The sequence below is a fragment of the Bos indicus genome, chromosome 9 (assembly GCF_029378745.1).
Source record: "Bos indicus isolate NIAB-ARS_2022 breed Sahiwal x Tharparkar chromosome 9, NIAB-ARS_B.indTharparkar_mat_pri_1.0, whole genome shotgun sequence".
In the NCBI taxonomy this organism is placed as follows: domain Eukaryota; kingdom Metazoa; phylum Chordata; class Mammalia; order Artiodactyla; family Bovidae; genus Bos; species Bos indicus.
In genome coordinates, this window is record NC_091768.1 from 102,478,520 (window position 1) to 102,548,409 (window position 69,890).

At 53.4% G+C, this 69,890-nt stretch overlaps 1 protein-coding gene and 2 long non-coding RNA genes across 6 annotated transcripts in view; all 3 read right to left on the bottom strand.

The window, feature by feature from the left end:
* Positions 1-752: 752 nt before the first annotated feature.
* On the bottom strand, positions 753-31,413 carry UNC93A (unc-93 homolog A). 4 transcript variants are annotated; one of them, XM_070796519.1, is made up of 10 exons: positions 29,829-31,413; positions 22,437-22,566; positions 17,638-17,814; positions 17,034-17,209; positions 16,357-16,586; positions 14,326-14,451; positions 12,211-12,425; positions 8,025-8,160; positions 6,885-7,016; positions 753-1,495 (listed from the first exon to the last, which is right to left on the bottom strand). In XM_070796519.1, exons 2-10 carry the CDS (start codon positions 22,521-22,523, stop codon positions 1,230-1,232), a joined length of 1,545 nt encoding a protein of 514 aa, XP_070652620.1. In that variant the 5' UTR covers positions 22,524-22,566; positions 29,829-31,413; the 3' UTR covers positions 753-1,229. The 4 variants fall into 4 exon arrangements, with proteins under 4 accessions (XP_070652620.1, XP_070652624.1, XP_070652621.1 ...); XM_070796523.1 differs by lacking the exon at positions 17,034-17,209 and having other exon boundaries at positions 16,357-16,417; positions 29,829-31,389; XM_070796520.1 differs by lacking the exon at positions 17,034-17,209 and having other exon boundaries at positions 17,638-17,819; positions 29,829-31,387.
* Positions 31,414-46,090: 14,677 nt separating this feature from the next.
* LOC139184993 (uncharacterized) lies at positions 46,091-51,527 on the bottom strand. Its single transcript, XR_011568580.1, has 2 exons — positions 48,882-51,527; positions 46,091-48,659 (listed from the first exon to the last, which is right to left on the bottom strand). It is a non-coding gene; the product is annotated as an uncharacterized lncRNA (long non-coding RNA).
* A 12,711-nt stretch (positions 51,528-64,238) lies between these two features.
* The window catches only part of LOC109564120 (uncharacterized), a 19,173-nt gene continuing 13,521 nt past the window's right edge, over positions 64,239-69,890 (bottom strand). The window contains exon 3 of the long non-coding RNA XR_011568582.1: positions 64,239-65,143. This is a non-coding gene — a long non-coding RNA (uncharacterized lncRNA). The remainder of the gene's footprint in view (positions 65,144-69,890) is intronic.

Here is a 69,890-nt window from a genome sequence, read left to right on the forward strand (position 1 = left end):
GCACTCAGGCTCAGGAGGACCGAGCACCACCAGCCACAGTACTGAGCAGGGGGCGCACACAAAAGCCAGCCTCAGGAAGTGTGTGTCCCGCTCACGCAGCACAAGCACAGCCCGGACAGGCCCGAGGGGTCTGTGTTGAGGGCAGGAGGGTGCTCAAGGTTGAGGAGGCCCGTAAGCAAAGCTCTAGAGGCCACAGTGCCCTTGAGAGGGGCCGGGCAGCCCCCTGGAAGGTGGAAGGCCCTGGGCTGGGCTGCAGGACACAACTCGGAAACTTGGCCTTGGGAGGATCACAGGGTCTGGCAGACAGGTTGGCTTCAGGGCTGGAGGAGGGCAGGCAGGTGCCCTGCCACAGGACGCGTGGAAAGAAGCTTGGAGAAGAGCAGGGACTGAGGTGGGGAGGAGGAGGCGAGGTGGGGTGAAAGGAGAAAAGAGGAGACATGGGGAGCCCTGCCCAGGAGGTTCCAGGGTGGGGTGTCTGAAAAAGACAGTTGGGGTCAGAGAACGGCCGTGCCTGCATTACTGGGCGTCAGACGAGGAGGAAGGAGCAGGATGATCGTACCTGCCTGAGAGGCGGGCGGAGGGCAGGAGGCGGGTGGGCCCGCGTCCGGGTTCATGTGTCATCAGCCCCACGTGTCAAGTCCCGCTGGAAGCAACTCGTGTCTCTCGTCGTCAGTGGCCTCCGACAAGCCAATGTGATGACGTTTGTGTGTGTGATCCAGGTGAGTGAGTAAAGTATGTGGACGAGAGTTAGGTCCATAATATGATTGCATTTATTTAGAAACTCATACCCAAAAGCTTCAGGACACAGAGAGCCTAGTCTGGCTTCGTCCCTCACTGACTCTAGGAGGCAGTCACTGACTTGCCTGGACGTCAGTGTGCCCGTCTGTAAAGTGCTGGCGTTGGGCTGCGTCTTTTCAGCAACTTTCTAGTTCTTAACCACCACCCCCAAACAAGCCTAGGCTCCTGACCCGTGACTCTAGGCATGTCCCTAGTGGTACCCTGAGCTGATTTCTTTTGTATCTGAATGAACTGATTCCTCCATGTACACTCTGCATCTCCACTGAAGAGATGGAGGACTGAAGAATCTGATAACATACAGAAAACGTGACATAACAGTGAAACCTCATTGAAGCGGTCGTAAAGAATCACCTGGAGGCTCCGCGGCGGCTCCGGGTAAGGCCCCCTGCTCTGGGTCCGCCCTGGGCCCACCCACCACGGGCTTTGTCACTTCACAGTTTCGTCTGTGTCGCCCCGTCCTCGGCGGGCTTTGTCCGCCCTGCGGCCAGCGGCCCGTCCGCCTTCCTGGACTCCGTGTACTCGACGGCCCCGTAGGCGGCCATGGCGGCGCTCAGGACACCCAGGAGGACGTAGAGCTTGACGCTGACACACAGGAACGTGCTGTATCCGAAGGCGATGACGAAGCCCAGGGCCTCCCAGAGGCGGTAGTTGGCGAAGGCGGCCTCCTTGTTCTTCTCAAACAGAACCCCGAAGAGAGCTGCGGGGAGAGGCGGAAACGTGGCTGTGAGACAGCAGACAGCCCTCCTGATTCCTGCAGAAAACGCTGCCGCTTCCCCGAGGCCCAGGTAACCACCCAGGACCTTCCTGTCTGGAAATCAGAAGGCTTTCACGTTGTGGACGATGACCAGTCCGGTGAGTGGGCCTCTTGCTGCGAAGGAAGCACCATCGCGTAGACGAGAAACAGAGCAGAGGAGAGTCACCGCCGGAGGGGCCGTGAGCCAGCCCCGTACCTCGCGGGTCAGGAAAGCAAGGTTGGGAGACAGGACCTGAGTAGATGAGGGCGAGGGGCCCCCTCTGCAGGGTCCACAGGTGGGCCGGCCGTGTACTGTCCCCCTGGTCAACATGACAAGAAAGGCCCTGCACTCTGGGGTCTTCCTCCCCGAAACCATAGCTCCAGCCCAATTATGAGAAGACATCAGATGAACCTGAATTAAGGGACGGTCTACACAACCCCTGACCAGTATTCTCCAAAAGGGCCACGGTCATCAAAGCAGAGAGAAAGAGAAGCTGGCACAGACCAACAAGGCAGGCGCGGTGGCTGCATGTAACGTGGCCTCCTGCCTGGGGTCTCGGAGCTCACAGAGAAAGGGGGGGAAAGCTGGAAAAACAGAATAAAATCGGAAGTTCCGTTATTTCGCAGTGTTAATTCCTTGGTTTTGACAAATGTACCACAGGTCTGTAAGATGTTAGAATTGAAGAAACAGAGTGGACAGTATGTGGGAATTCTGCACTCTATTGGCTACTTTTCCGTCGATCTTAAATTATTATAAAACAAAAAGAAGAAAAGCCTGCTCGCAGTCCGGCCTGGCCATCACACCAGGTGAAAGGGACCGGATGCAAACCCCTGACCTCCGATGCCAGGATGAGGTCAAGTCTTTGGTTGGAAACGACAGGATGCATGAACTGGGCACATAAGAAAGGACAGATCTTCTGAATCTATCAGCCTGGAAGCAGCCCCTTTTGTGGCTGATGAGGCAAAAGGGTATTTCAAGGCCAGGCATTCCAAGTTGTCTCAGATTCAGGCACTGGCCTGCAAGTGTTGCCATGGCAACAGGACTGTCAGGGCGGATAAACAGAGAGTAGCCAAGATGAATGGCTCCAGAAGCGAGAGGACTCCCCGGAGCCCAGTGGGAACCCTGAGCAGGGAGAGGCAGGATTCTGCCCCAGGAAGGAAGGGCTGGGATGGTCCGCCCAGGTGTAGCAATCAGCTTTTCCATTGAGAAGTGGTGACTGCAAAGGAGGGTTACACTGTACTCAATTGTATTGTCTCATTAACTAGGAATGTACATAACTAGGAATGTACGTGACTCACGTCTTTTCTTAACAGGGAGACACATTCTGGGAGAATAGCATTAGAAATCCATCTTGCTATTGAGACAGCAGAAGTGAGATTGCTGGTCTTGGTAGGTGGAAAAGCCACACAAAATGTGCAGTTTTTGAAAACACAGAGACAGTACGGATGGATCACACTGCAGGGAGGGGAGCCCGCAGGGAGCTCTGTTGTTAAAACAGCCCTCCTGGGCAAGACGGTTGCGAAAGTCACAAACCACAGATGGGAAGAACAGTTTCCCCCCAAGAACTGAGTGTTACTCAAAAAGACTTAATTTGAACAAAAAGACAGAGATAGTTCATTTTAAATTGATATTCTTATTCAAGAAGGACCTAACCCAAGTCATTCACTGGACTTCATGTAGCTGCTCAACTTGACGAAGGCTCAGCCTGGTAGTCTCTTGTGTCCATGGAAAGGAAGGAAGAGTTGGGGCAGTTATTCCGATGTCTCAGGGACAGAAAAACCAAACAGGTTTACTGTGAGCCTTCCAAACACCTGGGAATTGTTGTATGCATACGGCTGTGCACCCCAGGCCCTGACCTGACTTCTAAGTGTTCAGTTCAGTTCAGTTCAGTCACTCAGTCCTGTCTGATTCCTTGCGACCCCATGGACCGCAGCACGCCAGGCCTCTCTGTCCATCACCAACTCCCGGAGTCCACCCAAACCTATGTCCATTGAGTCGGTGATGCCATCCAACCATCTCATCCTCTGTCGTCCCCTTCTCCTCCTGCCCTCAATCTTTCCCAGCATCAGGGTCTTTTCCAATGAGTCAACTCTTCGCATGAGGTGGCCAAAGTACTGGACTTTCAGCTTTAGCATCATTCCTTCCAAAGAAATCCCAGGGCTGATCTCCTTCAGAATGGACTGGTTGGATCTCCTTGCAGTCCAAGGGACTCTCAAGAGTCTTCTCCAACACCACAGTTCAAAAGCATCAATTCCTCGTGTAAACACTTCAAAAAGTTCAGCTGAGCTCAGGGAAGTCAGTTAATGAGAGAGCAAGTCAGCAGAAGCACTGGGATATAAACAGTGGGGCCCCCTCGCCTGTCCACGGGGACATGGAAGCGCTCTCTCCTGATGAGCCTAAGAGTCCTCCTGGGCTGTCAGGACCGCTCACAGACTTACAGTCCGGACTGCCAAGAAAAGCAAGCGTGGTTTCTGTTTGTCTCCTCTACCGACTCAGGCATTTCCTCTGTTGAGCAACAGACCCACCTGCGGCTAATCTGTCACCGCTTCCACCAGCTGCCCTTTGTCCAAACACAGCAGTCTGTGCTGAGCCGAGCAGACCTCTGTCATCTGGCTCAGAACTCCAGGAGCACGTCCTGCATTGTGGAGGCAGGAGAAAGGCTGTGAAAGCCAAACCCCTTGATTCCAACGGCCTTGGGTTTACTCGGGGATGTTTCCTCAGCTGTTTCACAGGCCAGCACCGACTCAGATGCTAAGGAGGGGCCGTCCTGGAATGCCGAGGCCACGTGTGTGACACCCCTGGATGCAGGGACAGCAGCCAGGCCCCCGTCCCCGGAAATGGCTGCTGCTGGCTTGTTTGTGGCTGGGCCTGACCTACTTTCCAGTCCCAGGTGCTTCCCTGATGAGGGCTGGACAGTGGGTGGTGTTTCCAAGGGAAGAAGCTCCCTCCTGAGCCGGATCTGCCCCTGGGGCCCCGGCTTACCCCTCGGTGGCTTGTTGGCTGCAGAGATGGCTCACCTCCTGGGGCCTCGGCACTCCCGCCCCCCCAGCCAGGGCCGTCGGTGGATCCTGGGAGACCCTGCCCTCCTGAGCCCCTTGCTGCTCCAGCCCAGACCTCTTCAGGCACTGCCCTTCTGCTGGGTGAGGTGCTGTGGGGGTGACGCCACCCGCCGGGCCGCATCGTGAGTGAATCCTCACGGGATCAACCCACCGGCCCACAGTCAGTGCCCTCTGTCACGCTAGGGCGTCCTGGCTGTGGCTCCTCCAGGAAGCCAGGACTCTCAGGCCTGAACTCAACTCCTTTTCCCAGAGTGATAGTCTTCCTGTCCTTCATGCTGACTGCCTTCCCACACTTTCCAAAGAAAGGGGACCCCTCCCCTCCCGGCCTGGAGGCCCTCAGGCCCCTGTCCCCACCTGCCCCCGATGGGCGCCCTCCCCGCCTCTCAGCTGCCCTCTGCCCCCTGCGCCCCTTTGTCCTCTCCTCACAGCCCTTCACTTGGCATCGAAGATTAATAATCAGATTTTCTCTTGCTCCAAAATCTCTGTGGATGGTGACTGTAGCCATGAAATTAGAAGATGCTTGCTTCTTGGGAGAAAGGCTGTGACAAACCTAGACAGCACATTAAAAAGCAGAGACATCACTTTGCCCACAAAGGTCCGTCTCATCAAGGCTATGGTTTTTCCAGTGGTCATGTATGGATTTGAGAGTTGGACCATAAAGAAAGCTGAGTGCTGAAGAATTGATGCTTTTGAACTGTGATGTTGGAGAAGACTCTTGAGAGTCCCTTGGACTGTGAGGAGATCAAACCAGTCAATCCTAAAGGAAATCAGTCCTGAATATTCATTGGAAGGACTGATGATAAAGCTGAAGCTCCAATAGTTTGGCCACCTGATGGGAAGAGCTGACTCATTGGAAAAGACCCTGATGCTGGGAAAGATTGGCAGTGGCAGGAAAAGGGGATGACAGAGGATGAGATGGTTGGATGGCATCACTGATTCAGTGGATATGAACTTGGGCAAACTTTGGGAGACGATGAGGGACAGGGAGGCCTGGTGTGCTGCAGTTCATGGGGTCGCAAAGAGTCGAACGTGATTGAGCGACTGAACAATAACAACAACAACATTACTGCCACACAAGCCCAGGGCAACCCCTCTCAGGGCTGGGTCCCCCTGATCGGGGTCCTCTGTCCTATTCAAGCCCAAGCCAAGCCTTTCAGTGGACGCCTCCAACCCTGCTGTCTGGGGGCTTGCCAGCCACCTGCAGCCCGGGAGTCCCGATGTCCAGCCCGGCCCCGGGACCGCCAGGTCCTGGCCTGTCCTGGCTTCCTTTCCTCCCTGTGTCCAGCAGCTCTGCCACTCAGCCCCTTCTCACCACGGCCCTCTGCGCGGCACACCCTGCACGTCCCCACATCCCCCTGTGTTGCGGCAGCAGCTCGCCCTACCCCCGTCCCCAGCTGTAAACCCCTGCTGCTGCTTCCTCGGGTGCTGGGTGAACCCGGCCTCTTCACCAGGCAGGTCGGCCCCAGATCGGGCCAGCCGCCGCCCTCGCCTTCAGCACTGCGGCCAGCCTGGCCTCACAGTTCCCCCTAAATACAGAGGCTAAAACCCCAGGTGACGGTGTTGGGAGGTGGTCTCTGGAAGCGATGAGGTGGTGGGGGGAGCTCTCGGGGTTAGAGTGCCCTTGTAAAGGGGACCCCCAATTGCCCCCTTGCCCCTGTGTCCACCGAGGACTCAGTGAGATGTTTATGAGCCAGGAGGCAGGTCCTTCAGACCCCGAATCCGTGGTGCCTTCATCCTGGACACCCAGCCCCAGAACCCTGAGCAGTACATGTCTTGTTTACAAGCCCCACCCCGCTCTGCGGGATGCTGTTAGAGACGGCTCCCTTCCGGCCTGCTCCAGGCTCCCCGCTGCAGAGGACAATCAGACAGGATGGGATTTGGGGGTGAACCCCAAGATGAAGTGAAACTGACCCCTCCCACCCCCAACTCAGTTCTCCCCGTCCACTGAGGGATGTTGTCATGGTAACCTGTAAGCTTTGGCTCCTCCCCACACCTCCACTGAGAGCAGACAGAAGCCCTTCTGCCCAGACAGACGGGCAGGACATCGCTCTGCCCAGAGGAGCTTGTCCAGGGGGTGCCACGACGGGACGGTCACGTTAGCATGGACAGCTGCGCGCTCCACTGCCTTTTCTCCCGGGCATCGTGGATCCAATTCCACAGGAGGAAGTGGGGCCCGCCCTCCGGCCCCTGCTCCTTGACGCGTGTCTCCCCATCTCCCTTAGCGGCCCTGAGCCCTGCACAGCCGGCCAAGCTGGGGTCCCCTGAGCAGGCCGGCTGTGCGCCAGACACTCACCATTGTTCTGTGTCTGCCAGACCGCGTCGGCCATGCCCCAGAGGCTGGGGAACACGAAGAACACGGGCAGCTGGCTGGGGTGCGGCTTCCACAGCAGGAGGGCGATGATGCAGGCCAGCTGGGTCACGGCCCCTGGGGGTGGGGGCGGGGGACAGGGGGCTCCTCTGAGACCCTCGGAGCCGCGGGCCGAGCCTCCGAGCCCCTGCTCCCTAGACCACTGCCGCCCGCCTTCTCCGGTGCCTTTGACCTGACCCGTGCCGGCTGCCAGGGGCACCCCTGGCAGGTATGGGACTCTGTCCGCCTCTGGCCTCCACAGGGGCAATGGCGGGGGAGCCTTGGGGTGACGCACCTCTGCGTCTTAGAGCAAAGTGTCATCTTGCTAGGCAGAGGAGGGCCCAGCTTGTGGGGCCCAGGGTGGGAGACACTGGGCTTCTTCATTAGTGGGGACCCCTGCTTCTCTCACTGAGTGGGGGGCATGGGAGGGGAGGGGAGGAGGGTGCCCCAGCCTGGGAGCGGCCTTCCAAGCAGGACGGGGAGCAGGGGCTGGGGGCAGGGCCTCCTCGCTCCTCCCGGCTTTGTCCTCATGGCCCGAGGTCTCGGCTTCGTGAGTCTGCAGGCCCTGTGATGCCCCCCAACCTGGGGGACAGAGCAGCCTGTGACCCTCCGGGGCGGCCGAGGAGCACGTGGAGCAGGTGCCTCCGGGGTTTCCTGGGGCTGCGTGACCCTGGGCGAGTTACTAGGCGTCTCTGTTCCTCAGTAAGAAGCGAATGACTCGGGCCTCGGCTGGCACTATGTCATGGCTTCCCCTCCCTCTCCCTGCGTCACCACAGACCCTCGGGACTGTCACTGTCAGCTAGCTCTTTCCTTGAACACCCTCATTTCTCACCTTGTCTCTGCTGCTTCTTGGTCCCCCAGGGGAAGCAGAAGGGGGTGTGTGTTTAGACAACCAGCTTCATCCGGCGCCTGAACCAATATCTCCTCCTTCTGGGAGGCCCCCTGCCTCCCGCCTGACCTCCATCCCCCCAGTTGGTGTGCCTCCAGCGACCCCCCTCCTCACCCCAACCCTGGCCCTCTTCACACAGGCTGCGACCGCCCAGAGTGCAGCGGACCCTCCCCAGGCCGTGCCCAGCACCCGCCTACCCAGCGCGAAGAGCACGGTTCTGCCAGTGTGCCGGGCCAGCCTCCCGAAGAGCACGGAGCACAGGGCGTCGGCGGCCCCGAAGCAGATCATCACATAGCCCACGAACTGGATCCCCAGAGCACAGGTGGTGTAGGACTGTGGGAGAGGACAGACGGTCACCCGTGCCAGCCTCGCCCCACTCAGGGCCGGCGCGGAAGCTGCAGCGCTCTGGGGGCTCAGCCTCGCCCCACTCGGGGCCGGCGCGGAAGCCGCAGTGCTCTGGGGGCTCATCCGAGTCAGGGAGTCCAGGCTGTGCTATAACGCCGTCTGCAGTGTGACGGCTGGCCTGCTGAGCTGGCGGGCCTTCCGTCCCCAGGGCGACGGGCCTTCCGTCCCCAGGGCGAGGACAGTGCTGGCGCCGCTTTTGAGCGAGAGCTGACGGGACGGTCTGGACAGACCTCCTCCCCGTGTCCCTGCCCCGCAGGCGTGGTGCACTCGCCTTCCGAGTCTGAAGTCTTCTCCTGGCGTGGGCCGTGCCCTCCTGCCTGTGGGCGGCTGGCTGAGGACAGACCTGGGGGTGAGCAGGGGGCTCGGGGGGCTTTAGGGCCTTCAGGCTGCTCTGAATGGTACCGTCATGATGCATTCATGTCGTCATGCCTGCGTCCAAACCCCGAGAACACCCACACCAAGAGCGAGCCCCCAGGCAGACGCTGGACGCGGGGTGACGAGAACGTGCCCCTGTGGGCGCGCCAGTTGTGACAATGGACAGGTGGACTGTAGACAGTGGGGGGGCCGTGGCCAGGTGGGGTCGGGGGGGCGGGTACAGGAAATCCCTGTAATTTCTGCTCAGTTTTGCCGTGAACCTGAAACTGCTCTAAAAAATAAGGTCTTAATGAAAAAGAAGATGGAAGAAGCAGGGAAGGAATCTCCGTAGAGATGAGAAGAACAGAGAGACTTCCTGCCCCAGGCCCCGGAGGTGGGGGGCGGAGGGGCCCAGGGGGACCAGGGCTCAAGGGCTGCAGCTCTCACACCGTCCCCGTCCCCGTCCCTGCACAATCAGGACAGACTCATCAGGAGGCCCCGGCTCCCGGATGGTGCGGGTCCCCGCACAATCAGGACAGACTCATCAGGAGGCCCCGGCTCCCGGATGGTGCGGGTCCCCGCACAATCAGGGCAGACGCATCAGGAGGCCCCGGCTCCCGGATGGTGCGGGTCCCCGCACAATCAGGACAGACACATCAGGAGGCCCCCGGCTCCCGGATGGTGCGGGTCCCCGCACAATCAGGGCAGACGCATCAGGAGACCCCCGGCTCCCGCATGCTGCGGGTCCCCGCACAATCAGGACAGATGCATCAGGAGGCCCCGGCTCCCGGATGGTGTGGGTCCCCGCACAATCAGGACAGACGCATCAGGAGGCCCCTGGCTCCCGGATGGTGCGGGTCCCCGCACAATCAGGACAGACGCATCAGGAGGCCCCCGGCTCCCGGATGGTGCGGGTCCCCACACAATCAGGACAGACGCATCAGGAGGCCCCCGGCTCCCGGATGGTGCGGGTCCCCACACAATCAGGACAGACGCATCAGGAGGCCCCTGGCTCCCGGATGGTGCGGGCCGTGCTTAAGCTCATGGGCGGTGGTCTGTGACAAGTCTGAGGGGAGTGGCTGCATCCAGACCCAGGGACTCTGCTACATCCCGCTTGTTGGAAACTCCAGGTCTCCAACGGGACAGTCTTCAGAGCGGAGGCCACAGGCAGCCCCAGGTGCCCGAACTTGCAGGGCTGTACACCAAGGGGAGTTTGCGGTTTATCTGGAACTCAAATCCGTACCCTGCCTTTTCTCCTGCCAGTTTGGCAGCCCGTCCTGGGAAGGAGCCGTAGCGGGGCTAGAGTGGGAGTTCCCGGGGAAGAGTGGGGGTCCTGGGGGCAGCCTCTCGAGACAGGCCAGAGGGTCCAGCCTTGGCCCTGGCTGTCTCCCTCCAACGCCCAGCTCCTCTCCCACACTTTCTGGGCAAAAACCTTCTCCCTACCATCCTTGTCTGTGACATCCCTTCTACAGCATCCCACCGGGGTCTCCAGGACAGCACCTGGGCAGGGGCTCCAGAGACAGGGGCTCGGGGAGAGACCCTCGATAAAGGTGGCCAGCCAGACAAGGGGCTCTGCTCCAGCCACGCCTAAAGAAGGACCCCCTCTAGGAACAAAGTGGGCAGACAGTGCAGGGGTCAGGTGGGCATCCAGGTAAAGGTCATCTGAGTAGCCAGGGCATCCATGCTGAGCCACCTCCGTTTCTAGATTGTAACTCAATATTCGAAAACTAGATAAGGACCCAAATAGACCTTTCTCCAGAGAGGACATACAGAGGAGCAAGAGGCACGTGAAAAGATGCTCAACATCGCTAATTACTCAGTTCAGTTCAGTTCAGTAGCTCAGTCGTGTCTGACTCTTTGCGACCCCCATGAATCACAGCACTTCAGGCCTCCCTGTCCATCACCATCTCCCGGAGTTCACTCAGACTCACATCCATCGAGTCAGTGATGCCATCCAGCCATCTCATCCTCTGTCGTCCCCTTCTCCTCCTGCCCTCAATCCCTCCCAGCTTCAGAGTCTTTTCCAATGAGTCAACTCTTCGCATGAGGTGGCCAAAGTACTGGAGTTTCAGCTTTAGCCTCATTCCTACCAAAGAAATCCCAGGGCTGATCTTCAGAATGGACTGGTTGGATCTCCTTGCAGTCCAAGGGACTCTCAAGAGTCTTCTCCAACATCACAGTTCAAAAGCATCAATTCTTCAGCACTCAGCTTTCTTCACAGTCCAACTCTCACACCCATACATGACCACTGGAAAAACCACAGCCTTGACTAGACAGACCTTTGTTGGCAAAGTAATGTCTCTGCTTTTGAATATGCTATCTAGGTTGGTCATAACTTTCCTTCCAAGGAGTAAGTGTCTTAATTTCATGGCTGCAATCACCATCTGCAGTGATTTTGGAGCCCCAAAAAATAAAGCCACTGTTTCCACTGTTTCCCCATCTATTTGCCATGAAGTGATGGGACCGGATGCCATGATCTTCGTTTTCTGAATGTTGAGCTTTAAGCCAAGTTTTTCACTCTCCTCTTTCACTTTCATCAAGAGACTCTTTAGTTCCTCTTCACTTTCTGCCATAAGGGTGGTGTCATCTGCATATCTGAGGTTATTGCTATTTCTCCCGGCAATCTTGATTCCAGCTTGTGCTTCTTCCAGTCCAGCATTTCTCATGATGCATAGAAGTTAAATAAGCAGGGTGACAATATGCAGCCTTGATGTACTCCTTCTCCTATTTGGAACCAGTCTGTTGTTCCATGTCCAGTTCTAACTGTTGCTTCCTGACCTGCATACAAATTTCTCAAGAGGCAGGTCAGGTGGTCTGGTATTCCCATCTCTTTCAGAATCTTCCACAGTGTATTGTGATCCACACAGTCAAAGGCTTTGGCATCGTCAATAAAGCAGAAATAGATGGAATATTACTCAACCGTAAAAAGGATGAAATAACATCATTGGTAGCAACATGGATGCGACTAGACATTATAATACTATGTGAAGTTGGCCAGAGAAAGACAAGTATCACATGATAAATGATACACATGAACTCATTCACAAAACAGAAACAGACTCAGAGACTTAGAGAACGAACTTCTGGTAACCAGCAGGGGAAGAATGGGGAGAAGGGACAGTTAGGGAGTCTGGGGTGGACATGTGCACACCGCTACATTTAAAGTGGATAACCAACAAGGACCTCCTGCACAGCACAGGGACCTCTGCTCAAGATTCTGCAATAACATAAATGGGAAAAGAGTTTGAGAAAGAATGTACACATATAGATGTATAACTGAACCCCTCCGCTCTACACCCAAGAGTAACACAGCACTGTAAATCAACTAGACTTTAGAATAAAAAATTTTTAAAAGCTAGGTAGTAAGGAATTTCAGTGTTTTCTCTATTTTCCACTCCAAGACAAGGACACAGGGCGAGATGCAGGTAAATAAGGGTCACTGCGATGACTGCCGAGCGGCTTTGGTCCTTTACCTGGAGACACATCTCAAGCGAGAGGCGTCCCTGGGAAGGTCCCAGGCCAGGTGAGCTCACATCCAGCCCCATGGGCAGCTCCCCCGAGGCCGGAAGGGCAGCGTGCAGCCCGGGGAGCCCCGAGCCGCCCGCCAGCCAGCCCCTCTCTTACCCGCGTGTAGTCGCCCGACAGGAAGGCTTGCTCGAACCCACTGAGCATCGGCAGCAGGATCAGGAGACGCAGGCGCTTGTCTCTGAGCAGCTTAAACGTCGACAGCAAAGTGGACCAGAAAGGGGGCGCCTGCTTCCCGCCCTCACCTTCCGGCTGAGCATCTCTTACGGGTTCCAGAAACACGGCCATGAGCAGGACCGCCAGGAAACCGCACCCTGAAAGGACAGGGAGGGGACAGGCTGCCGTGCGGGGCTCCAGGGGCCCCGCACACGCACGCAGGCTCCCCGCCTTGCCGTCTGGCCTCCAGCCCCGCTGGCTCCCTCTGGGGCTTCTCTGCCTTCAGCGCCCACTCATCTCTCCTTGTCTGCCTGGTAAACTCCTACTCATCCTTCAGTACCTGGCTTGGATACCACCTCCCCATCAGAGCTGCCCTAGAACCCAATTTCCCAAGAAGATGTAACTACTCCTCAACTGAGAGCTTTGTTCAAAACTCTCATCCTGTTCAACTAATTTCAATTAGTTGAATGCACATCTGGCCTCTAAGGTCACCAACAGTCAGGACCTCATCTGCCTGGTTTCTGGGCCCCACCTCTAGTCCTCATTCTGGTTTGTCAATGTAAAGGGTCCCCTTGGTGCCTCTGATGTGGAAGTGACTGTGAAAGAGACCGGAGTATTGGTGGCAGCTGACCTCACCGTGGAGACAAGCCGACCGTGCACGTGGCCTCTTGGCCTTTGATTCCCAGTGGCATCTGCACTCAGTCCCATCAAATCTGACTCTTATCAGACTCATGGTCATTAAGAAGGACACAATCCAAGACCTTCACAGATTCCAAAATTCAAGAATGATAAAGAATATCCTTAAATTTTCTTCAAATGGACACCAAAAAAACCCCAAAACACCTGATCTAAAGGTACGCCCAAAGTAGTGGCGTCCTTTAGAAATTTTTCATTCAAATAAGTGTCTAAGGATAAGAGATCAAACCAGTCAATCCTAAAGGAAGTCAACCCTGAATATTCATTGGAAGGATTGATGCTGAAGCTGAAACTACAATACTTTGATCACCTGATGCGAAGAGCTGACTCGTTGGAAAAGACCCTGATGCTGGGAAAGATTGAAGGCAAAAGGAGAAGGGGACAACAGAGGATGAGATGGTTGGGTGGCATCACCGACTCAATGAACATGAGTTTGAGCAAGCTCCAGAAGATGAAGAAGGACAGGGAAGCCTGGCGTGCTGCAGTCTGTGGGGTCGCAAAGAGTCAGACACGACTAATTGTCTGAACAGCAAGGATAAGAGCCATCATAGGAACTCACTCCCCTTGGGTAGCCATCTCTTCACAAATTTCCAGTGTCCAACACCTTCTGCTGCCCTGTGACCAGCAGTGGGAGCCACAAGGCTTCACAGATACCCAAGGGTGGGCACTGGGAGATGCCCGCCCAACCCCAGCCTCTCAGAAGAAGTCATTTAAGTATATGCTTCAGAAAAAGGTGATAAGCCCAAGATTTGGGACTTCCAAATCCAACCAGATGTAGTTGAAGTATGAAGTGTGACATTCACTCAGTCATGTCTGACTGTGACCCCATGGACTGTACCCACCAGGCTCCTCTGTCCATGGGATTCTCCAGGCAAGAACACCGGAGTAGGTTGCCATGCCTTCCTCCAGGGGATCTTCTTGGCCCAGGCATTGAACCTGGGTCTCCCGCATTACAGGCAGATTCATTGCCATCTGAGCCTCCAAGGAAGCCCTACAAGTAGCTGATTCACCAAGGCTGTGGGCCATCTCGGTGCCACCCAACAGGGCGGCCACAGCCCCGAGTGGCCACTGAGCACTTGGAATGTGGCTGCTGTGTGACCTCGGAAGAGTTATCTTACTTTCGTTAATTAGAATTTCAGTAAGCACGCGTGATAACCGTGGGCCTGGACGGTGCAGACGTGGGGCTGGTTCCATCATCAAGCGAGACCTCCGACAGCAGAGGCTGCTGCCCTGGGTTTCATGTGGGAAGGCCCCGGGCACCACCCAGCTGAGCGCATTCTGAGGGGCGTGTGCAGATAAGCTCAGCTCATCGGAGCCCTGGGAAGCTCTTGCTTTGCCCGGGTTCCTGGGGCCGGCACGTACCCGTGTAGATGCCCAGGAGCGTGTAGATGAGGTCCTGGGAGGGCCGCTTCGTGCTGTTGGTGAACACCGTGGCCATCAGGCAGTCGCTGGCCCCGCAGGCCTGCAGCTGCTCCTCCGGGATGGTCCCTGTGGAAGCAGAGAGGCCAACTGAGGACACGGGGAACTCGCGACAGGAGACGGGACACGCGGAAGGAGGCGCTGGGGAGAGTGTGGCCACGTGGAGCGTAAGACCCACCACAGGTCAGAGCCAACCACGGGGGTTGTTCCATCCAGTGTCAGACACTTAAATACTGGCTACTGGTTATACTGCGTTGCTAACTTCATTAAAAGTTTCCCACTTTTCAGAATTATAAATAGGGTATGTTAGACTGGGTGTCAGGCCCACTGGGTTCTCAGACTCATCTGTAAAGAGACCCGTCACTGTGGGCAGGTTCGTTCGTGTTTTCTCTGAATGTTGTTTTCTTAGCTGTAAAAAGAATGACATGTGAGCTATCAGTGACTCAGTAGACCTACATCAAATCTCTGAAGAAAGGGGACACATGTCACAGACAAGCGTCCTCGGGGTCTCATCATTCCCATAATACTGATCTCAGCGCACGAGATGCCGCAGCATCCCTGTGGCTCGGGAGGTGTGTAGCTGGGGACAAGGTGGCAGCCTGGAGGCTGGAGGCACAGGGAGGTGGAGAAGCCTCGCAAGGCTCCCAGCGGGCCTTCCAGCCCTCAAATTCTGTGTCCAGTGACCAGTGAGAGATTAAGCTTACTTGTCTGCATATCTTTAAAAGTGAACCTGTTTACGCCCCACACCAGTCATGTCAGAGCCTGAACATGGTTCCGTTGGTCAATTGCTGCCGGTTCTGGCAATTCTGAGTAATGATTGGTGTCTCTCAACCCTGTGATTTCCCTCTGCGGATGTACTCAGCAAGGATGACATCATGTGAGCAAAAAGGGAGGAAAGATTCTTATTTCCGAAAGCTGGGACTTGAGTGGATGAGCAGTACAGAGGATCAAGGCAGAGAGACAGATTCCTGATAACAGGAGAGTTAGCACTTCTTCCCCTCTAATAAAGCTTCCTGTGAGAACTGAAGACATGCATTTCCTCTGCCCTTGGTTGAAGTCTTCAGACAGCAAAGTGTGCAGATGTAAAACAGACGCACAGTCTGTAACTCTGTCTGGGTGAGGCCGGGCAGAGAGAAAAGTTAAGACCCTGGTCACCAAGTGTTCAAATCTGCTGGGGATAGTGGTCTTTTGTGTAATACTGAAAACGCTGGTGAATGAATCGATTCAGCGAGAAAATAAATTCACGGAAACCATTCTTAGTCTAGAGGATAGCAAGGACTCCATGGATGTGTATGGATGTGAGAGTCGGACCATAAAGAAAGCTGAGCACCAAGGAATTGATGCTTTTAAACTGTGGTGTTGGAAAAGACTCTTGAGAGTCCCTTGGACTGCAAGGAGATCCAACCAGTCCATCCTAAAGGAAATCAGTCTTGAATATTCATTGGAAGGACTGATGCTGAAGCTGAAACTCCAATACTTTGGCCACCTGATGTGAAGAACTGATTCACTTGAAAAGATCCTGATGCTGGGAAAGATTGAAGGCGGGAGGAGAAGGGGACGACAGAGGATGAGATGGTTGGATGGCATCACCAACTGAATGGACATGAGTTTGAGTACACTCTGGGAGTTGGTGATGGACAGCGAGGACTGGCATGCTGCAGTCCATGGGGTTGCAAAGAGTCGGACACGACTGAGCCACTGAACTGAACCGAACTGGACTGAAGGACTCCATGAATTTGCACTCCACAGGTAGTGACCCTCAGTTTGCCCAGGGCACCCCTCCCCAAGGAGTGGCGGCCAAGGCACCCGGGGACCAGATGGGCCCTCAGAGCCACCCAGACTGTCCAGGGAGGAGCCAGGGTCCAGACAGTCTGAGAACCAGGTCTTGGGGCCCCACATGACAACTGCTCATGTCCTGAATGAGGACACGAGGGGAGGGACCAGGGGCCCTGGGTGGTCCCCACTTCCTATTACCTTGAGTGGGCATCTGGCCGAACACGAGAGACGAGATCAGGTTGCCCCACACGCCAGACGACTGGAATATGAGAAAGAAGATGCCGAAGTACTGGCTGACCACGTCTTTGCCGACTTGTCCCGTCTTCCGCGCCTGCATGTTCCCCACGATGGTGAGGTAGGTGCCCTGTGCCGACCACAGGGCGGCGGCTCCGAGCCCCACCAGGACGGAGGCGGGGATCAAAGTGTACCTGAGAGACGAAAGTGGACCTGGGCTGCCTTGGCCCTTTCCTCCCTCCCTCTGTCCGAGGAGGAGGAAGCTCCTGGCCCGGCCCAGGGAAGTGTCACTGTGTTGTTGGGTTGGTCAGCTTGACTGAGTCGTCCTCAGACTCAGATGAATGAGAAAATCAGACAGTTTTCTGGTTCAGGATCATTTGCAAGAGTGAAATTTGGTGTCAGTGTTTTTGTGCTTGGATGCAGCTACAGCGAGCTGGGACCACAGATAATACTGGGCGGGTTCTAGATATTCTAATGGCAGAAGATTAAACCTGGTTTATTATCCATCTATCCACCCACCTCCCTGTCTGTCACTCTCTGCAGTAAGGATCCCGTCTGAGAACTCTGGTAACAAGAGAAGGAATAATGTGAAGCCATCATATCCATGTGCTTCTCTGACGGCTCAGCGGTAAAGACTCTACCTGCAGTGCAGGAGAAGTGGGTCTGATCCCTGGGTTGGGAAGACCCCCTGGAGTAGGCAATGACAACCTACTTCAGTATTCTTGCCTGGAGAATCCCACGGACAGAGGAGCCTGGTGGGGTGCAGTCCACAGGGTCTCAAAGAGTGGGACATGACGTCACAGCACATGAGTACATCCTGGATAACAAGGGGTGTCCCTCTAGGAGACGCTTGAGCAGCGTGCCCCTGGGAAAAGGGTCCCTTGAGGGTCCCTGTCCATCCTGGAGCAGGCAGAGCTCAGGTGCAGCCCGGGACACCGGCTCCAGCCCTGCCACATGCACTCTCTGTGATGGGGTGAGCGTGTGAGGTCTGGCCCAGGTCACACTCTGCTCGGTCTCCCTAAAATTCACCCTCCACAGCTTAGGCAGCTTCTCCCCCTTGTTGCTGGGGCCATGAAAGTGCCCTCCCTGGCCCAGGAGGGAAGCTGGGGGCCCGAGGAGAGATCAGGCGGGGAGGGGGGTGGCGGTCAGGGGAGCACGGCCTAGCAGAGGGGAAAGCAGGGGACGCGGCCACGGCCTGCCCCAGGCGCGGGGCAGGGTGCGGGCAGTGGGTGGGAGCGGGCGTACCAGCTGGCGTAGAAGTTGCCCAGCGAGAAGGCCACGTAGCAGCACATGGCGAGCACGAGGGTCCACTTGCAGCCGAGCTTCCCGATGAGGACGGGCGGCAGGAACATGGAGGACAGCAGCATGCCGCCGTAGAGCGTGCTGAGCGCTGCCACGCCCAGGCCCTCCTCGCTGTACAGGCTGCTCTGCGGGACACGACCGGCCGTCAGCGTCCGAGGCCGGGGCCAGGCACTCGGGGCCGCCCCCCACCCCCGAGGCCCAGCAGCTGGCTTCCTCTCCTCCAGCCGAGGGGCGGGGGCAGAGCAGATGGCAGTGGGTTAGGGACTGGCAGCCCAGAGACCGCGGGGCGGCCGGGGTAGGGGGCCTTAGGCTTCCGCAGCACCTCCCACCCCCGACCCCCCACTCCCCCACCCCCGACCCCCCACCCGGCCGGGGTGGGGCCTAGGCTTCCACAGCACTTCCCCCACACCCCGACCCCCAACCCCGCCCCCTGGTGAGAGGGGAGAGGGCGTCCAGGCGCCGGCAGCCCTGGTGGCCCCAGGCTACTCGGGAGATGAGCATCGCGTCTGAGCTAGGAGCTCCGGTCGGAAGTTGTGTGGACACAGATGCAGGCTTCTCAGTGCTGTCGTTTTTCACTTGAGTGCCTAGCGAGCTGAGTGTGAAGGGGCCGAAAGGTCAGATAGGTACCAGACCCACTTGGCAAGGGCCATGGCAGGGGTGACGTTTGGTTTTTGCTGTGAAAGAAGAACCAGCCCGATTGCTTCTTCTATTTATTTCACTTATAAAAGGAAAGGAGGGGAGAAGGGGAGGGGGAGGGGAAGAGGGAGAAAAAAGGAGGAGGAGGGGAGAGGGAGGATGGGGAATGGGAGGAGGGGGAGGCTGTGGGGAAGAGGGGGAGGAGGTGGGGAGGAGGAGGGGGAGGAGAGGGAGGGATGGGGAATGGGAGGAGGGGAGAGAAGAGGGGGGGGATGGGGAATGGGAGGAGGGGGAGGAGGTGGGGAGGAGGGGGAGGAGGTGGGGAGGAGGGGGAGGAGGTGGGGAGGAGGTGGGGGAGGAGAGGGAGGGATGGGGAATGGGAGGAGGGGGAGGGGCTGGGGAGGAGGGAAGGAGGAGGGAGGAAAAGGAGGGGGAGGGGAGAGAGGAGGGGAGGAGGGGGGAAGAAGACAAGGGCTCCCCCGGCAGCCAGACCATCCCTCTCGAGGGTCCTCCCGGCCCTGTTTCCTCCTCCTCCATGTCCTACTCAGCCCGACCCTGCGGTCATTCATGGAGGGACGCCTGCTGGGCTCCAGGCCACTGACCAGACAGCAGAGGAGAAACGTGACCTCGACAGGGTCCCACCCCCGCAGAAGCCAGAGCCCCAGACTCAGGAAACTGCCTCGGCCTGAGTGTCAGCAGCGGGCAGACACTGAGCTGAGAGCCCCCGGGTTCCTTCTCCTCCGGCCCCCGCCGGAGTGTCAGTGGCCCTGCCTCCTCGGGAAACACGCGCACCGTGTGAGTCGCACACCTGGCTAACGAGTCCAGACAACCCTAAACCGGGACGTGAACAGCAGCCCTGCTCACCTTCCTTCCCACCAGGTCCCCCGAGAGACAGATGGCAGAGGCCCCACCCACCCACAGGCCTCTGAAGCCCCCCGCAGACTGCAGGCCCGCAGGCTGAGCTCTCACTCCAGGACGGGCTCTTTTCCTCAGGGTAGCCGCCCCGCCCTCTGACCATCTGCCTCTGTCCAGGTGGTGCCCTTTGTCCAAGCGCAGGTCAAGGGTCTTCGAGGGTCTTGAGTTCAAGGCGGGGTGAGCTTTTTCTGAATCTCCCCAAGTGCCTTGCTCCCAGTAGGTACTTAATCGTGTTGGTCAAGTAACTGACACTGAAAATAAGAACCCATTAAAATTCTAAATCTGGTTGGAAGTCAGAAGTCGCATAGTCTGCTGTGAAGTGAGGGTTACCTGGAAATTTCTGCTCATAACTAGTCTCCTGGAGCATGGAGAGAGAGAACAGGCTCGGCGAGGGCCCCTTACTTGCTTAACACTTGAGCCTGACGCCTCCTGACTGGTGAGCTTTCCCCTTCGTGTGCGAATGAGAAGCTGGCAGCAGGGCTCTGCATTAGAATGTCCTTCCCCCCACAGCCCCACGGCCAATCAGCAAATATGTCTGTTATTGACCACAGCGCTCCATTGTCCACCTCTGGGAAGGAAGCTGGATCTCAACATTCAACACGGGAAATGATTTTCAAAAGCAAATCCCTCTCTCTTAATGAGCGACCGTATTCAAAGGCCTGTCTTTGCAAATGTGAGGAGAACCAACTTGCAAAATACATGCCCAAGAAAAAGCCCGTGGGAGTGACCTGTACTCAACAGCGAGAATGGTCGCTCAGCTCGATCTGCAAGTCGATCGGGTGATTGATCAGTCACAAGCGTGGACCGTGGAGGGCTGCTCAAGGAAACGACAACAGCTGCATGGGTGTCAGATGTCAGTGACGTCCCAAAAGGCCACAGCAGGGGACAGTGAGCCCTGCCGGGGAGACTCGGGGGCCAAGCTCCTAGGAGGACACGAAGGCCAGGCCTTCTCGTGCCAGAAGACTTTCTGGAAGGCGTGAGACCTGCAGGACGTGGGGGTGACCAGGGAAATGTCAGGAGGTGTAGGGGGGGTGGATGTTTAGGGGGTGGGTTACAGAGGCCCCATCCTGAGAGGAGAGACCCCAGAAGAGTCAGATGCTTCAGCCAGAGCCACTAAGCTCTCTTCCAGGGAGATGTGGCTGGACGACTAGACCTGCGGGAGACCCAGACCCCGTCCTGGGGACCTGGAGTGGATCTGTAAGCCCGTGGAGCACCCCAGAGGGGGCTTAAGCAGATGAGCACATATCAACGACTTCACTCCTCAAATGGCCATCAGGCGTGCTGAGTGCTCTCTGAGGCAGGGACCCAGTGGCACAGTGGTGGGGGGGCCCGGCCTCATGGAATTCACACACAGTGCAGGGTGGACCGCAGGACCCCGGGTGCACACACAGGGCTGCCTCTCCCAGACATGGGACCCCGGGCACGGGGAAGGAGGAGGAGAAAGGTGACATTCACACTGCAACCTGAACGATAAACAGGAGACTGACTGCTCATGTGGGAGGCAGTGCAGACCTGTGTCAGGAAACCCGGCAAGCACACGACCACATCCAGACCAGGGCTGGGACGCCAGCATGCTCACGGCCGCCTCTGGTACCTCTCTGGGGCCCGAGAATGACGCCAAGCAGATGAAAGCAGAAGGAAGTGATGGAGGCAGGCAGACCCCTCCAACGTGGGAGTCAGCCACCCCGAAGGCCACATCCCTGCTGTCCTTACATGCTGTTCTTAAGCCAGGCCCGGCTGCAAGCATTCAGACACGGCATGCTCTGGATCAGTGGGTGAGGAGATACGGCCCGATTAGCAGGGACAGGCGGGGTTGGGGGTAGGTGGGCTCCTCCCATGACACGTCGGAGGTCTGGTTCTCCAACATCTCTGGTCTTCTGAGGAGGAGGAGGCCACACCAGTGACAGCGGGCCCCCAGCAGGCACCCTGGGGAAGATGGGGAGGCCAGCGTGGCCTCCCCTCAACTGCGCGCTCTCCCCACACAGAGGCCTTTCCAACAGGCTCCTGGGGAGGCCCTCAGATCGCGTGTATTCTCTAGTCTCGCGGTCCCAGCCCGAGAGCTAGGAGTCCTGGCACACCCTGAGGCATGTCCCCCTCTCTGCCTGGCTGCTAAGTCCAGGGGCCAATCGGCTGTCACTGGGACCACAGCTGCTCCCTGAGAATTCTGACCCCATCAGCCCATGCCAGCACCCAAGGAGAGTGGCCTGGGCGACTTCCTCCTATGCAGATGGTGGCACCGATGGGTCTACACTCTCGCTAAGCTCTCCTTCCAGACGCCACTCACCACAACCGACACGGGCTCAGTGCAGCACAAAAACGCAGGCAGTTCATACATACTAGCACTTTACAACATCCCAGAGCTCTGAGCAATGTCTGCAAAGTCACGGATGATCCTGGCAAGAAAGGGACTGTGCCTCCCCTTCAACTTGACTCTGGGCATCACCCGGGCTGAAATTTCACTCTCTGCGAGCTTAAGCAGAATAGAGACCAGATGAGGAAACAGGAACTTGGGGTTCAGGGCTGAATTTGAGCTTCCTCATCAACCACAAGTCCAGAGTTTGCGCCTTAACAATGAGAACAGGTTTGAATCTCTACTCCTGTCTTGACCCTCCGATTCGGAGCCCCTTCCGTGTGCTATTCTGGTTCAATACCGCACGCTCAGAGCTGCCTACTCCTTGTCCATGACCGACAGACCTTGCGAGACCACGCTACGTGTCATCAGAAACCTTACAAACGCTTCACTGGGGGCAGCACCCAAGGCACAGAGCTGCTGGAGGCGGCGCCAGGGGCATGATGACCGGCCCCTTCCTGCCCAGCCCTGGCGGTTCCTTGAGGCTTCATTCACGGTGAAAAGTCAGACTTAAATTGGAACTACCCGGGGCAGATCAAGCAGGAATCCGTGTGGACCTCCGATGAGTTCGCATTACTGCCCTGACCACAGACTCACAGTGATTAGTCTTGTCTCCTCTCACCCACAAAAGGTAAGGCAGACCTTATCAAAGCCCTCACCCGAGTCCAGCTCTCCTCGTCCAAGGGTCAGACACCAGCAGTTGTGCAATCCCGCTGAACTGGGAGCGGAGGCTGCATGTAGAGCCACCGTCTGTGTAGAGGACTGGGGAGGGTGACCTGGACAGACACCCCACGTTCCTCGCTGTCCCGAAGGGGAGGTCAGGCGGCCGTCGCACACCTACCTGCAGGCTCTGCAGCCCTCCGTAGGCAGTGAAGAGCAGCAGAAACCCAAAGGACAGCACGAGCACGTTCTTCAGGTTCCCTTCCATGGTGCCGGCCGAAAGCGTCACGCCCGAGCAGCTCTGCAGTTCCCTGAAAGACACCAGCCCGGCTCAGGGAGAGCAGCCGGTACGCAGAAGTCACGTTCTGTCCTGGAGTCCGAGTGAGGCGTGCGATAGTCACCCAGGCTGCTGAGAGCTGATGAGCTCGATAACCACGGACTCCACGAGGCACCCCAGCACTGGTATTGCTAACCAGGCAACACTTAGGACTCTCATCAGCTTGTGTGCACCAGAACTTTTTTCTGTTAATTTCCAGTAGATATGTCCATGTGGGAAAGTGATGATTTTCATATCACATGGTATAATTGCCTACATTACATAATTAGATATATGTGAATATCTTAAAGAACAAAGTATACATGTCAGCTTCAAGATCCATAATTCAACTTCTGAAAAAGAGCTGACATGATTGTAAGACCCAAGGGCCAAAGTATTAGTATGTCAAAGACTAAATGACTTTATAGCACTGCAATAAGGTAACAGAATTTATATAACACTTTATAGCTTGCAAAGCCTTTTATACGCTGTCTTACTTACGGTACAGTGATAATTATCATCAGATCTTAGACCCATTACCAGACAGGGAACAGCATCAGAAGACTTTGAGGGGTTTGAATTTCAGATTTAGACCAGTGCTGTCTTAGAGAACTTTCTGCACCATCCAATGTAGCAGCCATTTAAATTTCTATTTTAATCAATTAAGATTAAATGCAGACTTCCCTCATTTTCCTGTGTGGAAATGAGGCGGGGTCTCGGGAATCACTGCAACAGGCGGGCACACAGTGAAGGGGCGGGTGACCTGCCTTAGAAATGAGGGAGGCCTTGAGAGCCCACTGCTGAGAAACATGGTCAGGTGAAAAAAAAAAAAAAGATTAAATGCAACTGTGAGTACACTTCCTTAGTGACACTGCTACATCGCTTCAGTCGTGTCCGACTCTGTGAGACCCATAGTCAGCAGCCCACCAGACTCCCCCTCCCTGGGATTCTCCAGGCAAGAACACTGGAGTGGGTTGCCATTTCCTTCTCCAATGCATGAAAGTGAAAAGTGAAAGTGAAGTCGCTCAGTCGTGTCCGACTCTTAGCAACCTCATGGACTGCAGCCCACCAGGCTCCTCCGTCCATGGGATTTTCCAGGCAAGAGTACTGGAGTGGGGTGCCATTGCCTTCTCCCCTCAGTGGCACTAGCCATGTTTTATGTGCTTGAAAGTCACATGGTTATTGCAACTGAGGAAGTGAATCCATAGTTGCATTTCATTTTAATTGATTAAAATAGAAATTTAAATGGCCACATGTGGCCAGTGTGATTGTATAGAACGGGGTCAGTCTAGAGTTTAAAGAGCTTATCTCATATCTCACAGCCAATAAGCAAGCAAAATCGCTTGCTTTCTGATTGTGTGTCATTCTATTCAATTATTAGTAAAACTTGGAGTTTGAAGACTGTTTTGAAAGCTCTGTGCAGACAGTTATTTTAATCTAATTTGGATTAATAAGGCAAACCTTACAGTGAAGGTAAGTGTTACCCGGGGTGGTGACCCAGTTCAGGGAAGCAAGTCATACCACATGAACAGCATGATGAAGTTCTTCTCCTTGCAGCTTAACTTATTCCTATGGAAATAACATTTTGCAGAAAATGACAGTTCTGGGGACTGACTGAGCATGAACTATCACACCCACAAAGACGTGAGAGCAGCAAGGTCTACGAAAAGCGATGGTGGCGACAGAGACGAGCGAGGTCTGAGGGTCTGACCCTGATCCTGTAACTTCTCAGCCGGACCATCTCAGACGGATCACTGACTCCTCAAATCTCAGTTTCCTCTTGAAAAAGGAGGGTTGCAGAAGTTCAAGAAGCTAATCACTGGGAAAGCCCTTGGAGCAGCCTTGACACAGATCACCAGTGAATGTTAACTGGCTAAGATGACATGTCAACTTTCACTGAAGATATCGGCGGGGACAATATTCCAAGAAACATCGCACCTATAAGCTAGTGACATTACGTATGAAATAGATAACTGATGAGAACCTACTGTATGGCTCAGGGAACATACACAGTGCCCTGCTGCTAAGTCGCTTCAGTCGTGTCCGACTCTGTGTGACCCCACAGACGGCAGCCCACCAGGCTCCCCCGTCCTTGGGATCCTTCAGGCAAGAACACTGGAGTGGGTTGCCATTTCCTTCTCCAATGTATGAAAGTGAAAAGTGAAAGTGAAGTCGCTCAGTTGTGTCTGACTCCTAGTGACCCCATGGACTGCAGCCCACAAGGTCCTCCATCCATGGGATTTTCCAGGCAAGAGTACTGGAGTGGGGTGCCATGGCCTTCTCCTACACAGTGCTCTGCAGTAACCTAAATCAGAAGGAAATTCCCAAAAGAGGGGCTATATGTTAATAGTCAATTTTCCAGTAGTCATGCATGGATGTGAGATTTGGACCATAAAAAAGCCTGAACACCAAAGAATCGATGCTTTTGAATTGTGGTACTGGCAAGGACTCTTGAGAGTCCCTTGGTCTGCAAGGAGATCAAACCAGTCAGTCCTAAAGGAGATCAGTCCCGAATATTCATTGGAAAGACTGACGCCAGAGCTGAAGCTCCGATGCATTGGCCACCTGAGGAGAAGAACTGACTCATTTGAAAAGACCCTGGGATGCTGGGAAAGATGGAAGACAGGAGGAGAAGCAGGCGGCAGAGGATGAGATGGTTGGATGGCATCACCGACTCAGTTAACGTGAGTTTACCCAAACTTCGGAACAAAGTGAAGGACAGGGAAGCCTGGCGCGCTGCAGTCCATGAGGTTGCCAAGGGTCAGACACGACTGGGCAACTGAACACAGCATAGCTGCTTCACTGCACTGGGTGGTAGAAACTGACGTAAGCAACTACACTCCAATAAGTCTTTTAAAATGTCATACCTAGCAAAACATGGACTTTTCACACCAATCTTATTATCGATTATCTGACATCCTTTTTATTCGTCAGCAACTCTAGCTTACTTCTATTCCGATCTGTCTTTATCCATGAAAGACTTATCTTTTGATATCAGAAGACCTTCCTAGGGTTTTCTTCTGCTACTCGCTGTTCAAAGTTACCAGAATGACCTTCTGGACTTTCTAACTGGCTCCATGCACACCTCCAAGTAGCTGCCGATCCAGCCGTTTCACCCTCAACCAGGGTCTCCCGAGGAGCTGTGAGTCTGTGCAGAGGCACGTCGGGGGTCTGCTTCTGGTCTCTTCCACCCCGCCCCCTAACTGTCCTCTTCTAATCAGGAATCAATCACTGAAATCATTGCTTTATCAGGTTTTTTTTTTCAGTCTCCCTCTTGGTGTTTCCCCTTTGTCTTAAGAGGGATTTTAAAAATGAAACAGATGGTTTGCAATCAACCTTGCTCTCTAGCAAGACAAAAATGTTTCTTTTTTCCCCTCCAGTTTTATTGATAAATAATTGACACACATCACTGTCTAAGCTGATGGTGTGCAGTCTGATTTACATCTATTGTGAAATTATAGTCACAATAGGTTCATCTAACACCTGTCTTCTCATATGGATACAATAAGAAGAAAAGAGAAATGAAAAAAATTAAAGGTTTCCTCATAATGAGATCCTAAAGATTCATTCTCTTAATAACACTCCTGTGTATCAAGTAGCAGTGAAAACTGGAGTCATCATGTACGTTACATCACAGTACTTACTTATCTCCTAGATGGAAGCTTGAGCTTTTAGCCCACCTTTCTCCAGTCCTTCCCCCTCCACCTTCTGCCTCGGGTAATCATAAGTCTGACCTCTTTTTCATGAGTTTGTTTTTAAATTTTTCTAAAAAGATTCCCAATGTAAGTGAGTTCATACAGTATTCCCTCTCTCCGTGACTTCACTTAGCCCAATGTAAGTGAGTTCATACAGTATTTCCTCTCTCCGTGACTTCACTTAGCATAATTGAGGGCAAGGTCCGTCCACACTGTCACAAACCGTAGGATCTGCTTGCTTTTCACGTTGCGTATGACATTATATTAATCGTGTATATATGTTATATAAATGTGTAGTGTGTTTGTGCTAGTCACTCAGTCGTGTCCGACTCTGTGACCGCATGGACTGTAGCCCACCAGGCTCCTCTGTCCATGGAATTCTCCAGGCAAGAATACTGGAGTGGGTTGCCATTGCCTTCTCCAGGTATATATATGTACATGCATATTATATATACCACAACTTCACTCGTCTGTCTGTTGGTAAAAACGTACCTGACTTCCTGGCTCTGGTAAGTCACGCTGCTGGGCACCTGAGGGTGCAGGCATCTTTCTAAGTCAGTGTTTTCATTTTCTTCGTGTAAATACCCAGGAGTGGAATCTCTGGACCAAAGGGCAGCTCTGCTCATGATTTTCTGAGAACCTGCTCTGTGTTCCATGGTGGCTGCCCCAGTTCAAAACCCTCAGTGCACGAAGCTTCCCTCCTCCTCATGTTCTTGCCGGTGTTTGCCACCTCCTGTCTTGATGGTGATGGTGGTTCTAACAGGTGTGAGCTGATATTGCTTCATGGGGAGAGAGTCAATTCCTAGGCAGGTGGATAAGAAGTCCAGGGGTCCCCAAGGAGAGAGGGGTCTGGAATTCTCAAGGAGGAAGAAAGGAAAACCTTTTTTTTCCCCCTCTACATTCCTTAGGATTATATAACAATAATGTATCCTGCTTGAGGACAGTTTCTGGAAAACACCTTCTGGCTAAACCTGTTATCTTAAAATGTAAATTATGGGAGTAGGTCTAGTAAGATCTTTACAACCTCCAGACATTCTTTTGATTCATTGTAATAACTAATTAAAAGATATATAACTCCGTTGCTAACACTAGCTAGGGGGCACTCTCCATCCCCCTTCTGATGTCTGTGTCAGAAGCTTTCTCCATCTCTTTTATACTTTAATAAAACTCTATTACACAAAAGCTCTGAGTGATCAAGCCTCGTCTCTGGCCCCGGATTGAATTCTCCTCCAGAGGGCAAGAATCCCGGCGTCTTTTATGGTTCAGCAACAACCTTTCAGTGGTTTTGAATTTCCGTAACACTAGTGATGATGAACACTTTTCGTGTATCTTCTCTGGAGTAATGCTCAGTTCCTTTGCCCATTTTTTAATTGAGTTATTTTATTTTCTACTGTTGAATTTATATGGGTTCTTTATATATTTTGAATATTAGCCTTTTATCAGACATATGGTTTGCAAATGTACTTTCCCATCACGTAGGCCGGCATTTCACTTCGTTGATGGTTTCTTTTGCTGTGCAGAAGCTTGTTAGATTAACGTCCTCCCACTCGCTTAATTTTTATTTTGTTGCTTCTGCCTCCCTTGGCATATCCAAAAAATCATTGCCCAGATCCACATCTGGGAGAATTTTCCCATGTTTTCTTCTAGGAGTTCTGTAGTTTCAGAACTTCCATTAGTTTTTAATCTCCCTTGAGTTAATTTTGGGAAATGGTGTAAAACATAGATCCTATGTCATTCTTTTACCTGGGAATATCTAATGATTCCAGCACCATCTATTGAGTATTCTTGGTTCCCTTGTCAAATATTGACCGTATATGATTTGGTTTATTTCTGGGCTGTCTGTTCTATTGGTCTAATTGTCTGTTATTATGTTGGCTCCACACTATTTTGATGACTATAGCTTTGTAGTATAGCTTGAAATCAGGACGTGTGAGTCCCCTTGCTTTGTTCTTCTTTCTCAGGATTTCTTAGGCTCTTCAAGGCCTTTTGTGGTTTCACATAAATTTTAGAGGTGTTTTTTCTACTTCTGTAAAAAACAAATGTCATTGGAATCTTGATAGGGATTGCATTGAATCTATAGGTAGATTTTGATAATATTGCTATTTTAACAAAATTAATTCTTCTAATCCATGAACACAGAATACCTTTCCATTTATTAGTGTCTTTAATTTCTCTCGTTGATGTCTTGTAGATTTCAGAGTAGAGATCCTTTGCTTTCTTAGTAAAATTTGTTTCCAATGATTTTGTTTTTGATGCTATTTTGAGATCAATTTCTTTATTTCTCTTTCAGAAAATTTGTTGTCAGTGTATAGAAACACTGCTGATTTTTATATGTTATTTGTTTGTATCCTGCAATTTTACTGAAATCTTAAATTTTTTTGGTTGAGTCATTAGAATTTTCTTTACATAAAATCAAATATAAATAAGGACAGTTTTTCTTTCCCCTTTACAATTCTGATGCACTTTGCTTCTTTTTCTTGCCTGATTGATCTGCTAGGACTCCTAACACTATGTTGAATAGGAGTGGGAAGAGTAGGCTTGCCTTATTCCTAATCTTAGAGAAGTTCTCAACCTTTCACCGTTGAGTATGATGCTTGCTGTGAGCCTGGGGACCCAAGTCAGGTCTGAGCATGCACTGAGCTCTCTGGTCTGCCGACAGGTGAAGCTACAGGCTGTGCTCTATGTCCAAGACCCCTGCACGTGGGGCTGTTGAATGGGCTTTGTGGCTCCCGGGTGCTCTGGGTGGGTCTCTGGTCGCTCAGGCTGAAGCCTGTATTCAGTGATGAGCAGGCCTCTGGGTCCCTGCCCTGGCTCAGCTGGAAAAGCAGCTCTAAGGCCAGGAAAGGGCTGGGCTTTCTTAACTGAAGCCGACATGCACCCCGAGCTTCCTGATCAGTCACTGGCAAACCATCAGCCCCACCCACCTCTCAGCTCAAGGCCTGCTGGGTCACACAACTTCCAGGAGCCCTTGCTGGTCCTCCAGTCAGATGGGGCTGGGAGGCACCCTGCACGTGGGTGGGGGTATGCCCAGCTCCCTTGCCTGGGCGGGAGGGGAGGGGCTGCTCCTGGCTACCCTCAGTTTCCTAGTTGGCTCTCCAGCCTGGAGATGCAAGGAGCTACCGTCAACCTTGGCCCTGAGTTTGTCCCCTGCCTATGGGCAGCAGGGGGCAGGCCACACTGGTCCCCAGCTTTGCTCTGGGGGCCACCTGCTCTGCCTGCCTGCCTCCCAGCTTGAGCGCAGCTGGGCGCACAGCTTGCAGGAGTCTTGCCAGCCTCCTGGTCAGACAGGGCTGGCCGGCTGCCTGTTAGCGGGCGGGGCCGTGACTCAGCTCCTGCCTGGACCTGGGCAAACAGCTCTTAGGTCAGCAAAACTCCAGTCTGAGGATCTAAATCAGGCGAAACCACACCCAGCAAAGCGGCGCACAGTGCTGGGGGCGGGTGGGGGGAGGCTGCCCCCACCCCAGGTCTTGTCCCACTCGGGGGTCTGGAGGCTCGAAGGGGCCCCTTCACGTGGTGCCAGCGGGGGGAGGGGCAGCGCGAGAGCCTGTGGCCACTTTCTTACCCGGCGCACGGTCTCCCGGTCCCTGGGGTCAGGGCGCTGTAGCCTCTGCGCAGACTTCCAGGGCTTGCTCAGTGTTGTCCCGCTCTCCAAGGTGGTCAGTTGCCCTGCTTGTGAAGGGAGCGAAGTCAGGAAGGACCTGTGTCACCATCGTGGTGACATCACTCTCCCAAAATACTTCTTAGAAGAGACGTCCGCCAGGAGGGCTTCCAAACTGTTACTGTGAGGAAGGCAGTCATGTGACACTTTCCCCACGATCAGAGGGGCCCGGGCTCAGAGGTGTGTCCCTACCAACTCATGCCTACTTGCAGACGTGTGGTGGCGACGGGCAGGGCAGGGGAATTTCCGGAACTGAAAGGAAAGCTGTCTCGACCTTTCAGCAGCAACAGTGATGTGTTGGCAGAATCGTGAACCTGAACCCCAGGACGGGGCAAACGCCAAGTGGCTAAAGAGATGCGGTGTAAGTGACTCAGAAGATATCAGCCACCGTTTCACTCCCAGTGTTAACATCAATACCAGACCCTTTGATTAGCTTCCCCAGTGGCTCAGGTGTGAAGCATCTGCCAGCAATGCAGGAGATGCAGGTTCGATCCCTGGGTTGGGACGATCTCCTGGAGAAGGCCATGGCAACCGACTCCAGAATTCTGGCTTGGAGAATCCCATGGGCAGAGAAGCCTGGCGGGCTACAGTCCATGGGGTCACACAGAGTCAGACATGACTGAGCATTGCCACTGTGCAGAAAAAGGATGATTTTGCAGACCTGCTTAAATGTTCGTGATCACTTGCTAGATATAAAAGTGATGGAATGTTCTAGAGAACTGGGTGATGGCCGACGCTGGTGTGATTCCACCAGTCACTAGGTGTCACTGTTTGGCTGCCAGTGTGGGCGCGCTCTGTCCCGTCCAACTCTGTGCGACCCCAGGCACTGCAGCTCCCCAGGGCCCTCTGCCCATGGGATTCTCCAGGCAAGAATACTGGAGTGGGTTGCCATTGTCTACTCCAGGGGATCGAACCCCAGTCTCCGCGTCTCTTGCTTGGCAGGCAGGTTCTTTACCACTGAGCCACCTGGGAAACCTTCTGCTGCCCAAGTTCACCAAAAGCAACTAGGGCTTGAGAGCTAAAGAGCCACATTTTAAATTTTATGTATTTACTTTTGGCTGTGCTTGGTCTTTGTTGCTGCGTTCTCTAGTTGTGGAGAGCGGGGGCTATCATTTAGCTGTGTCTGAGCGTCTCGCTCAGTGGCTTCTCTTGAAGGGAACACGGGCTCTAGAGCGCTCGGGCCTCACAGCTGCAGCGCCATCCTCAGGAGTTGTGGCTCTCGGGCCTAGTTGCTCCGAGGCGTGAGGGATACTCCCGGATCAGGGATGGAACCTGTGTTCCCTGCGTTGGCAGATGGATTCTTATCCATTGCGTCACCCAGGAAGTCCAAGAATCACATTTTAAATGAGCAGACTTTCTGCTAAGAAGCTAAACATTGCTCTGAATTCAAGGGAAGTCTAATCAATGATTTGCTCTTTTAAAGGATTTGTTTATGTAAGGAAATTTATATCAACTTTTTTGACATTTAAATCTGACATCTTTGTTAATAAAAACAGAACCAAATAAATTTGCATTTGTCCTATTCATTAATTAGACTTTAATCTACATAAAGAATTAAAAATGTATATGTAGGGCCTGAAACAAATTATTGCCTAAGTTAAATTCTTACACTTTGGAAATAAATGTACTTAGTGCTTTTTTTTTAAGAAAAAAGAAAAGCAATTTATGTTAGCACAACTCTAACTTGAGAAAGTGTTTTTGAAACAGGAGGGAAGGGGGTGGGGTACAACCTTTGAAATAATGACAGGGCCCGGGGACTCAACAGGAACTGATTAGACTCAAATGGGTCCAAGGTGGCAGAGTCAGCAATATTACGCTCACTGTGCTCCAAGGCCACTCTCGCCTGTCACTCCAGGAATCTCTTGACGTCCTTCTTTTGCATTCCAGTCCCCTACAATGAAAAGGACTTTTTTTTTTTTTTTTTTTGGTGTTAGTTCTAGAAGGTCTTGTAGGTCACAATAGAACCATTCAACTTCAGCTTCTTTGGCATTACTAGTCGGGGCATGGACTTGGATTGCTGTGATACCGAGCGGTTTGCCTTGGAAAGGAACGGAGATTGTTCTGGCATTTTGAGGTTGCGCCCAAGGACTGCATTTCGGGCTCTTCTGTTGACTATGAGGGCTATTCCATTTCCTCTAAGGGATTCTTGCCCACAGTGGTAGATACAATGGTCGTCTGAGTTAAATTCACCCATTCCCGTCCATTTCAGCTCACTGATTCCCAAGATGTCAATGTCCAGTCTCGCCATCTCCTGCTTGAGCCACGTCTGGTTCCTAGTGTTCCCGGGTCCCATGCAACATTGTTCTTTACACCATCGGGCTTTACTTTCACCACCAGACACATCCACAGCGCAGTGTTTTCCCCGTTGGCCCAGCCGCTTCCTTCTTTCTGGGGTTATCAGTAATTGGCCTCAGCTCTTCCCCAGCAGCATACTGGATGCCTGCTGACCTGGGGGGCTCATCTTCCAGTGTCATATCTTTTTGACTTTTCTTACTGTTCATGGGGTTCTCTCAGCACCTCAGCAAGCAAGATGACTCAGAAGTGCCATGACGGTTGCAAGGTGGGCCATCAAAACCAAAACGTGAGCAGTGGCCCAATGCCTAGAAATTTCCACCCCTTCCCCCGAATAATTGGAATAATCCTCCCACCCATCAGCCTACGAAGTTATGCAGCCCATACAAGCTACCACACCTCGTGTCGAGGCTGCATTCGCCCTCTGTGGCAGCCCACTCTCTGGGCTGTGCGGTGTGCTTCTCTCTGAATAAACCCACTTCTTGCCTCTCACTGTCTCCCACGGAATTCTTTCTGAGATGAGACATCAGGAACCTGAGCTTCATCAAGTCCTGAAACCAGGCGTGTGCTCTCGGTTGGAAGACCGTGGGGTTTGGCCGGGTTCAAGCCCCAGTCTGAGGGAAACGGTTTCATCTTCTCAGAGCACGTCTTCCAAAGCAGCTAAACCTTTAGAGCAGCAGGCCCTCCTGCTGGCCCCACGTTGAGATGGTCTGGGCCACGGGGACGATGACACGGGGCTGGCAGGGGCCTCTCCTGGGTCCAGCCCCGCCTCTGCCAAGCCGGGGCCTCTGCTGACACGGGGCAGAAGAAGACGAGAAACAGCCCAAATGCTTTCGCCCTCACAGCACTCGCGATGGGAGCAGCGCCCAGCCCTCGCGAGATTCCGGCTCTCCTCTGCCCTCTGGATTCTTAGCATCCATTTCCACCGGGTCCATCTGGGCCGCCTGACTGCACAGCCAGAACCTTCCAGGGGAACTGCAGAGGCCCTGGCCTGCAGCACTGGAGAGGCCACCCCCACGCTGGACGGAAGCAGCAGGGAGAGGGGACCTCAGAGGACCGACACAGCCATCGAGGACACCGCGTGAGCGGGTGGGACCGACTGGGCCCGCGATGGCGGAAGACTCAGCTTCCCGCGGTCCTTGAGCCTGACTATACATTCTCTCTGACACATCAGCTAAATGACACACCCACGGGCAGCATCCCAGTTCCCGGGCTGATCATGAAAGATCAGAAAGTGGGCAGTGGGGCCCCTTCCCCAAAACAGAGGGGAGAGCCCCCAGTAATTAGCCTATGAAATTGCCCAGCTTGTAGAATCGAACCACCCCACACCTCGGGCGCTCCCGCCTTGTCAGAGGGAACACATTCTGTCTATGGCCTGAGCACCTCCCTCGGTGACCTGCTTTCCCTTTACTGCGGCCCGCTCTTGAATTCTTCCCGGCTGGGAGCCAAGGACCCTCATGGCAGCCCGTCCCGGGGCTCAGCCAAGGCCTGCGATGAGAGCATCCTCTCAGGCCCCATCGTCCTGCACCATCTTCACAAAGGAAGAGGGAGAAGACGGCCTTTCCCTTCTCTCTCGTTCTCCCTGTCATTATAAAAGCGTAGCCCACTTATTTCTCCGGACAGAGCCCCCTTACCTGCCTGCTTGTACCCCTCCCAGTGTCCTATATTAACACACCTACTTCTCACATATCACTTTGCCTCTCACTGTATTCCTTCTGGGCTGAGACATAAAGAACCTGAGCGTCAAGTCCTGAAACAAAATGTATGACTTCAGTTAGAAGATTGTGGGTTCGAGTCCCAGCTGAGGAGTTGAGTTCAAGTCCCCCTGGAAGCCAGACACTGTGGGTTGGAGGTCATCCAGAGGAGGGCGGTTTCGGAACCAGAGTGGAGGAGGCCGGCAGGGCAGGGCAAGCACTTCTGACACGCCTCACATCTGCCGTGACAGGCGTGCAACAGAATGGGTCAGCGGGGGCACTGTGATGGGGGCTGCTGGAGCAGGACACACTAATGCACACACAGACATGTACACACGCGCGCACACACACACACGCCATGTACACACGCATGCACACCTTTCCTTTCCCAAAGGCATAACCTTTCTCCCCGCCCAAGGCGCCCTCTGCTGCCTTAGACAGAGAACTGCTTTCACAATCTCCCACATGCCTGCTGGGTGCCCATCCCACGCCAGGTGCCCCCCAGGAGCCGGGTCCCCGCACTGCTGGCATGGTGAGAGCCCCTGTCCTAGAGGAGGAACGGGAAATAGACAACTAGGCAAAGAGAGAAATCAGAAAAAGGCAGGGGAGACGTGCGTGTCATCCCCCAAACAGAGCAGGGAGCCTGGCCGAAAGCCTGGGCACGTGTCCCACCAGGATCCCACCCCCACGTCTCCATGAAGCTGGCCAAGTAACTGCAAGCCCCTGATACAGCCGCTCAGCTCCCCGGATACAAACCCAGGCAGATTTCTCTGGGTGGAAACCCACAGCCCCAGGTCTGCCGTTCACAGACCGGCTCGGCGAGCCCCGCGGAGGAGAGCAGGCGGCCCTGGCAAGGCAGGCAGAGTGCCGAGGAGCCGAGGAGCCGGACGCCACAGCTGGACAGCAAGGGCCCAGCGCCCACGGGCTCCCGAAGCCCAGATGCAGGCAAGGGTGGCGATGCTGATGGCGCGTTTTCTCTGCAGGCCAGGCCGCGGCGGGCAACGGCGCGTGGGGAGATCTCCAAAGATGACTGCACGCCTCTGCTCCACAGCGCACAAACATCCGTACAATTTGAATCTTGCCCCCAAACTAAATAACGCCACCCTCCATTGATTTTACCTAGTTCCGTGGCCTCCTCAGTTCCATCGCAGCACACGGCTTCTTACCCTTGGAGAGTGTCTGAACCCTGAGATGCTTCCCTGGTTGGCTTCTGGTTGCAAAGGGAATGGCTCTTTTCAATGGTACCGTGGGCAGGTGTGTTGTAATGCTTGTTTTCGCTCCAGTAAGAGGCAGGACCTGTTTGTAAATTGCAGAGCCCCTGGCAGCTGCTGACCTGGAAACTTCTGAACTCTTTGGGAAAAAAAACTTGCTGGCAAGATGTAGAGAGACTACAGAGAGACTGGGGGTGATTAAATGAGAACATTGTGTAAAGATTGCTACTGAAAATGATTGTGTGGGTTCTAAATAAAAATGGCAGGAAATCATTGGCCGCTCATACCCTCCTGAGCTCCCCGACGAGCCCCGCCTTCCCTGAGCCCCACCAACGCACGGGCCGGCCTTCGGGGGTGAAGTGGTCCCACCGCCCCACCCTGGGCATCGATCTTCCTGCTGCCTGCCCACTGGACCGACAACTCCCTGAGGCCTCGCCTGTCTAAAGGCGGCTGGAAAGAAGCAAGAGATGTGGTGGGGCCCTGGAGAGGCTGGCAGACAGAGGTGCAGACGGCCTCCCCATGTCCAGCAAACTTTCCTGGGGCTGCACTCTGCATGGGCTGCAGGGGCCTGGACGCAGAGGAGAAGCAGGGCTGCCTCCCAGCCAGGAATCATGGCGCTGAGGGCCCGGCCAGCAGGACTGACAGCCCTCTTTCTGCCTCAGAGAGAGCTGGACCAGATGGCCCTCCCTCTGCCCCAGAGAGAGCTGGACTGGGCATCCCTCCCTCGGCCCCCAGACAGAGCTGCCTGTCTCTAGGGCATCGCCACGTACCTGCTCATCTCGAGCAGTCTAGTCACTTCCCGTCCTCCCGGGGGTGGCAGCAGGCCGGGGAGGGGCACTCCTGCTCAGGCCAGGCGAGGGCAGGTTGATGACGAGCTCTGAGAACTGGACGGGATTGTGAGTCACAAGGCGGAAGAGTTCTGTGCAGACAGTGAGCCGCTCACAGCCCTGGCCTCTGCGGTCTGGGTGAGCCGAGTGTCCAGCGCCCCCGAAGAGGGACAGCCAGCTGGGGGTTCGCAGAGCCTCCATGGCTGGCATCTCTCCTGAACAGTCTTTCATGGCCAAGAGGCAGCAACATGCCCACTGCATCAATGGCCGTCCAAGCCGGGATGGGACTCTGCACCAGGACCCGAGCTCCTCCTGGGGAAGGGTCTGGACGTGGGCACCACAGGCAAAGGCAGGATTCTCCAGGGAATCCCAAACATCCTGCTTCTTAAACTCTGGGTGCAGCTGAATAACGGTGTGACGTTTCACTGTGTCTGACCCACGGCTTGGGAAGCGCCGCTCACCTGGACGGCTAGAGTAGGGATGGGGTGGTGCGACGAGCACCTCTCGTCTCCACCTCTCCTCTGCCCCTCCCCAGCATAGATGCGTCAGGCCTGTTCTCAACAGCTTTCCTTCATGGTGCTCACACTGAAGTTCCTTTATTTCCTAGGAGCTGAGAACCCTGTGTCTTAAGAGCTGGTTATGAACTCTGCTGAGCATCTCACTGTGCCTGGGAGGCTGGGGGGGGTGGGGGCGTGGTCCAGGGGCCTCAGCAGAAAACTACATGGACAGCGGCTCCTTGGGCTGCAGGAGAAGGGGTACATGGGTTCGCAGAGGTCACGGGACACCCCCCGAGTCTCACCCCCACCTTGGGGTTAGGGGAGCTTGAGGTGTGTTGCTGGGGGGCCTCCGAGGCCGGGGACCACAGCTGTCCATCCATCCATCTGTAGCCGCATCCCTAGGACTGACGGGCATTGCTCTCCACCTTTGCACTCAGCCTTTGCTACCTATTTTTGGATTTAGTAAAACAGACAGACTCTACCAAACAAGACGATGCCTGACTTGTGGGTATCACACCCCCAGGACACTCCGGGAGATTCTGACTCTACAGAATCATTTCCTGAAGTGCCCTGGGGTCCAGAAGAGACCAAGATGGTTGAAAGGTTTGCAAATGACTGTTACCTTTGGCCTCCTAAGTGACGCTGACATTGCTCGTTGGAAGTTCCTTCCTGCGACCACGGTTGTAACGTCTCTTTCCCTGTGAGGGGTCTCTGGTCCTGCAGACCCACTACCGAGGAACGAGGACTTGAGCCTCATGCTGCTGAGACCGGAGGTCGTTTGTGTCCCCTCTGTCACGGGAGCCCCGGGAAGGCCTGCTGAAGGGCGCTCGTGGGACCAGCCTTGCCTGGGCAGCTCGCCGGGTTCGATCACTGCTCCGCCTCCTTCACAACCAAGACCCACTTTTACATGTCTTCCTTCAGTCCCACTCCTGGAAAAGATGGCCCCGACTCCGAGAGCGCCAAAGCAAAGTTCTTGGGCAGGAAGGCAGAAGGTTGGGGCCCACTCCAGAGGGACACCCACCACACTTGCTGGTCTGGTTCACCCATGCACAGGGGTGGGGCAGGAGTCCAGAGGACGCCGGTGGGCGCGAGGCCATCCCTGGGATGGGGCAGGGAGGAGCAGGGCAGGTGTGGTCCCTGGGCCTGGTGGCCCTGAGAGTCCCGGCCCCGCAGCCACGCCCCCTGCTGTGTGAGGCTGGCAGGGCCCTCCCCCGCCCTCTGGCACCACTGCCTGGATTCACCTGAGAACTTGAGAGTTGGACTATAAAGAAAGCTGAGCGCCGAAGAATTGATGCTTTTGAACTGTGGTGTTGGAGAAGACTCTTGAGAGTCCCTTGGACTGCAAGGAGATCCAACCAGTCCATTCTGAAGGAACTCAGTCCTGAATATTCATTGGAAAGACTGATGTTGAAGCTGAAACTCCAATACTTTGGCCACCTGATGCGAAGAGCTGACTCATTGGAAAAGACCCTGATGCTGGGAAAGATTGAGGGCAGGAGGAGAAGGGGATGACAGAGGATGAGATGGTTGGATGGCATCACCGACTTGATGCACATGATTCTAAGTAAACTCCAGGAGTTGGTGATGGACAGGGAGGCCTGGCGTTCATGGGGTCACAAAGAGTCGGACACGACTGAGCAACTGAACTGAGCTGAACTGAATACCTGTTTTCATACTCCATTTTCTCTCTATTTTAGATGTTACGTATTCTTTTTCTACTCCTTTAATGGTGATCCTTGACTTTTAACTTACCTTAAGTTAATGAATGTCTTAAACTTTCCATTTGAATAATAAGAATTTAAGAACATCCTTCCCAATTTATATGTTGCTGTTTTGTATTAACTGTTCTCAATTTAATCTCCCAAATTAAACTTTTTTTCCATGGACGATTGTTGGGGGCCAGAGTGAGGCACTCCGCCCCTGGCAAAGGTCATGAGGAAGGAGGCTCGACATACGCAAAGGTGGGATCGAGCCTCAGGAGTCCCCCTGGAAATCCTCGAGCGTCTACCCCCATAACCAGAGCCTGCCTACATTACTACTTTGTGCTCTTACCTACACCTCTGACTTTACAGGGGGCTGTTCCCCACCACCTCTTTTGGAGAAGGAGTTAACTTAGAGCTCCAGTTAATAAAAACTCTTGGGCGTGACAAGAGTGTTTTAACCTACAAACTCCTCTGAAGGTTCTCTAGCCTGCCTGACAGGCTTGTCCAGCCACATGTGATTGCTCACAGCCTCCCAACCGTGAGAGGCACAAGATGCTTTAAACCTTCTAAAAACAGGTTCTTTAGAGAAGTTAGAAAGCTATTAGTATAAGTATAGTGGGCTGATTAGAAATTGTGTTGGTGAAGGGTTTTTCATTTGTTGAGCCAGTGTTTGCTGCTAAGTCTCCACATTCCCTGCCCTTACACACATTAATGAATATATAGAAGAAATAAGTATTAACCTTTGATATTAATCACGTTAGACCTTAGGCTAAGTAAATTCTTTCCTTAACTAAAACCCACTACACCCTCACCCTGTAGGAATGTACCTTTATTTGGGTGGCATCTGTTTTAAGAATAATCACCCCTGGAGAAATAAGTGTCCTGGTTGACTGACTGCTGTCACAAGGAGAGGGTCATAAATTGTCAGCAGGCCCCCTGGCCAGAAGATGATGTAACACCCCTAAGACCTCTGTATACATTTGTATGAAGCACCTGACTTTGATAAAAGTCAGGACTGCTGACCCCGCGGGACTTTTGCGTAACATCTCAGTGTATAAAAGTAGACCATGGAAAATAAAGAATTGGGATCAGTTCCTCGAAATCCTGGTCTCCCCATGTCGCTCTCTCTCTCAAACTCTGGCTGAGTCTCCATCTGGAGCGCGGAACCCGCCATGCTTACTAATTATGCCTGGGCTTCTAAGATCCGACCGGGGAGGCCTCAGTGTCTCCTCTCCTTCAGGAGAACGGAAGGACGCCTGCGGCCTCCGTAAGTGGTGCAAACTTCTTGTCTTGAAGTTTTATTGGTCTCCCGCGTAAACCAAGCTACTCAGCCTCTTTTCTCCACTGAATTTTCCTACTGAAATATCCTCATTCTATTACTCTTTACATCTCTAATTAATATCTAATTGAAGCTATTGTATCCTGATCCTCACCGACGCCGTCCCCGCTTCGAACTCCCTGGATCAGCCAAGGCTGGACCCCGGCAGACTATATTAGTTTGCATTTCCCTGTATGCTCAACAGTGTCTTTGCTCATCATTCCTTCTTAAGTGTCAGCCCTTCCTACAGGATAACTTCCCTTTTCTGGAAGTTTGTTCTATAGAATTTGCTTTAGTGAGTTCTAGGGTGGTAAAACCTCCCAGTTTTTGTTTGTTTGTTTGTTTGTTTTAATCTTAAACTGTATTTATGGCACTGGGCATATAATTCTAGATGAACATTTATTTTCCGCCAGAGCTTAGATTCTAAATGAAAGTTTGCCAGGCAGAGAGAGGTGGGCAGCAGCAGGTCCCGTTCCTCCTCTCAAAGCGTCTCCAGCTCTTGCAGCCCGAGCAGGCCTTGTGTGTTCTTTCTCCCAGCGTTGTAACGATGAGCCTGTTGTCCATCACTGAGCAACAATGGGGTTTGTCACTGAGAGTGGCGCTCTCTCCTCACTGCTCATCCAGTACATGCCAGTCTCCATGGTAAAAGCTCTGCATCCGTGAATTCAGTTCACTCTCACGATCTGCTCCTCACTCTTGTTTCTGTGGCATTTCGTGTTTTGCGAAACACTTTATAGTGTCCACTTTGCAAGAATGAGACCCAAGGACACAGGTGGGGTGTGCCCTTGAACTTAAGGTAGGGGGACAGACTCTGCCCCTGACACCAGGGCCCTGCCCTTCCCAGCACATCATACCCTTGGCCAGTCTCTGAGCTGCTCTCATCGTCCTTCAGATGCCCTTGGCCTTCCAACTTTCAAGTCACAGAGCAGCTTCTGATAACTGTACGAGTGCAATCTGGTGCAAAATCAGAATTTAGTTTTCTCTTTGTTAGAAACAACAAGATTTTCTTCGACTATTGTTCTGCTCTTGATAAGAGATTGTGAAGAGTTCTTCTTTACATTTCGGGTTATCTGCCTGGAAAGCAAAGGTTTTGCATCCCATAAAAATCTCCTATGCTTTGTGTCTTTCTTGGGTCTTTGATTACTTGGGAGAATTGAGTCTTCTCCATATTAAAAGAGCTAAGTTTTATTCATAATTATATACACTTTTGTGCATGCTAAGTTATTTTAGTCCTGTCCGACTCTTTGTGACCCTATCTGTAGCCCACCAGGCTCCTCTGTCCATGGAATTCTTGAGGCAAGAATATTGGAGTGGGTTGCCATTTCCTTCTCCAGGGGATCTTCCTGACCCAGGGGTCGAACTCTTGTCTCTTGCATTGCAGGCAGATTCTTTTCCTTCTGAGTAACCTGGGAAACCCCCCAAACTTCTGTATTTGCCTTTAAAATCTCATATTGTCACCTTGTTCCAACAGATAATTAAACATTATTTACCAATGATCTATGATCCTATTTCATCAAATGTTCAAAACTGTTGACATTTTGGACAACTTCCCCAAATCAGATTCTAAATGGAATCTTTAGACCTCAAATTGACTTTGAAATTTCCCAGAGAGAAATACCTCAATTTGATTAATTCTTTTTTTTTAATTTTATTGAAATATAGTTGATGCATAATGCCATGTTAATTTCTGCTGTACAGCAAAGTGATTCAGATACATACATACACATATACATTATTCTTTTAAAAATACTCTTTCCCATTATGGTTTATGACAGAATGTTGACTATGTTCCCTGTGCTGAGCAGTTGTTTAGTTGCTAAATCATGTACGACTCTATGCAACGGCCAACTGCAAATTGGCTCTTATCCTTGACTGCATCATCAAAGATTGAATAACAAAGGCATTTGCCATCTGCCTCTATGGAGACTGAACCCCGTGTTTCGATAGCCGTTGACCTTCAACAGCCCCTGAGGGAGTTCAGGGCCGAGGGAGGCACTCAGTGCTCCAGGAAATCAGGTGGGACAGGTCTTTAGATAGTTGGATGTTTTTAGAAATAGATCTTATGGTCTCAATCCTTAAATCTCCTCATATCTAGAGAAGATCCTCATGACTAAGGATCAAAAATCCTTTTGTAAAATGAATGCTTCATGGCAGCAAACTCTCCCTTCACCAAAACCTTATACACTGGCCGTCCCCCACTCCGCTTCGGAGCAGACTCTCGGACACGACCCCGTGGACTGAAGCCCGCTCGGTTCCTCTGTCCACAAGACATCCTGACAAGAACACTGGAGTGGGTCGCTATTTCCTTCTCCTTCCCTTTTCTTTTAATATTTATATTTATTTATTCGTTTGGCTGTGCTGGGTCTTAGTTGCAGCATGCAGGGTCTTTGGTTGAGGCATGCAAGGTTTTTTTTTTTTTTTTTGGTTGTGGCATACAGAATCTAGGTTCTAAGAGAAGCTGAGCACAGCCAGCCAGCAAGGCTCTCAGCTGCAGCCCAGCACAGCCCAGTCCTTCCCCTGCCCCTGCCTTTCCTCCATCCCATCCCTTCCAGGTCTGGTCAGGGAGAACTCTCCCCACCTCTGTGCTCCCTTAAGCTCTCAAGACTCAGAACAAGACAGGGGGAAGACCAACCAGACCAAAGTTCTTTTTCCTTGTGAAAAATGGATAACAGACAAACAACTGCCACCTCTGGGAGGAGAGAATCTGCAAACTGAGAGTAATTTACCAAATGTCCCCTGAGTCATTGAGCCAAGAAATTAGCACCATGCTTTCTCCTGCTAATATGACTTTAGAAAAGAGATAAAGGACTCTTACCACTCAGTTTCCACCAGACCCTGCAGGCAGAGCTTCAAGATGCTCAGTGCCGTTCAGTCGCTCAGTCGTGTCCGACTCTTTGCGACCCCATGAATCACAGCACGCCAGGCCTCCCTGTCCATCACCAACTCCCGGAGTTCACTCAAACTCACGTCCATCGAGTCGGTGATGCCATCCAGCCATCTCATCCTCTGTCGTCCCCTTTTCCTCCTGCCCCCAATCCCTCCCAGCATCAGAGTCTTTTCCAATGAGTCAGCTCTTCGCATGATGTGGCCAAAATACTAGAGTTTCATTTCAGCTTTAGCATCATTCCTTCCAAAGAACACCCAGGACTGATCTCCTTTAGGATGGACTGGCTGGATCTTCCTGCAGTCCAAGGGACTCTCAAGAGTCTTCTCCAGCATCACAGTTCAAAAGCATCAATTCTTCGGCGCTCAGCCTTCTTCACAGTCCAACTCTCACATCCATACATGACCACAGGAAAAACCATAGCCTTGACTAGACGGACCTATGTTGGCAAAGTAAGGTCTCTGCTTTTCAATATGCTATCTAGGTTGGTCATAACTTTTCTTCCAAGGAGTAAGTGTCTTTTAATTTCGTGGCTGCAATCACCATGTGCAGTGATTTTGGAGCCCCAAAAAATAAAGTCTGACACTGTTTCCACTGTTTCCCCATCTATTTCCCATGAAGTAATGGGACCAGATGCCATGATCTTCGTTTTCTGAATGTTGAGCTTTAAGCCAACTTTTTCACTATCCTCTTTCACTTTCATCAAGAGGCCCTTTAATTCCTCTTCACTTTCTGCCATAAGGGTGGTGTCATCTGCATATCTGAGGTTTTTGATATTTCTCCCGGCAATCTTGATTCCAGCTCGTGTTTCTTCCAGCCCAGCGTTTCTCATGATGTACTCTGCATAGAAGTTAAATAAGCAGGGTGACAATATACAGCCTTGACGTACTCCTTTTCCTATTTGGAACCAGTCTGTTGTTCCATGTTCAGTTCTAACTGTTGCTTCCTGACCTGCATATAGGTTTCTCAAGAAGCAGGTCAGGTGGTCTGATATTCCCATCTCTTTCAGAATTTTCCACAGTGTATTGTGATCCACACAGTCAAAGGCTTTGGCATAGTCAACAAAGCAGAAATAGATGTTTTTCTGGAACTCTCTTGCTTTTTCGATGATCCAGCGGATGTTGGCAGTTTGATCTCTGGTTCCTCTGCCTTTTCTAAAACCAGCTTGAACATCTGTAAGTTCATGGTTCACATATTGCTGAAACCTGGCTTGGAGAATTTTGAGCATTACTTTACTAGCATGTGAGATGAGTGCAATTGTGTGGTAGTTTGAGCATTCTTTGGCATTGCCTTTCTTGGGATTGGAATGAAAACTGACCTTTTCCAGTCCTGTGGCCACTGCTGAGTTTTCCAAATTTGCTGGCATATTGAGTGCAGCACTTTCACAGCATCATCTTTCAGGATTTGAAAGAGCTCACCTGCAATTCCATCACCTCCACTAGCTTTGCTTGTAGTGATGCTTCCTAAGGCCGACTTGACTTCACATTCCAGGATGTCTGGCTCTAGGTGACTGATCATACCATCGTGATTATCTTGGTCGTGAAGACGCTGACTGACCGTAAAAATGCTTACCTCAAGCCTTCTTTTATTAGGAGTTTCAGGCTCTCTGAGCCTCATCAGCCATGGGGCAAGGAGTGTTCCATCAGTAAGTTGAATTCAGCCACCTATACCGCCAACTGCTGCGGATGAAGAAGTTGTCCTCTACCCTTTTAGGTTCATTTGGCTAATCTAAGAATTAACACAAGACAGATCAATCGGAGAAAATCACACAACATTTACATAACGTGTATACATCAGTCAATTCAATTCAGTCACTCAGTTGTGTCCGACTCTTTGTAACCCCATGGACTGCAGCATGCTAGGCTTCCCTGTCAATCTCCAACTCCCAGAGCTTGCTCAAACTCATGTCCATTGTGTCGGTGATGCCATCCAACCATCTCATCCTCTGTCGTCCCCTTCTCCTCCCGCCTTCAATCTTTCCCAGCATCAGGGGCTTTTCCAATGAATCAGTTCTTTGCATCAGGTGGCCAAAGTATTGGAGATTCAGCTTTAGCATCAGTCCTTCCAATGAACACCCAGGACTGATCTCCTTTAGGGTGGACTGGTTGGATCTCCTTGTAGTCCAAGGGACTCTCAGGAGTCTTCTCCAACACCACAGTTCAAAAGCATCAATTCTTCGGTGCTCAGCTTTCTTTATGGTCCAACTCTCACATCCATATATGACTCATGGAAAACCATAGCTTTGACTCCCTGACCTTTGTTGGCAAAGTAATGCCTCTGCTTTTTAAAATGCTGTCTAGGTTGGTCATAGATTTTCTTCCAAGGAGCAGTTTCTTAATTTCCAGGCTGCAGTCACATCTGCAGTGATTCTGGAGCCAAGAAAAGAAGTTCACCGCTCTTTCCATTGTTTCCCATCTATTTGCCGTGAAGTGATGGGACCATGGATGCCATGATCTTAATTTTTCGAATGTTTAGTTTTAAGTCGGCTTTTTCACTCTCTTTCACTTTCATGTCTAATTAGTTACTCAGTCATGGCAGACTCTTTGTGACCCCACAGACTTCTGCGGGGTCCTCTGCCCATGGAATTATCCAGGCAAGAATACTGGAGTCGGTTGCCATTTCCTTCTCCAGGGGGTCTTCCCAGCCCAGGGATCAAACCGACGTCTCCTGTGGCTCCTGCATTGACTGGCGAATTCTTTACCATTGAGCCAGATGGGAGAAACACAAGAAAACTGAGTAATTCACCAAAATTGCCAGAGTCCTCACCTCAAATACCATTTTCAGCTAAATGCAAAAGATGATGTTGGGTATTTGAGACTTATGAAGGGAGCAAGGCAATTCACATGGAGATAGCGTCAACTAGAAACTGGCACTTGCCAAGAGCATCTGCCAGTAACTGAACAACAACCGGGGCATTTGCCATCTGGCCCCGCAGAGATCGAACCTTGTGTCACTACGGCTGCCAGCCTACAGCAGCCCCCAAAGGGAATTCAGGGTGGAGAAGGAGGCACTCCATGCTCTGAGGAAACTGCGGAACTTCTAAAGAAAGAGATTTTCAGGAACTGATTTCATGATCCCAGTCCTTGCATTGCATCATGTCTACAAGAGCACCGAATCCCCCAGCTCCTGGTGACTAGCAGCATGCCTCTTGTAAAGTAAGCGCTTGACCGCACTGAACTCCCCCTTCAATAAAATCTTACATATTGACCTCCCCGCACTGCCTCTTTAGAGCAGACTCAGAGCTGTGTGAGGTGCTGTCTCCCGGGCTGCAGTCCTCATTTGCCGCAAATAAAACTTGATTCGAAACTCTCACATTGTGCATTTTTTAGTTGACAATAGAAAAACAAATGTTGGGTAAATTAGTGTTCTTTTGGCCAGCAGAAACAATGGGGCATAGAGGGGAATTTTAGCAAAGCCATCCTGAGGATAACCATGGATATAACCGAGTATAGCTCCGTGTGAACGACTGCGGGGAGGAGAAAGGATACCTCCCCTCTGGAGGCTGCCCACAGCGAGGGAATGTCTGACTTTATTTCCTCCTGTTTTAGTATAAAAGAAGCCTGAACTCTAACTCAGGCAAGATGCTTCTTTGGGACATGAGTCCATTGTTCTCTTGGTTTGCTGGCTTTCTGAATACAGTTGCTATTCTTTGCCCAAATAATAATAGCAACAACACAAAATGCTGTAGACAGATTTCCCCTGTTTACACACCTGTCAACTTAAAGACACACACACACATGTGAGAGTTTCAAGTTCAGTTTTATTTGGGCCAAATGAGGACAGCAGCCAGAGCTCTGAGAAACTTCTCCAGAGAGGCAGGGCCAAGGCCAGCAGAGGCGACTCTGTTGAACGGGAAGTTCATACCGTCAGGCGCTTCTCTTTGCAAAAGGTTTTCTGCTAGTCACGAGAAGCTGATGTCACCACGATTCAGTGCTTGTCTGGATATGAGGAGATGCCAGGATTGGACTCATAAAATCAGTTCCTGAAAATCTGTAATTATCTAAAGGCCTGTTCCACCAGTTTTCTGAAGCACAAGATAGCTCATTCCTATTTTCCACCTAGAACTCCCTTCAGGGCAGGTTGAAGATCAACATCTGCAGCAGCTCAGGACTCGGTCCCCACAGAGGCAGGTGGCAAATGCCCTGGTTGTTGTTCAGTTACTGGCAGATGCTCTTGTTCAGTCGCTAAGTCATGTCCCTCTCTTCGTGACCCCACGGACAGTGGCACCCCAGGCTCCTCTGTCCTCCATCATCTCTCAGAGTTTGTTCAAATTCATGCCCATCAAGTCAGTCATGCCACCTAATCATCTCATCCTCTGCCACCCCCTTCTTCACTGTCTTCAATCTTTCTCAGCATCATGGTTTTTTCCAATGAATGGCTTTCACATCAGGTGGTCAAAGTATTGGAGCTTCAGCTTCAGCAACAGTCCTTCCAATGATTTTTCAAGATTAATTTCCTTTAGGATTGACATGCTTGATATCTGTCAGTCCAAGGGACTCTCAAGAGTCTTCTCCAGCACCACAATTCAAAAGCATCAACTTTTAACACTCAGCCTTCTTTATGGTCCAACTCTCACATCTGTGCATGACTACTATAAAACCCATAGCTTTGACTAAACAGACCTTTGTCAGGAAAGTGATGTCTCTGCTTTTTAACATGCTGTCTGGGTTTGTCATAGCTTTTCTTCCAAGGAGCAAGCATCTTTTAATTTCATGGCTGCAGTCACCATCCCCAGTGATATTGGAGCCCAAGAAAATCTGTCACCGTTTCCGCATCTATTTGCTGTTGTAGTGGCTGATGGATTGAGGGCCTCAGCATCCTTTGTTTACGACATGGCAACATTTTTCTTCTCTGTCTTTCTTTTCCTCTGGCCATTCTCTGCTTGTGGGATCTTTGTTCCCTGACCGGAGACTGAACCTGGGCCCTCAGCAGTGAGAGTCTAGAGTCCTAACCATTCTTCATCCCCAGCACATTCTGTGCAGGCATCTGTGTGTTCTATCTGAGAGGCTGTTTGCAGAGAAAGGGAAACCATGATGTGTCAGGGAGAAAGAAAGGTTTCACCATCCTTTCAGAGAAAGCTAAAGGAGAGGCCCTCAGGAGCTCACTTTCTTCAGAAGTCCCCACCAGAGCCAGAGCAAGTAGGAACTGCTAAGGAGTTGAATTTTTAAAAGTCAAACCAGTATATTAAAAAAAAAAAATTACATTGCTTCCCAGTGTTGGCTGTATTGATAAACCCAACTTTTTTTCAGAGCTCAGTATCCACTTGAGAGGGGAATAAATGTTGGGTCACAAAACCCCAAGCATCTCACCTCAAGGCTAATTGGTAGAGAACAGCTGGCGAAAGTCCTAAAGGTTTTATCTTCCCTACAACCGATACTGTTACGTTCTAACCCCAACACCAGAGCCCATACTCGTTGCTTTCGCTAATTCTGGAGAATCCAGCTCAGATCCGAATCCAAGGAATGACTCACTCTTGGGACCCCGGAGCGCATCCTCCAGGAGGGGCAGAGTGTCGCCGAGAGGGACTGGCCCGGTGGGACGTCCAGCTGCGCCCAGGCTCTGCTGGGGAAGGAGCCGGGGAGGAAGCCACCGGCCTGGCGGGCTTGCCCCTCCGGGGAGCCTGAGACCGACCACACATGCACAGACGCACCCGAAAGCCACCTCTCCAGACAGTGAACAGCCAGGCCCCGAAAGCCCTGGGCTGCAGCCCCTAGGTCTGGCTTCTCAAGGGGCTGGAAGATGCCACCCCAAGCACACCACTCTGCACAGGGAGGCTTCTGAGCTGAAACAGTGAGATAAAGAAAATACAAGATAAACTCTGCCCCACCCCCTGTCAGTAAGGGCTGGATGATTCTTAATTATTTGGCAGTTCTAGACTGTTCTCAGCCCACAGTCGGCACCTAGGACTCTGATAGCAAACCCTGCTGAAACACTTTTGCCTTCATCAGCCTGTGCCAGCCCGTCTTCCCTATCTCTGGGGGCTCGAGTCCCAGGCCTCTGTCGTGTCCCTTCTCTCCCAGCCCCTTGTTCTTCTGCTGGGACGCTGTGGAAGCTGTCGTGCCCAGCACCCCGGTGCCGCGCCACTGAGGTCTCGTGTAGATGCGCCATGCATGCCTTAGAAGCTCCTGTTGTTTTTCTCCCATCCATCTGTCTCAAGTGAGCCTCCTCTGCGGCCCCCATCTGTGCCCCTGAGACAGGAGAGAACTGAGGCGCCCTGGAGACAACGAGTGGCCGCCAGGTGTCAGGAGAGTCCACGTCTGCAGCTTGTCCTTGAGACGCCTGCGTTCTCTGGGCGACCGTGAGAATCACCTGGAAAATGGAGGGGTGTGAGGAGGCCACACTCCATCAGACAGACACACGGACAGACAGAAAGCCAGCTGGCTGAAATGAGCCAGACACAGAAAGACAGACACTGTGTGACCTTAAAACCAGCCAGACTCCCAGAACCAGAGCAGAGTGGTGGTCTCCGGGGGCGGGGGGGAGCGGTGAAATGGAGTGGGGATGGGGAGGTGTTCCTCAGAGGATGCAGACCTCCAGGTAGAAGGCGAAGATGCTCTGGATCGATGCCCAGCCTGGCGCCTGCAGTTGGTAACGCTCTTGCGTCTGCTTGGAACGTGCTCAGAGAGGAGATGTAAGTGTTCTCATCGTGAGGAATAAAAGGTGTCTGTGGGCATGCTGGACGCATCAATGGACCTGGTGTGGGAAACATGTCACATGTATGCAAAACACCGCACCACACACCTTCAGAAGCAATTTCCATTTGTCACGTTTACCTCAAACAAGCTGGGCAGAATAAATCAGCTTCTTAAAAGGAGGACCAGGACATGGGGAGAGGCTGGCGTCTGGCCCCAGACCCAGGCTGAGGGCTGAGCTGAGGACCAGAACCCCTGGCGGGCCCCCGCTTCCTTCCCGGGCCGCGCCGGTGCGTGCAGCCGGCTGATGTGTAATTACGAGCTATCAGAGAGCCGTTCCACTTGGTTCCAACCAGGAGGGCCTCCACCGTCCCAACTGAGGGACCCGAGCCCTCCTGGGATCAGGTGGCTGTTTGACGGACAGACCCTCAAGTCCTGGTCTCTGATTTTGTCCCATTCACTGCAGCCAAGGAAACGGGGCGGGGTGGGGGTTGTTACTCGGCAGGAATGCCGACCCCGATGGCTGAAGACTGCTGAGTGAGGGCGCCCCCCTCACCGACTGTCACGGGCAATTTGAGGACCCCTATGTCACAGATGGATGAAGGGATGGAGCTTCAGAGACGGGCAGCAGGGAGACTCAGGGCAGAGAGAGCCGGTCTGAAAAGCAGGAACACAGGTATTGATCGAGGACCTGCTGAGAGTAGACCCTGGTCGAGTAGCCCCCGGATTTCCTGTCCTGCGATCCTGGCTTGAACACAGCGAGGCAAGGAGTATCATTCCTCACTGGGTGGATGAGACATCCAGGGCTGGGCGTGAGTGGGGGCCACTGGCCCGTGTTTCTCAGGGGATACTGACTCACCGGACACCCCATTTCTGTAGCTGAATTTCAGAAAGCTAATTTTTGCTTAGAAAACATTCATCGCCGAGTTCCTGGTGGTGAGTGACCTTCTCTGTGGTCATGCGGGCCCCTGGTTCCGGCACCATTTTGCCTCTGGAGGCCATGAGGTCTCCCCATTCAGCCAGAGAAAGAGGAGGGAGGAGGCTTCCAGAGCCAGGCTGCCAGGGTCCCCGGGCTCATCCATGCCCTCCCCGGGCAGAATCGGCCACATGGCCGGCCCACCGGGGGTGGTTGGGAGTGGGGTCGTGGGCGGCAGAGTCCTGGGCTCAGCAAACCTGGCCAGGCCATCAAGGTCCCCACCAACCTCTGTCAGCCAGACTCCAAGCCGTGCTTTCTCTTGGACTTAAGGTTTCTGAAAACCAGGGGCCTCCCCCACAGAGTGGGGACCATTCCAGAATGAAAAAGAAGACCACTGTGGAAGGGGCATGACAAGAAAGGGCTGTGGCTGCTCCATCCTTCGCCCTGGGGACCAGGATCCTCACCAGACAAGAGCCGCTCCTCCTGCTGCCGCCACCCCGCCCCCAGCAGGAGCAGGCATCCAACCTCATGCCAGCCAGGCCGTTTGGTGAGATGTCCTTTGAAATCCAGGGCAGAACCGGAGGTGGCAGCAAATGAAAAGGGAGTTTTACTAACTGAGCAGGAAAACCTGGAACAGAGAAAAGAATATAAAGTTCCCGTCTGCAAGTGAGCAGTCAGCAACCGTAACACAGCTTCAAGGCTGCAGCTTTCAGAAACCAAACTCCTCAGTGGCTGTGGCCGGGAATGCCTTCCTCTGATGTTGGAGTCCCCAGAAATGCCCGGGGTTCCCTTCACACCCACGTGCAAGGGCTCGGGATCGTCCAGCTCTCCAAGAGGATCCTGGAAGCAGCCGTTGTAGGTTTGAATATTTCTGTTTCTCTCCCTTTCTTCAATTTACCCCAAAGAGAAAAGCAAAGAGTGGGAGCAGTGGCTTGACTGGCGGAAGCAGGGTAAGTGGCTGCTCTGGGTTATCATTCCTACCCCAGTGAACTTGGAGAGAACAGGTCATTTCCTGGAGCCCCAGGGATGGCCTTAGTTCCCCGACCTCATGGGCTGCAGGGGAAGCCATGCTCCCCTCCCTCCTGGCTGGGCCCCGGGATGCTGTGGAGGAAGGAGGGGGCGGTGAACAGCTTCAACACCCCCAGGTCAGACTTCAGTGTCTCCACGAGGCTCAAATCTAGCACGAGGCTCTTGAATGCAGTCAGTGTTGAGATGTCGGCGGTGGGAAGTAAAGGAAGGGCCTGCAGGCCATGGGCCATGCTCTGGCCTCTGAGTTCGCCCACTCAGCAGTGAGGACCCAGAGAAAAGAGACTCTGAAGGCAGAGCCTGTATGGCTGGAGGCCAGCCAGGGACAGCCAGGAAGCCTCTGGCCTGTGGTCAGGGACACACCGTTCCCTGCCCGGCGAAGGGCCTGAGCCTGGGGCAGTTCCCTCAGGCCCAGTGATCATGGCTTTAATCCCGTGCTTGGCTCAAAAATCATCATTATTTCAGACTCAGTAAGCCTGGACTCAGCTTATTAACACGGCATTTTGGTTGCAAAAGGCAGAATCCAGAAGCCATCTGTGAGCTATGATTTCAGGGCCACCAGAAAATCCCCCACCTGTCCCTGACTCTTTCTCTGTTATAGTTTATGAAATCTCCCCACCAGACACAGCTTATCTTAAGGCCTTTAGCTGACTTTCTAGATGGCATAGTTGGTAGAGAATCTGCCTGCCAGCGCAGGAGACTCAACAGACTTGGGTTCGATCCCTGGGTCAAGAAGATCTGCCGGAGAAGGAACTGGCAGCCCATTCCTGTATTCTTGCTGGAGAATCCCATGGACAGAGGAGCCTGGCAGGCTACAGTCCCCAGGATTGCTAAGAGTTGGACATGACTGAACAATTTAGCACACACGTTCCCAGATTAGACAGGACTCTGAGTGTGTGTGAGAGTGTTTCCAGATGAGATTAGCATTTGAATAGGTGGACTCAGTAAATCCCCGGGCCCCGCCCGTTGTGAGTGGGCAGCGTCCAGTCAGCTGGGACCCCAATAGGAAAAAGGTGCAGGGAGGAGGATCCCCCATTTCTCCTGCTCATTGACACGCTTGGCTGGCTCGTTCAGCCTCTCCTGCCCCTGGCTGGGGTTTACACCTTCCGCTCTGCTGGTTCTCAGGCTTTCAGACCAAACTGTCCTGCACCATCCTCTGGTCTCAGCTTGCAGACGGCATGTGGTGGGGCTTCTCAGCCTCTGTAACCATGTGAACTATTTCCTTTCATTGTGTATGTATATGCAAACATGTGTATGTGTGTATGTTTATGTATATATGCATATATATACATGTGTATATACATGTATATGTATGTATGTATATGCATATGTATATACACACACACACACATAAATATATCTCAGTGTGTGTCTCTGAGTCGGCGGGTGAGGACTCTGGAGGCCATCTGAAGGCTGGCCTTCCTCAGTGGCACCTCCCGTGGCCTCCACACCTCGCGCACGGCCTCCTAAAGGGATGCTGGCTGCCTTCAATACACAGTGCTGGCCTGTCCCCAGCGAGGGCTCCCAGGGAGCGTGAGGAGGAGCCACCTGCCTTGGTGATCTGCAGGGGAGTGATATGAGTCACGTCCACCGTACTCCACCCGTGGAAAGCGAATCACAGTGTCCAGCTCGCATCAAGAGGCGCGAACGTGCTTTAAAATAGCACCTTTCTTGAAAACCCTGCTATAGAATTTTTTTCATTCTTAGTGTAATTACCTTTCAGGAAAAAGTTGAGCGAGACCTGGCTATAGCGTGTGAATTCAAGCGTTAGGCTTCTTGCTATTTCATGAATAAACCAGGTTAGGGGATTAGGAACTAGACCTTGAGACGACACATCCTTGGTTTAAACTACAAAGTAAGATTTTCCTAGCCCTTGAAATATTCAGGAAACGGATATCCCCAGAGTCCTTATTGATCAATTTTGGGTATTTGGAAGTCTTTGTTTCATTGCATTCTAAATCCTTAAATAAAGATTTGTTTGGTTATTTCAGAATAGAGGCCGGTTCATTTTCCAAGTGTCTACAATTCCTAATTGTATCTGAGTATCAAAGCTTCTACAGCCCACACCTATAAATTGTGCTTTATTTTAGGAAATGGGCCTGAGAAATAATATAGCTTGGTTTCTAATGTTAAAACAATTCTCATAACTATCAAAATGACATGGTTGATTCTAGAAAGAGAATAAACTAAGCCTCTGCCATTTTGGGGGGGTAGGGTGTCATTCTTGGAGTCAAAACTGATCTGGGTTTTTAATCATGCCCTATAACTTAATCAAGCATTTGATAAGGCATGTAATTGTGCAAATGTTCTGAGTGGCTTTGGCAAAGAATGTGCTCTCATAAATGCCCTATCTACTCTATTTACATTTCCCACAGTCCTATTCATACAGATAAATGCATGTCTTTCAGCAAAAAATTAAATCATAACTCAGCTCACTTGCTAACCTGCCAAAGACAACACTTGTTTAGTCCCTCAATCGTGTCCCACGTATTGTGACCCCACGGACTGCAGCCCCCCAGGCTCCTCTGTCCATGGGATTCTCCAGGCAAGGACACTGGAGTGGGTTGCCATTTCCTTCTCCAGGGGAGCTTCCCAACCCAGGGGTCACTGCATCTCCTGCAAGTGTCCTGCGTTGCAGGATGACTCTGCTGCTGAGCCTTCAGGGAAGCCCAAAGACAACATGCCAGTCCTTAAAATGATCGGACCAAGGCAAGGCCACATTTGAAAGGCAAATGTGAAAGTCAATCGAGTTGAAATTTGAATAATTAAAGCTTTCTGGTTTATGTAGACAGCATAAAATTATAAGAAGCTAATTATGTCAAGTAATTAGCACATCTTCGGAAATCAAGTGCAAGGGCAGTCTGCTTGGAGACCAGAAGAAACTATACAATCAGAGAATTGAGAAAATGCCGTCGTGTTCTGTGTGGGGCCATGAACTCCACACAGGAAGGGGCAGCGCATCGGCTTGCTGCCTTTAAAGGAGCCTGCTCCCCACGTGCTTGCAGGGCTGGTTTCAGTGTTTAAAGCTGCATTCTTGTCTTCCTGGCTGAAGTTGAAAATTGGTCTGCAGAATGGATGGATCAGATCTTACTCATGAATGGATTTATATTTAATGGCATTTTAAAGGTTGTTTATAATTGGCAGTACAACAGAAAACATCCTTGACACCTATGAGGAAGGCAGCCTGTGAGGCCTGGGACAGAAAGGAGGGGGAAGGGGAGACAGACCTGCAGGGCAGCTGGGTAATCACGCAGGCGGGGAGTGGGCGCACCGAGTCCAGGGACCCTGTTCTCCGACCAGAGACATGCGACCCGGCCTCTCTGTCAAGAGCAAAAAGAGAGGTGGAGTTCAGGGCCGAAGCAGAGCACCAGCATCAGCCGAACCACCTCCTCCCCGCGGGCCTGCGCAGCCAGGGTACCAACAAGCCTACTGAGAGAGAAGCATTTTAATGACTTCCTCGAGGCTGCTGTGTTTTAAGGTTAATGTCTCTTGAGAGATGCCCTGGTCTTTTCTAAAAGATTACAGCATAAAGGAGAGTATTTTGGGTTTTTAGCACCTCTGCCAACAAAGGTATGTCTAGTCAAAGCTATGGTTTTTCCATTGGTCATGTATGGATGTGAGAGTTGGACCATAAAGAAAGTTGAGTGCAGAAGAATTAATGCTTTTGAACTGTGGTGTTGGAGAAGACTCTTGAGAGTCCCTTGGACTGCAAGGAGATCCAACCAGTCCATCCTAAAGGAGATCAGTCCTGGGTGTTCATTGGAAGGACTGATGTTGAAGATGAAACTCCAATATTTTGGTCACCTGATACGAAGAACTGACTCATTGGAAAAGCCCCTGATGTGGGAAAGATTGGGGGCAGGAGAAGGCGACCACAGAGGATGAGATGGTTGAATGGCATCACTGACTCGATGGACATGAATTTGAGTGAACTCCGGGAGCTGGTGATGGACAGGGAGGCCTGGCGTGCTGCAGTCCATGGAGTCGCAGAGTCAGACATGCCTGAGTGACTGAACTGATAAGACCAGGGAGAAACAAAGAGTCAAGAGCAGCCTTGGGGAAACCTTCTGTTTCCCCACCACTGACCGCACACAACAGGATCTCTCAGCTATTTTGCAGATACTGAAACCCCCTCCAGGGGGGAGAAGCTATTGAGTCACAGGTATGCTGCCCATAGGCATGTGGACACCAGACCAGTTGACCTGAAGGTTGGTGATGCTGACCCCGCCTCACGGCACCACCACCAGCCCATCAGAAGAGTGCCCACCAAGTGATCACGCCCCCTTTGAACAATTGCCATAGACTTTCTCACTGTCCTCCCCAGGTGTGCCCACTTGGATTTGAGGGCATTTGCCTGCTGTGGCTCCCTTTGCCTGGCTAAGCAATAAAGCACCCTTTTCTACTTCTCCCAAAGCTCTGTGTCTGAGATTTTATTTAGCACCAGTACGCAGAGAAGCTGAGCTTTCGGCATCGCAGGTAAGCTAGCCTAATCGGTGTGTAAGAAAGATGCAGAGGTTATGCAGCTGAAACAGTGCAATAACCACAGGGCATGGACGCGGGGGCCAAGAGGCCTGGCTGTCCCATGAGTGGTGACGTGAGCTTGAACAAGCCCCTCACCCCTGGGAGGCCCAGCCCCCTCCTCTGTGGAATGGAGACCTCACTACTTCCACAGGTGTGGCAGGTTGGATAATTGGTCCCCACTCTTCCATTAGCTATGAAAGAGTGTTCACCTGCCCTTTACCCTGTGACTTTGCAAGGCCTCCCGGAAGGATCTGACCATGTGACTTGGCCCATTGGCATCAGGCGTGCCCACCGAGCTTGCCTGGCAGGGATGTGGGTAGAGACATCAGTGTGGAGGCTCTGGAAGGAGGATCTAGAGGTCCTTACTAATTCTCACACTCCACCATGAAAGGAACAGCTGGTCAGCTGCTGTCCTTCAGCTATGGCCCCGGAATAGCATTCGGGTCAGACAGAAATTCAACCCATAGCTTGGAGCCAAGCCACCCACACAGCCAGCCCAGCCCTGTGTGGACCAACTGAACCACCAGTGACCTAGACACTCACGAGGATGAAACACAACGTGTGTTCCTGGGAGCCCCTGAGCTTGGGGGTGGCTTATTACTCAGCATTACTGTGATGGCTGTGGACAAATACACTCAGAAGTTCCTGTGAGCTTCTCCTAAGCCAATGAGCATGAGAGTGCTTCGTAATCTGCTTTAAAAAAGACACTCATCTGGAACGAATCCTCTAAAGGCAGAAACTTTCGTTACTTTACCTAGAAGAGCTCCTGGTACAAATGGATGGGTGGATTTTTGATAGAAAATATCCGTGTATGGGTTCAATCCCTGGGTTGGGAAGATCCCCTGGAGGAGGGCATGGCGACCCACTCCAGTATCCTTGCTTAGAAAATTCCGTGGACAGAGGAGCCTGGTGGGCTACAGTCCAAGGGATCTCAAAGAGTCAGCCACGACCGAAACGAGTTAGCACACACACATATATGTGTATGAACCCTGGAATTTCTACTCTAGGCACTGTTTTTCTTGGATTTAAGTAATTCATTTCAGTTAATATAAATATCCCTGAGAAAGGTGGTGTTTTTTTTTTTGTAACACTATGATTTGAGGACGTTTGAAGCCAGATACTTGGAATGATTATAGGATCTGTAGAAAATCAGAGGTAAGAGCAGGGGTCTAAGAAATGAATTTCCCACTTTGACCCATGGATAATTTACACCCTTCAACAAAACTTTAGGCGTTTTACTGAAACTAGCATTCTGTCCCCCCAAAAAATATCTTTCATAAAATAAAGGCACACAGATACACACCCAAACATGTGCACTAATACAGCCCTGAGCACATTTGCAGAGGCTGCACTTGTGTGGGTGTGTCTGTCTACCCACCCATCTATCTTCTGTTTATGCAGAGACAGATCTTTTGCAACCACAAGGGGACTCACATGCTCTGGGAGACAAGAAAGAGAGCTTTGAGAGAATGATTCCATTTGTGTTGAATCTGTACACAAAACGTGTGCTTCATGGACCTGGGGCTCAAGAATATGGGCTGGAAGCCTTGCTCCTTGATGGGACTTTGGACAAAGCATAAAGTAAGGGAGTTTGGGTTAGATAAGTTCCAGCTTCTTTGAAATGTATTCTCTGTACCTTATGAAGGGTGAGATTCTGAGTTTACCTGAACCATTTTGTGACCGCGCTGGCTTAGGGCACTGCTCCTTGAAAGCGGTGTCTGTGACTCTAGGGGTCAAAGTGGGAAGCCCATTCCTGAAACCCCTGCTCTGAAAGCTTAATTCCCGGTCTGCTGGCATGCTGGCTGTGATGTGCCCGTCACTCTCTCGTCCCACAGCCTTGGTGCCCTGGGCAGTGTTAACACGGTGTGTTCGAGCGTCTTTGCTGGGACACCTGCGAGTCTTGAAGGCCGGAGTGCGCACAGCACGCTACCTGATGAAGGGAGACTTTGCATCTTGGCCCGAGGAGTTGAGCAACCCACACGCGGCCCAGCACACAGCTGCTGGGTGCTTGCTTGTTTCTCCTGCTATTTTTTATGACCTTTGAAAGCTTTCCTAAACCTGGACTGGACGTTCCTGGGGCCACATGCTGCCCTCTGCTTGCTTTTTGCCGCATGACCAGTGGTGTCTGTGCCGGTCCAGTCTCGAGCCAGAGGGGAAGGCCTGGAGGCCCTCAGGGTCCAGGGGCTGTGTGTTCCCTCGTTGGGCCGACAACGACCAGTTTGGAGACCACGGCGCGTCCAGTGTGGGTTTCCGCGCTGCCTCAGCCCAGCCCCCTGCAGACCCGTGTTGTGTTCAGCGTGGAGACCCGGGCCCTGCGCTCTGACGGTCCTCCACGGAGCACCCCCAGTCCTTGTCGCTGGGCGAAGAGGACGGCACGGCCCCAGCGCAGGCCCTGGGCACCCGAGGCAGGCGGGCTGCGGGGCGCCCTCTCTGCACCCGAGCTTGTCGCCGCAGCATGCAGAGCCCGCCGTGGCCCGGCTGCCCCTGCTCCGTCCACCTGCCGCCCTTTCTGAACTCCAGGGGCGCCTGTTGTCGGCGTCACTGGGTGGGGACAGGGTTTCACACCCAGACCCTGTGTTTCGGGGGCACAGGGGCTCAGAGCTCGGGTTCAAACGCTCCGCTGACTCAGGGCCACGGGAGCGATGGCTGTCGTCCGGGTCTCGTTCTGGGGTCTTCACACAGTCACAGTCCCCAGGGCGTTGCCTCTCGCTGCAGGTGGGGAAATAGAGGCTGCAAGCTCGGGGGCCGCCAGGAGGCGCAGGGGACGCCAGCACCGACCCAGGAGGGACCACGCACCCCCCGGGCCCGGTGCTGCGTGCTGAATTCTCTCTGAAGAGCGCCCCCTCCAGGTACCGCCCGGAAGGGCCTCCCTGGAGCTCCTCTTGGCCAGGGTAGTCTTCCGGGTTTGGTGGAAGGACTGCAGTGAGCGTATGCGCTGGGTGGGAGATGGCATTTTCTTCCAGGAAAGACGGTCAGCGCTCCACTCCATCCCAGTATCTACCCAACAGCTGCAGCTGCGAGGGAGGGAACTTGCTGCCTTGCCAAGAACATGAGAGGCGGCCCGTAGCCACGTTGCAGCCCGAGTACTGTTCCCAGGGACGTCGTCAGCCTTAGGGGACGGCTCTGGCCTGAGCATGCGCTCCGTGATACTTAGCACAGCGCACGTGGCCCTTCTCCCAGAGAGATGCCCCGCGGGGAGACCGGTCCCAGCTGCCCGGCTCAAGGGCGTGGGGGTACCATGGGGACAGGCGGCCTGGCGCCCACAGTCCAGGGCAGGAGCGTCCTCCATCCAGCAAGGTCGCTCAACACACACAGCTTCAGCGGTGGCCAAGCCTGCCTTCCTTGATTTTCTGGGCAGCTTGCTGGGATGGCTGCAGGAATGGAGGGGGCCCTGATCCCTCCTCTAGCCTGGAACCTCCCTCCCCGAGCTGCTGGGGCTCAGGGAGCCGGGAGCTGGGGAATGGAGACTGCATCGGTCCGGGAAGGAGGCCCTCGTGAAGACGGAGCGGGCGGAGCACACGTGGGGTGGGGGCCGCCTCTGACTCCCCATCCCTGCTCCCCTGAGTCCATACACGGCAGGCCCCGCAGTGACCCCCCCCTGACACACGGTGCCCTTTTGCATTTTTTCTCGTGTAAAATGTCAGGCTGGTCATTATCCAGCGGGATCCCACGCCCTCCCCAACTGACTGCTTGTTGTTGATCGAAGTGAGTTATTCTGATTCGAGCATGTGTCACAGAACCAGCAAGTCATCTCGTTGCCTCCCAGAGGGGATGCATGTGGTAACACGGCCACCTGGGGACGGGCCTTAAAATGAGGGGCCCCAGCCCAGGGCTTCACACCAGGGTGAGATCTGATGAACGTTTACAGAATCATTGGGATGGGGGTAGGGCTTCCCTGGTAGCTCAGACAGTAAAGAAATAGCCCTCAATGCGGGAGACCCAGGTTCGATCCCTGGGTGGGGAAGGTCCCCTGGAGAAGGGAATGGCAACCCACTCCAGTGTTCTGACCCAGGGCATTCCATGGACAGAGGAGCCTGGACGGCTACAGTCTGTGGGGCCACAAAGAGTCGGACACGACTGAAGCAACTTAGCACACAAGGCCCTGCCCAGGGCATCCTTTCTGGTTCAGCGGAGCTGAGGCCAGGCCCCTGCCTCCCGGCCCCGACGGCCGTCCCAGCTCTGGGGTCTCTCCTGTGGCTGCGGCGGGGTGCTGGGGGCGCCAGCCGGACACAGGCCTGGGGCTCCTGTCCAGCTCAGCGAGCCGCTCGGCAGGAAGCTCCCGGCACTGGGAGCGGGTGATGGCTGTGACGTCTGCTCGGTGTTTGGGGGATGAAGCGAGTTAAACCACGTGAGGCTGTCAGAGCCACGCCTGGGCCGTGGGACAGGTTCTGAGATCCAGGCGTCCGCCTCTGCGGCCCCGCACAGTCCTCTGAGACGCGTACTTCGTCGCTCTCTGGCCCCGCTGGCCCCTCTGGTCCTAGAAGAGGCCTCGTGAATGCCACGCCTGCCCCGGCCCAGCAGCTGGCCCCTTGCACCTGAGCCCCGCGAGTGGCCCTGGATCACAGGGCAGCGTGGCCCAGCCGGGCGGCAGTCCCGTGGACACAGCCATCGTCCCCCGCCTGGCATGTGGGTCCCCACGCGGGAGAGGCTGTGTGCCTCCCAGGGTCACCGTGGTGCCGCCTCTCCACGTACAGGAGGAACTCAGCACCCAGAGGGCCACACGGCAGAGGGACGTGACACTCCAGAGCCCATGTGGGCCCTGGGCACCGGGACCAGGGCCCCAGCAGGGGCGGGGTCCCCAGGGCTCCTGGGGGGGAGACCCCATCCGCCAGGCTGGTGCTCCTTGTGATTCTAAACCCTTCCCTTCCCTGCAGGTCCCTGCTGGCCTCCCTGGCCTCAGGGTATCAGGAGTGAAAGGGGGCACGGCCCGCACAGGGGCTGGCCTGGCCGGCAAGGGCCGCTGGGGGAACCAAGGTGTGCAGAGAAGTAAACGTCTCCCTGTTTTTCTTCCCACGGGCCTATCAGAGCTTTTACACTCAGATTTTCTCCTCACAAGCTTCCCAGTAGCTCAAACAGTAAAGAATCTGCCTGCAATGCAGGAGACCCAGGTTCGATCCCTGGGTTGGGAAGATCCCCTGGAGGAGGGCCTGGCAACCCACTCCAGTATTCTTGCCTGGAGAATCCCATGGACAGAGGAGCCTGGAGGGCTACTGCCCACGGGGCCGCAAAAAGGGGGACACAACTGAGCGACACTTTCTCCTCTGTGGAAGAAACCCCCAAATCTGCACTGAGGGCTCTCACAGATGATGACGGCCTCCCAGCCCGGCCCCCGTGCCTGCAGGGGGACGTCCCGTGGGACAGAGCTGTGTGAGGAGGAAACTGGGTTTAGGTGGACGGCACTCGGCTCGTGGCAGAGGGCGATGTGAGCCCACAGCTGACAGGCACGACAAGCTGGGGCCGCAAAGGCCCCCTGTGTTTAGTGCTGACCCCCCTCCCCGCCCTGCAGAGAGGCCAGCGCACTCTGCACCCGCCCCGCCCTCCTGCGGCCTTGGTGAGCCTGCAGCTGCCCCCGGCCGCTCTCTCAGACTCGGGGGGAGGACGGCGGAGCTGCCTAGGAGGCTTTCGAGGCGCCCGCAAGCAGTGGCTCCCCCACAGTGCGGCAGGAGGCTTGCTTTGGACCCTGAGGTTGTTCACGTTCAGACCTGCTGGCTGAGGGGGGCTCGCGGCAATGGCAGTGACGGAGCTGTGTCCTCGTGGCAACCCCACTAGATGCTCCCCTTCTGCCTTCGCCCCATGAGACGGAGCCCCGTGTGCAGACGGGACCTGGAGGTCAGCAGTGACCCCTGGCCCGGCTGCCTGGCCCTCGGCCGGACTGGACTCCCTGGCAGGACTCGCTCAGCAGTGCGTTTGGAGCCTCTGACCGCAGAGTCCCCACCTTCGCTGGGGATGTGATCACTGTCCTGCTCGCAGCTTGGACAGCCACACTGGCCACCAGCACGTCCAGATGAACCTCTGCAGCTGCGTCTTCCAGACCCGGAGGGACCCTCTCTGCGGCCGCAGACTAGCCTCTTCCCTGGGCGGCGTCTCAGCCCCACGCCGGGCGCCTTCCAGGAAGGGGAGCCCAGGGCCCAGGCGGTCCTCAGGTGGTCTTCTGGTCAGTATGATCTGAGATCACTCGGACCGCGCTCCTCTTTTAAAAACCCGCCCTGATAATCCCGTCCCCCTCTGTTCAAATGTGAGTGTTAACTCTCCAGGGTTTGAGCTGTCGGCAGGGACCTCTCCCACCACACGTTTACCAGATCACTGAGCGTCACACAGGAGGACCCGGGGCAGATGGATGTGGGCCTGGCGGCTAGGGGTCTGGGACTCCCAGTGGCGTGTCTTTAAAGGGGAAGCCCAAGAATACTGGAGTAGGTAGCCTATCCCTTCTCCAGCAGATCTTCCCGACGCAGGAATCCAACTGGAGTCTCCTGCATTGCAGGTGGATTCTTTACCAACTAGAGAAGCCCCAAAGGGGAAGTCAGGGAGAAAATAAAATTTGCCTGCTTAATATTTTTCCCATAGTGTGCAAAAGTCTAGATGGACTGTTTCACGCCCTCGGCTCACAGGACATTGTAGGCTGTAGCTCTGCTCCTCTGCAAAAGGAGGAGACAGATTTCACCAAAGTCGTGGACGTGTGGTGCGTGTGTGACGTGTGCTGTGCGTGTGTGAGTGGGGTGTGTGTGCGTGCGCGTGCCTGTGTGTGCTGTGTGTGGTGCATGTGAAGAACATGGGGAAGCGGGGAGAGGACCGTGGTGGGGGCTCGGGGCCCAGGGCAACGCTGTGTACACACCTGGAGGGTGAGTGGAGCCAGCTGGAGACCAGCTGGGGAGACGCTTTGTATCGGGGTCGGGGGAGCCTTCCGGGCAGTGAGCGGGGCTGCGCGCCTACCCGCCCGCGGAGCAGACAGCCGAGGGGCAGAGAAGAGCTGCCAGCCCGTCAGCACCATCTGGGATCCGTGCCAACCCCCTTCCACTCATTGTGACAACTTTCCGACGTGTGATCGGAAACGACCTGCAACCTGAGGCTCAAATCTGTCTTCAGAAACGGGTGGCATTTGGATTTTCTGCTCGTGAAGATGACTGATCACAAACCCAAACCATTTCTGGCCCGGTTCCTTGCAGCCTTAAAATCCGCTAGACTGGAAATGCCGCAGGGACGGTCTTCCTGCGGAGCATGCAGGTCGACAGCTGGCCGGCCTGAGCGTGCTGTGGTCCTTTGTCAGCAAAGACAGACCTGCTTCTCAGGGAAAAAGCATTCCAGACCTTTCCCTGGTTGGACATCGACAGAACCCTTTGCCTTAAAGATGCTGTGTTTTGTCACAGACATTACTTTTTTCCTGCATCTCCATGCCTACCAGCCCCTCTCCACACACCCCATATGAAAATAATAGTAACAGCAAAGTGGTCATGGTGGTTAAAATTTCAGGATTTGGGCAAGCCTATTGTTTAACCCCACCGTTATTAAAAATGAAATTATATAAACTTTCAACTATGCAAATTGCATTTTAAAAGGCAACTATTACCCAGAGATCATCACTTCCTACAGGTTTTTCTACACTTCACGATTTCTCTGCTTTCGAGTTGCTCACTGTCTTGAGCCAGCTCGGATGGGAGGATGTGGAGATTCACAGGGGCCCCTCCCTCGATGGGCAGCAGGGGCGACCCCCCACCGGGCACACGCTGCAGGGCTTAGGTGTTCTGGGCTCCATCTGCCGAGACCCGTGAGCAGGCCTGCCAGCCTTTCTGGGCTTCCCTGGTGACTCGGGGGCAGAGAGTCCGCCTGCAATGCAGCGGATGCAGGTTCGATCCTTGGGTTGGGAAGATCCCCCGGAGGAGGAAACGGCAGCCCGCGCCAGTCTCCTTGCCTGGAGAGTCCCAATCTGTGGGGTCACACAGAGTCGGACACGACTGGGTGACTCAACAACAGCAACAACCGCCACCTCTTACCGATGCTGTTTTCCTGGAAGAGTGATGAGGCTTCTCATTTCATAAGTGCCCACGACAGGACTAAACACACACCTGTTCTGAACGGCACCTGTCAGCCGACCTGGCCATAGGCGACGGTCCCAAGTGACGCCCCTCGGACGTCCCAGCCCACACCCAGCACCCCCACCAACTTTCAAAGCACCTTCCGCGGGCTGAGCCTACCTCTCCCCGATCCGCTGAAACCCTAACCACTCCCTCCCCGCACCGTGACGGTGTCAGGAGGTGGGTCTTTGGGAGGTGATGAGGTCAGGAGGGTGGAGCCCTCCTGATGGGATTAGTGCCCTAAGGAGAGACCCACGCGAGGACACAGTGAGAAGACCTGGCTACGAACCAGCAAGTGGGCCCACCAGACAGTCAAAGGCAGCCAAATTGCAGATGGATTCTTTACCAACTAGAGAAGCCTCTAGTTCAGGGCCCCTCACTCGGGACCTGAACCTGTGCGTTTTCATTGCCGCTGCCCAAGCGGACTGAAACAGCTCCTTCACCGGAGAGCGAAAGGCCATGCTCAGGCCCGGGGCGTCCGACTCGTCACTGCTCCTATGTCGTGTCTGACTCTTTGCGACTCCAGGGACTGCAGCCCGCCAGGCTCCTCTGTTGATGGGATTTCCCAGGCAAATGAGTGCGTTTCCTCCTTCAGGGGATCTTCCTGGAGAATGAAAAGCTCTTTCCAAAACCCCTACGTAGTTTTGACAGATGTGTCTGCCCCTTACTTTTCCCATATTATTAATGTCAACACCTTGAAACAAATGCCAGTGCACGTAACTGATTTAACATACTAGCAATTGTTTTATTTTACAAAGGAATTATTATTACATCATTCTATGATTAATTACATCATTTAAATAGTAGTTCTTGTTTGGCTGATCTCAGAATAAAACAAGCATACTTGTTCTGAGCTTCTTAAAACTAATTGTAAACATGGAGGCTTATGTATTAATTATTGAAAGTTACATTTAAAACAATTGGCCAGATTATTTAAAGTCATACAGACTCACCGCATTCTTTGTTTTATCTTCACAAAGAATGAACCAATTACTTGAAATGTTTTAACATATATAAACTGTCAGCATTTCCTTTAGGCTCTAATTCCTGACATATGATTTTAAAGTAGAAAACATTTCCTTACAACGATTCATATTTATACAGAATCCATAACTTGGCTTCAGCTCTGAATTGTTATTAATTTTAAGCCTTCATTCAAATGCCCCATTTGCGAAAAGCAAGGAAGTTTACCGCTAAAGCACACATTTATTGTATTACTAGTCAACTAGTCGGACACGACTGAGCGACTTCCCTTTCACTTTTCACTTTCATGCATTGGAGAAGGAAATGGCAACCCACTCCAGTGTTCTTGCCTGGAGAATCCCAGGGATGGGGGAGCCTGGTGGGCTGCCGTCTATGGGGTCGCACAGAGTTGGACACGACTGAAGCGACTTAGCAGCAGCAGCAGCAGCAGCCAGCTAGCACCTTGGTCAAAGGAAAGACGATGAAAGCCACAAACGCTTTTCCCAAAAGCCTGAAGCTGTGACGTGTTGTTCAGAGGTGTTTGTTCTCGTCTTCCCTGCTGGTCATCAGCACTCAGGCTCTAGGATGTTTCCGTGGGCTGGAGATGTTGCTCTGTTCTCCTGCATGTCTTCATTTCCGGCTGTTTTCGGGCGGCTCCTCCGGCTGCTGGAAAGAGTTGGATTAAGACAGGCAGATCTTCCCTCCCACACTCCGCCGCTGGCGCCTCTGCTCCCACTTTTCCTAAAGAAGAGCCAGAAGTCTCTCGTTTTAAAGGCCATCATATTCCTTCTCCTTTCAAGCCCTTTGACGGCTTCTCTCCCGGTGCGTTTTGGGATGAAACACACCCTGGACTAAAGAGGGAGCTCTTGGGATGGGGAGCGGGTGGGGATGGGGTGGGGGCTGGGGGACCCTGGGGAGCCGCGGGCCGCTGGAGGCGGGCCTGGGGGCGCGGTGGGCGGGGACCCCGCTCTCCTGCCGGTGAGAGCAGCCTGGGTGCCGAGCTCGGAGAGGGAGGGGCTGGTGCTTCCGCACAGGACGGTGAGCCCCCGCTGCGCTCTCCAGCCCGGTGGGGTGGGGGCTCCGGGCCCCGGAGGGGCCCGCAGGGGCCACGACAGAGCGGCTGGCGAGGGTGCGAGGTCCCCCAGGCGGCCTGTAAGGGGCGAGGCCTCTCGCTGCAGTGCTGCAGAGCCACGGCCCCTCCACGGGCGTCAGAGCCCGGGGTCCCTCTATCACGGCAGCCTCACGGTGGCCCCCGTCTCCAGGCCCCGGGCCCTCACCAAGCCCCAGGACCAGAGCGTGGCGTCGACGGGTCGGGGGGCGGCGGAGGCAGTCGGGTCTCCTACTTTCCAGGTCAGAGCGGACGCGGAGGGGACCCCCGGCCTTGGTGTCCTCACGGGGCCCCTGCAGACGCCCCCCTGGCGAGCCAGCCTGCCCCCGCCCCCGCCCGGGAGCTGGGTCCAGCACCCCCAACCCCTCGGAGGGGCTCTTCCCAGGGCCTGAGTCCCTCCAGCCAAGGCAGACGTGGTTCTCCACGAGGAACGAGTTTCAGTGGAGAATGTTGTTCCCTCCCTCCTTAATTTTTACTTAGGAGTGGACATTTTCTCAAAGCAAATACATCAGGGGCTCCTAGCAGGGCTTCCAGGAGGACATCAGCGGCTGCTTCCATTCACGTCTTTATTTTCCCAGTATAGTCCCAGCTTCTTACTGTTGTGCTAACTTAACAGTAAAAAAACAAAGCAAAGTGAAAGGCACTCAGTCGCCTCCGACTCTTTGCGACCCCGTGGACTGTATAGTCCATGGAATTCTCCAGGCCAGAATACTGGAGTGAGTAGCCTTTCCCTTCTGCAGGGGATCTTCCTGATCTAGGGATCAAACCAGGTTCTCCTGCACTGCAGGCGGATTCTTTACCAGCTGAGCCACCAGGGGAGCCCAAGAAGACTGAAGTTGGGTAGCCTATCCCTTCTCCAGAGGATATTCCCAACCCAGGAATCGAACCGGGGTCTCCTGCATTGCAGGCGGATTCTTTACCAGCTGAGCTACAAGGGAAGTCCAAACAAAGCAAAACAAAAGCAAAAATTAAAAAACAGGTGAGAGGAGGCTTTCCTCCTGCCGACTAAGGGACCCACGTGACCACTCGGCCCGCCCCTAAGACCTTGAACTGCCTCCATCTCCGTGTTCCCAATCCACTGGCTCCCCGTGGCTCCCAGGTCCCCACAGCCCAGGTGGCTGCACTCCCACGAGACTTCCAGTCAAAGGAGAACGTCCGAAAACGTCTTCAAACCCACCGTGACCTAGTTTTTAATCAAGCACACCAAGCATGAGGGGTTTTTTATGTCCTCTGAGAAGGTTTTGAATGTCCTCCTCTGACGAACCTAAGATTTTTATTTAAATACGTTCTTCAAACAATTTCCTACAGGAAAACACATTTTCTCACTGAACTCTGTATCTGTTCCCATTTCCATAATTCCTGCCAAGTAAAAGCTATAGGAATTCAACATAATACCCACAAAACACTCAGGATCATCCTGACATGCTGTGAGCAGTGCTGTTTCATTATTTTCCTCCACACTCTGCCCTTGCTCTCATCCCCTTCCCTGTCGTGGGCCCCAGCTACTCTGCTTGATACCTTCAGACGCGTGTGGGCCCCTGAACGTGTAATACACTCTATCTTGTCTTCAGGTCTTTTAATTTACATAAATTATATTGTACTTTAAGTATCAGTCAGCGTCTTGCTTTTTCCCACTCATGCTGTGCTTTGAAATCTCTCGAGGGAAGGATTGGGAGTCTGGGGTTGGCAGATACGCGCTATTATATACAGGATGGGTAGACAGCAGGGTCCTATGGCAGCTCAGGGAACTACATTCAGTGCCCTGGGATACGCTGTGATGGAAAAGACTTTAAAGAAGAACGTATATATGTATAACTGAATCCCTGTGTTGTACAGCAGAAACTAACATGTCATAAGTCAACTTCAATAAAATGCATTGGAAAAGCTCTCTCCGTGCTGCTGCCTGTTACTGTAACCCATTCCTGGAACCCTGTAACGTGCCCGTCATTCACAGACGCCGTGACTTCCCCTCTGCCCCCCGAGCTCCCTGCTAATGAGGGCATCCTTGCGGAGGTGGACAAGGCTCCCCAGAGTCTGTGCCAGGAGGCGTTGCCGGTCTCGGGGACAGTGTCTTGACCCACCGCTGTGACTCCATCAACGAGCTGCATTTGTGCCAATCCTGGTGCTCATGGGTCATCCCATGTGCTTTTCTCTGAATGTGGGAGGGACTGAACATCTCACCTGCTGGTGGCTGCTGAGGTTGCTTCCTCTTTGTTAAAACTGTGCAGAACGTGCCAATTTTTCTCTCAAGCTGATGGTCATATTGCTGATTGGCAAGTGTTCCCCTGGACGTGTTAGTTCTCAGCTGTTTTCCTTCTGCTGCCATCCACGTGCTAACTCTGCCCCTGCCTCCTGTGTAACTATGATGCCATCAAGCCTTCAGTGTTACCGCCTGTGGTTTGGATCTTGGGGATCTTATGTAAAATCTCTTTTCTCTCCAAGATCCCTGGGTTGGGAAGATCCTCTGGAGAAGGGAATGGCAACCCACTCCAGTACTCTTGCCTGGAAAATCCCATGGACGGAGGAGCGGGGTAGGTTACAGTCCATGGGGTTGCAAAGAGTCAGACACGACTGAGCGACTTCACTTTCACTTTTCTTTCCAGCAAGAACACTTGCTGCTCTTCCCTCTGCAGGACTCAGAGCATTTCCCTGCACGTTGGTGTCTGGGGTTGTCTGACGTTTCCTTCTGTGTATGGGCCGAGGAAGGGCGAGGCTGGTTCCTTCTCCACCTCTGCGCCTCTTTCCCTGACCCCACCTACGAATGACTGCACCTTCCCCGCTGACCTGTGCCGGGGCCGTGTCAATCAGTACGAGGTCCCCTCGTGTGCTCACGCCTGACTGCACGCGTCTCCTCAGGACTCTGCTGTCCTTCCCGTCCCCTAGCGGTGGGCAGGCCACTGTCCTGGGGCCAGTGCCCCGCCCCTCTTTTCTCCTAAGACCGCCTCAGCACGCGGTTTCCTTCCTGTCTAGGACTGGGGAATGTGCGCTCCTGGATCAAAAGGAAACGCATGGACTTTGCATCCTTAGCGCACATCTAACAGGGGCCCCAGTTGCGTCCTGTTCCATTGTGGTTGTTCCGCTGGCTTTGTGTGTTCAGGGCTGTGGAGACTGGGTTGTGAATGAGTGGAAACCTCGCCAGTTCCTGGGCCCCACGTCCCCCGCCCCAGAGCCCCCGGCCTTTTCTCAAGCTCCTGCTGACAAAAGCGCCATCCCGCCCGCAGAGCGCAGACCCTCCCCCAGAGGCGACGGCAGACCGCAGACCCTCCCCCAAAGGTGCTTTTGCACCCAAGCGGAGGCTGGGATGATGCAGGGGCTTAGACTTGCCCAAGGAGGGATTCGTGGTCCCAGAGGATGTGGGCTCAGAGACAGGGAAGCTGAAGTCCCCTGTGCTCCCAGTGACCCTGTACCCTCCAGAGCACCTGGCTTGTGCTGGATCCGTGTGTCCCACCCAGGCTGCCGAGAAGGAGCTCAGGGGAGCAGGGTGCTTCCTGCCCTGCATGACATCCCTCCTGTCCTAGAGCCGGAGGCCAGGTGGGGGCCCAGCCCACACAGGGAGGTCGGCCAGGGGTCTGAGAATGGAGTCACTGCCCACCACCCACGGTGGTCAGTGAGCCAGGAGGGGGCCTCTGGGGGGGGCAAGGTGGGAGGATGCGAGCCACGTCGGTGGGCCTGGAGAAGCAGGCTCCCTGCTCTGACCTGGCGCGGCCTCGGCCAGCCCCCCGGGGTCCCTGGGGGTCCCAGCCATCGAGGGCAGTGGTGCAGCCCCAGGAACTCCTGCATGGAGGCACAGCTAAGCAGTCAGGACACAGTCCAAGTTTCCTAGGAGTCCCCATTAGGGCCTGCAAAGTCCTCCTGTGAGACGGGCAGGCAGAGGGCTTGCTGGGGTGCTAAAACCCTGAGGCTGAACATGGGGGTCGTCCTCACGGGAGGAGACGCAGCCCCTCTGTGCCGGAAAGTCCTTGGTGGAAACGGGAGGAATTTTTAAAAAGTACTAGCGACCCTTTTTGAACACCAACAGTCTCTCTCTGAGGTGTAATTTCCTCTTTTCCATTTAAAATAAACCAGAGATAAAAATAAATACATCATTGTAAAAAAGACTAAGAATTATAAGATAAAATACAACAGAAGGTCAAGTAAAGGAAAATAAAAGGCCAAATAGATATGCATAATACAATTATTTTTGTTTTTTAAGAACAATAAAACTTAGGGCGAAGCCTTTGTCTAAACCTAAATGACTTTAAGGCAGTAACGTCCAGTAGAGTATTGATATGGTGTCCGGTAGCCTCCAGTGTCGCATATAATACA

What these genes read in the sequence shown, in the direction of transcription:
- UNC93A (XM_070796519.1), bottom strand. Translation starts at nt 22,523, where the DNA reads ATGGAAGGGAACCTGAAGAACGTGCTCGTGCTGTCCTTTGGGTTTCTG. An exon ending in CGGCCAGATGCCCACTCAAG is followed by an intron (nt 14,452 to 16,356) that starts GTAATAGGAAGT and finishes CTGCTTCCACAG; the next exon opens with GGACCATCCCGGAGGAGCAG. An exon ending in GCTCCTGGGCATCTACACGG is followed by an intron (nt 12,426 to 14,325) that starts GTACGTGCCGGC and finishes CTGTCCTTTCAG; the next exon opens with GGTGCGGTTTCCTGGCGGTC.